This window comes from Cololabis saira, chromosome 1 (assembly GCF_033807715.1).
Source record: "Cololabis saira isolate AMF1-May2022 chromosome 1, fColSai1.1, whole genome shotgun sequence".
Lineage (NCBI taxonomy): Eukaryota > Metazoa > Chordata > Actinopteri > Beloniformes > Belonidae > Cololabis > Cololabis saira.
In genome coordinates this window covers 2640803-2712891 of record NC_084587.1, presented here as the reverse complement: position 1 = coordinate 2712891, position 72089 = coordinate 2640803, and the positions used below count along the sequence as shown (strand labels likewise).

The 72089-nt window shown below is 39.8% G+C and overlaps 2 protein-coding genes across 2 annotated transcripts; both read left to right on the top strand.

Moving 5' to 3' along the window:
* Positions 1–5089: 5089 nt before the first annotated feature.
* Positions 5090–6831, top strand: LOC133447875 (uncharacterized). Its single transcript, XM_061726512.1, has 5 exons — positions 5090–5182; positions 5339–5467; positions 5707–5847; positions 6097–6211; positions 6458–6831. The coding sequence occupies exons 1-5, from the start codon at positions 5090–5092 to the stop codon at positions 6676–6678; spliced, it is 699 nt and encodes a 232-aa protein (XP_061582496.1). The 3' UTR covers positions 6679–6831.
* Positions 6832–14202: 7371 nt separating this feature from the next.
* Positions 14203–57120, top strand: LOC133449653 (zinc finger protein 345-like). The gene is made up of 5 exons (XM_061728784.1): positions 14203–14343; positions 21013–22090; positions 51230–51457; positions 55962–56438; positions 57077–57120. The coding sequence occupies exons 1-5, from the start codon at positions 14203–14205 to the stop codon at positions 57118–57120; spliced, it is 1968 nt and encodes a 655-aa protein (XP_061584768.1).
* Positions 57121–72089: the final 14969 nt, after the last annotated feature.

Genomic DNA, 72089 nt, shown 5'->3' with positions numbered 1-72089 from the left:
TGAAGCTGAAGAAAAAGATGGTGGATCTGTGGACCGATTTCAATGGTAGGTAACTTTGGCTAACATTGTGGGATAACTTTTTTGGTCAGTATTATTATTATTATTATTATTATTATTATTATTATTATTATTATTATTCGCCAGCTTGATTTCATGATGGACAACATTTCTGCATCCTCAAGAACCCTTTCAAGAATGGCAAAGCAACGGGAGGTCTGCGTGACAGCGATGGAGAGGCTGCATCATAGAGAAGGACAGAGAATTGGGGGAAGGAGCATTTCGTGGTGATAGATGAGTCACTTCAGACATAAAAGAAAGGTAACTTTTTTATATTAACTGCTAAAAATTGTTAGGCTGCTAATTATGACTTAGTCTTGAACGTTCAGGTCGAGACTGGACAAGACTTGAATGTCTGGGGAAGTAAGTGCAGGATTTTGTAATATGCTACCGCTGGTTGCAACCAGCTTCCTTGAAAAGGTAAAATAGGTAAAATAGGCAGGTTAAATAAGAGTTTTCTTTTTCCTGCTCCTTTCTGAACATGGATAAAGATGCAATTGTTTGCTATTTCCTTTGGTACAATTTGAATGTTTCCATGGGCAGAACAAGTAAATGAAATTAAATGAAAATCTGTGTTCGTCTTTCATCCTCAACCAATGATTGGTTAGCTCTGCTTTGCACACACCTTACCAGAAACGTCAGCAATGTTAGCAACGAAAGGCCCACCCTAAAAGACTGTTGGTTGGTTTTGCAACACTGTTTTTTTTTAAACTCACAAAACGTTTCCACCCAGACACCCGCTTATTTTTACAAAATTGAGGTGGAACTTCCCCAGACAATCATTTTGAAATATTAGAGTTTGGAAACGAGACTAGTTATAACCACATCACCAATGTGGAAAAATTAATTAGTATATTCAAAGATTCAATATGTAAAATTTGATCAGAATTTTGAGGTAAAACATTACAAAATCATGTGCAATTATCAGAAATATGTTTAGAAAGAAGAGTTTAAATGTTATGTCAAAGACATTTACCAATTGAAGATGCAAAAGGCACCAAATACAAGCACAACAGTAAAAGTTGGTGGCGAAGTGCAAATACGCGGCCTCCAGCAGGGAGCAGGGTGCGGATTTTTATTTTAAAAGTTGTACCAGCGCTCCTGCTCCATCCCGCTCCAATTTAGCTCCAGGGCCACCCATACCTGACCTACAGGTCCTAAATCATTATTCAAACTGTGGGAGGGAAGAGATCTGAAACAGAACTCATACTGGAATCTGACGATGCCAGGTTTGGGTTTAAGTGTACAACGCTGCTTTTTTGGACAGGTCTGTGAGCAAGGAGCAAGAAAATTCTCACCTGCTCTGTTTCCCTCACATGCTCTGGTCCACCATCCACATGTAGAGACCTATACTGTATTTTTTTGCCTGGTATTTGGCTGTACTTTGTGTGTATAAAAAGAGTTAAAAACTGCAAGATCTAACTGCTGTCTGAGCGTCGATCAGCTGAGCCAGAGCACAATGGGTGGGGCGCTACACAGCTGTAGCAGCATGTGTGTATGTTTTATAACATCGGCAAGAAAAAAAAAACATTGTTGATTGTCTTCTCAATCGCAGTGAAACGATTGGATTGCCGATCGACAGAAACCAAGTTGAAACAGCAGCCCATCATTTATAATGTTCATGCTTATAGTGATGAAAAACAGAATAGGACAGAATCATTCCTATAGAAACTCTTAAATTTGGCTATAGTAATCATCCATTCCATGGAAATCTTGCATTCTACTTTGTCTAATCAGATTTGTCAACTTTATTCCTGCTAACATTATACATTTATCTGACACAAGGTTAATAATCTTGTTTCTTGTTCTGTCATTTTCCCCAAAACACAGTATGGAAGGGGCAGGATGGCTGGGGGCTGGAAGCAGAGGAAGTGGGTGTTCGGGATGCTGGGGGTGCAAAGCATGCGGAGGCGGCCAGGGCGAAAACATCCAGGGAAGCCGGTGCTTCGCTTGGTGGAGAAGAGGGGGAGGAGGGAACTGGTGCCACTCATAGCTCATCATGTCAAAAGGGAGCAGACATTTCCAGGGAGGATAAACAGAGGGTAGCCTATCATACTGTGTTATTGTATTTTTATTTATTTATTTATATTTATTTATTTATTTGTTTTTATTTCAAACAAATAAAAAGTGTAAACTTCTTTATATGTGATTGCTTAATTTACTAATGGTTAACTATGGTCAAGTAATGCTTATGAGGCAGTTAAGCATTAATAATGTGTTACCTAAGGGATACATGTGTTACACTTTACAATAAGGGTCCAGCAAGCCTTTACTAATGGTTAATTGTGGTTAAGTAATGCTTATGAGGCTGTTAAGCATTAATAATGTGTTACCTAAGGGATACATGTGTTACACTTTACAATAAGGGTCCAGAATAGTATTTACTAATGGTTAATTATGGTTAAGTAATGCTTATGAGGCAGTTAAGCATTAATAATGTGTTACATAAGGGATAAATGTGTTACACTTTACAATAAGGGTCCAGCAAGCCTTTACTAATGGTTAAGTAATGGTTATGAGCCACTCCTATACATTTATTAAGGTTTATGTCAGGTTACCGTTCATAAGGTCAGGTAAGCTACCTGATAACATACACAGCACCATTAGGAAATGATTACTTAAGACTCTAAATAGTTGTTTAATAATGCCCATCCAGTAAACATGTACACCATTAGTGAATGATTACTAGATGTATTAGGTAGCTGTTACTTAATGCTTATTCACTCCAAATAAACACCATTAGTAAATTATTACTAGGGACATTATTAACGTTTTACTTATGTATTAACTAATGTATTACTTAATACTAAGTAATGCATACATAAGGATAAATAATTACATCATGTAACGTTTATTAATGCTTACTAATGTATTAATTAACTCTGAGCAGTAGGCATTAATTAACTGTTTATTAATGCATTAACTAATATGCTAATTAATGTTAAGTAATACATAATAATGGTTATTTAACTATTATTACACTGTTAATTAATGCTTAATAATGCATTAACTAACTGTTTATTAATGCATTAACTAATATGCTAATTAATGTTAAGTAATACATACTAATGGTTATTTAACTATTATTAAACTGTTAATTAATGCTTAATAATGCATTAACTAACGTTAATTAAGGGACCTTTATTGTAAAGTGTTACCGATTAATGTTTTTTTTTGTGCATTGTCCCTGTTTTAAATAAATAAATTAATTCATTCATTCATTCATTTCCTGCTAACATTCCAAGAAAAAATCATTCAGATTCAAATGCTGAAGAACCCGTGGAGAAAAGCCCATCAGGAAGCTCAGATGAGACCCAGGCAGGAACCTCAGCTGCTGCTAGCTCATCAAGCAACCAAAATCCACATGAAGAAAATAAAAGCAGTAGCTCTGAAGGTACAGCTGTCTCATTGTTTATAACCATATATCGTTTATGAATCAAAGTACTGATATTTATGCTGTCCTTACAAAATAAACATCACACAAAAAGTTCAGGAAGTTGTTTGATTTCTCTGTTGTATCAATGTTTCTTGGCAATACATTTTATACTGTTGGAAAGCCCAAAAATGCATGTTCCTTACAAATAGGGCATTTGTAAGGGAAATAAACAGGCTTTCCAACAGTATAAAATGTATTGCCAAGAAGTAATTGATACAACAGACAAATAATCTACCAAATATACACATTTCCAGACTTTTTGGTCAATGTTTAGAAATAACTTTTAGCTGATGTCTTAAAAAGTCTAAAATTAAACTATTTTTGTACAGTTTTCAATTATAATGACTTGATTTTCAGAGTGGACAAAAGAACCAGATGTTTACAAGGCAGCCAACATGTTTCGACGTCACTTACTCAACAATGCTGAACTCAAGCCAGAGTTGGTTGCAAGGCTTGATCTCGGATCCACCGAGGAGGATCGTGAAAGGGAGATTCTAACGTTCTATAAAAAAACAGGAATTGAATGGGCAAGCCCATTTTCTGTCATACTTCGTGGTCGGTATCTTTCTTTAAATATATTTTACTGCAATATTTGTAACAAGAACAGTGATTGTAACTGAAAACTATAAGGTAAAGTAAATCTTTCAACTTGCAAAATAGGCTTTATGCCCAGCTTCAAAAATAAAGCAGCTCCTTTATTTCCTGTCTTACATAATGTGCCAAATTGAATAATCCAGATGGGTCTTACTGCAGCAGTCACAACAACCATGATCAGGCACACCTGTATTAATTTGATAATACAGGTGTGCCTGATCATGGTTGTTGCAGCTCCTTTATAAAGGAGCTGCTTTAATTTCAGGATGTGGTTGAGCTGGGAATAAAGCCTATTGAAACAGATTGGCCCTTACATTTCATGCACACTCGCAGAAGTCTACAGAGTAACTCCTTGTATTTCAAGTGATGCAGCTGTTGGAGATGGGGTAAAACGCCATTTTCTTTCTATGGTAATGGCAAAAATCCAGTTTGGATTCGATCTTGACCTTGGTGAGTTTTTAAAATGTATTGTTTTGTTTGTAAAAAAAAAAACTATAAATAAATCCAATTATGCCTCAAACAAAAGTAGTGGGGTTGGATGAACTGCCTCTGAGACATTGGCCCTAAAGCCCTTGCTTTATCTCAGTTTGACAATGGAGTGCATACTGTGTCATGGTGAAAGCTTTCTTGTACATTGTTTACATAATTCTCACAAATATTCTTTAACTGAAATTCGTCTTCTCCATTCATACAATATGACACTACGTAAAGCATTATCAGTGCAGACATGCCCTTGGAGCATTTGCAATGGCACCTGCGATTTAAAAAAAACTGTTAGGATAATGCTTTTGTCTCACCTGAAATCAGCTTTTATTTGTATCTTTTTGTTTTTGACCCTCAGAGAGCACTGGCAGAACTCTTCTTTTTAATGGGACAGGTGATCACAAGGTCCCATCCACTTCCAGAACCCTGATAGATGGAGATCTTTTCAGAGTAGCTGGACGTGCCATAGGACATTCCTTTATCCATGGAGGTCCTCCATTCACTGGACTGAGTCCATCAATGTTGCAGCTAATTGTTGGGAGTAACGAGGAGTCTGCTGCGCTTGAGCTTTCTGACTGCCCTGATACTGATGTTGTTGATGTGGTGTCTTTAGTAAGTGTCACTTCAAGTTATTGCTTTATTTTGTCATGACACTACTTTTTTAAATTTGCGTGAATTGATTATTCCTATGCTAACATGCAAATATGTTACATAAAAAAGCATAGACTATAAAATTGATATACCATTGCTTTACTCTATTAATTGCAGCTTGATAGTCAGAGGGAACTGACCCCCGAGGAACGATGCACGGTGAACAACCTGGCCTTCAGCTGGGATCTTCCTCCCATCAATGTTGACAACCGGAGGTGGTTGGCAGAGAAAATGCAACAGATTGCGGTATAATAATTCAAAATTAAATCAAGTACATGTGAAAAAAATGTTTACATGTATTTGCACTTTCTAAATACATTTCTCAGCTCTTTTATTGTGTAAAAGGTATTAAAAGTAGTATAAGCAAAAATAAGAATATTATTTGTAAAACAAACTGATTCACTAGTCTAATGTATTTTTTTTTTTTCTACCAACAATTGTATGTTAAATTATACTTTGCAAACTCTGATCATATCTTTTTGTAGGTCATTGAACGGAGACGAACACAAATAAAGCAGCTACGCAGAGGGCTGAAAGACTGCAGTGTTTTCTACATGATCAAAGAGCGTCCTGCCCTAGCCCAGGTCCTTTTTCCAAGATCTGCAGAGCAAGTTATGGATTCGCAGGTAATTCGCTTCTCTAAACTGCTGACTGTTTACATAAATATCATTATGGTTATTATTGTAATTATAAAACTAGAATAAGGCTTTAAGTGTAACATCTTGGAATTCAGAAGAAATCATCAATCAGACAACAAGCCTCCATCTTTATATACAATAAAGGTTGTCTTTTCTACCCCTGGTCTTTGAAAAATAGCCCTACTCTGGTAATATACCCTTTTTAATTTAGTGTTTGAAACTTTGTGTACTACTTAGACCATCTTGAAAAGGATCATCTGGCCAATGCCCGATAGTGACAATGAGGATGACCACAGCAGCGTGGAGGAGACATGCCTGCTCACAGGCTTTTTGAGAGACTACATTGAAAATGGTCAGATTATAAATGTTCTTAGAATCTCAGAAATATATAGATCGGATTTGGAACAATGCATATCCTAGAGCTGTTGAGTATTCACATTGAGTCCATATTTATGGAAATACGTTGGTGAAAAAGTCACATTTTATTGTATAAAGTGCAAGTTTTTAAAATGACTTTATAGTGAAGTGATGTTGGTGAGTAAAGTTATAATGTCGCTCGTTCTTGGGTTTTAAAATATTTATGCTTGTATCTTTGTAGGGTCTTCTCGGGAACTCAACCAACTCCTGAAGTTTTGGACAGGTTGGAGTATACCTCCCCAGCACCTGTATGTTGAAGTTTCCAATGGAATTACCCTGCCTGTAGCCTCAACGTGCCTCACAACGCTGAAACTGCCTCTGAAGTGCCCAAATTACCACTCATTCAAAGTGAACCTCGACGCATCTGTTGGAAGTACTGAGTTTGGCTTTGGAATGATCTGATTTGGAAAAACTTACCCCTGCTTTTACGTTTCAATGTTCGTATTTATTTGAAACTCATTTCAGACTCCCAGTTGTGCAAGTTAATGTTCGTTTTTTTTTTTATATACTATTGGCTTTCAGTTAGCCACAAGGCATTACCTCTGTTTGCCGAAACGAGACTGTTTGCGGAAAAACTTTAATGTAGAAATTATAGTTTCATACACAGTTAGTGTGATATTTTATTGACAAATGTTTAAGGTTGTGGAATAAAGACAATTTAAAAAATAAAAAAAAAGTTGCCCTTTCTGCTTCCAGAATGCACCTAAAATACACTATAGCCTTTACAGGTGAACTTAATTTGACCTTATCTAATCTTTAGAATTAATATGTCCAACTGTCCTAACCCAATCAACAAAAATAACTAAACAGTATCAAATGGGAAGTTTCCACTAAGCTTAGATATGGGGAGGGGGAGACTGTCACTGCATCAACTGCTGTAGTGTGGTTGTGTAGATGTCCAGTGCGTCCAAGAAGGGAACATTGGGGTCAGGTAACCATGGTAACCATGGTAACCCAGCCATGTCCTCAGGCAGGTGTCGCTGCAGCTGCACTTGGGGAACTTCTATGCGTTCCCCTCGACCTCCAAGGTCATCAAAGCCATACGGACCATCCCAATCAATACCATGTCTGCCTCCACCTCGACACAAATAAAAGACAATTGGAATTTTAAGATTATTATACATTTTATAAGCTTTGTTGTGACTTTCAGAAAACCAAGGCTTTATTTAGATTGTCAAATACAATACAAAACCTATAGAATCTTCAAAAATTTCACTTCAACATTTTCAATCAGTTTTAAAATGTTAAGCTATGCAATCAGTTCTCCTAAACCTGAATATTGAATTTCTGTAATCTAGCCATATGATTTTAGTGTTTCTTAAAGTATAATTAAAATTTTGGCTCCTAATATGATACACTCAACTGTTTTAACATACCTGGTAGGGATCCTCAAGGTTTCTGAATGATGCCCAAAGTTGGATGGGAGACTGGCCACCTGCTGTTCTCAGGCTATGATGGTTCCAAGCATCCATGAAGAAGGCTAGTTGCCTCTGTAGTTGAGGCAGAAAAGCCCAGTGAAGTGCAAAAAGATTAGTCTCATCAGGATTCAACATCCCTTCTCTCTCCAGGTTTCTAAAGAGAACATGGAATGGGTCAAGGACTTGGATGTAAGCATCTCTCCATAGGCGTTCTATCCTGGAAGGGCAAGTGACATGATAAAGAAAAAAAATATGTTACAGAAATATGTTTTAGTTTCAGTGAGATAAAAGAGGGGACTAAAACATTAGTGGTTATCAGACATTCAAAGTATAGGATTTCCCCTCAATTGTCAAGTCAGTTTATTTCTATAGCACATTTGCAAATAACCTCAGTGGACCAAACTGCTGAAAAGTACAAATAATCAACAATAATTTGTCAAGTCAAAAATACAAGGCCCAAGGGGATTAAAAACATCTGTCTGCATGAGCTCTGATCAGATCAGCCAGAGAGAAAAAGCAGCGTTACACATGTTTTTACATGTAATATTTAAACTGCAAACAAAATAAACACAAAAGTAATCTGAATGTCTCAAGTCAAGTTCAGAGTCCATAACATTCAAGTTTAAGTCGAGTCTCAAGTCATTTTTTTTCCTGTCAAGTTAAGTTACAAGCCATCAAAACAATGACTCGAGTCGCCTCAAGTTCAAGTTAACAAGTCTCAAGTCCACATCTATGCTACAATACAAGCTTTGATATGGACTGAATGAATGATGAAACTGAACAGCGTGTCTGATCCTATGCACAGTTTTAAAATGAGGTCCTGGTCTTGGTAGAGTACTTGCCAAAACAAAGTATGAAAATGTCTGATATTAGAGATAAGCAAAATGCACATTGTGTTTTATGTTGGTGGGCAGAGGAGAAAAGACCATAACATCCAACAATTATGTTAATACAAAAGAAGAAATAAAACAATAAGAAAAAAAGTTTGAAAGTAGTTCTCTGGACCCTAAATGTTGTCTTAACCCTTAACCCTACACAACATTTTTCTGAGCCCTACAGTGCGGGTATTTCACTACCATTTGAGTGAAATATTACAACTCTTTCATGAAATACTGTAACCATAACATAAAAACCCTTTATAGGTTACCCTATAACCAGTGCTTAATTTGTCCATGAAGAGGGGAAGAGGGCAACCTCAATATTCTCACCCCCCTTGTCAGAGCGCACACGTGATGGCAAACCAAATTTGTTGATGGCCCCAATGAAGCTCTCCAACACAGTAGATGCCCGATTGTTTGTTGCAGCAGACAGATAAACAATTAAACGGCTGAATCCATCTATTCCACCGTGAACAACAAATCTCCAGCTGTTGATAAAAAAGGGAGAAGAAGAAAAAACATTTCTAAAATATATAAGATATCAGGCATCAGAAAGCAATTTCAAAAACGAACATACACGGCTTATTTGACACAAAGAAAGGTAGGTACTATGATAAAAAGTTTTGGAGCAGGTGAATAAACTCAGTGTTCAAGTATCTGGAAATTTTTTTTTTAAATACCGTATTAATTTGTGGTTTCCATCGATGTGCCACATTGCATTTGGTGCAGGAACAGAGTATTGCCTCCGTCTTAGTGTCCGATTGGCCAAGGCCCGCACTTCATTCCCAATTGGGTCCACTCTTTTTAAGGAATCACGTACTCTTGCAACTACAGTAACAATAGCAAATGTTCAATTTCAAAAACAAACCACATGAAACATTAACAGCACCTGAAAATAAGTGATAACACAGGTAATGCTAATTAAGGAAATATTTAATTAATGAAATGGCTTATTTAATTTAAATAATTTTATTTTTATTTATTATATATTATATCATGTTTAATCATCCTTGTTGTAAAGCACTTTGAACTATATTTTTGTATGAAAAGCATTATGCAAATAAAGTTTACTATGTTATTATTATTAAGATCAAACTGAAAGAATGTGCACTGATTTAGCTTACTGAGGACTTCATACATTCATATGTGGATAGACATTATATCGAACGTACTTTGCACTAGCAGTCCCCTGGCATGAAGGAATGACTTCATCACTCATTGCAGAATACATGTCTGACATTCTAAACAAACAAAAAATAATTTATGAAAATTATCATGGCAAGAGCAAGAAAGGTGATTTGTTAATATTTTTAACTGCTCAGTTTCACAGCAGTCATTTTGACGTGAAATTGTGTAGCTACCTTATTGTGTGTGCACAGGTGTTTGCCAGGAACCAGAGGTGTAGAGCAGCAAAATTTATACTCAAATAAGACTATTGTTACTTTAGAACAATATTACTCGTGTAAAATAAAAAGGAATCAACAAATAATTACCTGAGTAAAAGTTAAAAAAGTATTTGGTGGAAAAACTACACAGGTAACATTACTGACAAACTGCCTTTAGTTAAATGCCTTTAACTAAAACAAGAATAAATTAAATCTTTATTTTTTATTTTGTAAATACCGTATAATAAATAAAGCCAAAGGACACACATTTGTTCTTATATATGTGTAATATTATCTGCCCACAGGTGGGTAGAGTAGCCAAAAATTAAATTCAAGTAAGAGTATTGTTACTTTAGAACAATATTACTCAAGTGAAACTACTAAAGTACCAAAAGCACTTTGCATAAAACTACTCTTAAAAGAAAAATGTATTCAAAGGGTTAGTCAAGTAAATGTTATGAAGTAAATGTAACGCGTTACTAAACACCTCTGTTAGCTACACATGTGCTGCTGCATTCACATAGTCTTGGATCATCTGCTGTTGGTCAGTGTCATGGAAATGCCTGCTGTGTAAATGGATATTGACCAAACTGATGAATCCAGGTGTGCTTTACACTGCAGCAGTCACATCAATGATCAGGATTTAAGTTAACTGACACAAAACATCGAATGGCAACTTTTATGTATATTAGGGTGCACGGTCCCTTTACTACTACTACTACTACTACTACTACTACTACTAATAATAATAATAATAATAATAATAATAATAATAACAATAATCATAATCATAATAATAATAATAATAATAATAATAATAATAATAATAATAATAATAATAATACTGAGGAGGAGGCGCCTGTTACCTTAATCCAGTGCTTTGCATCCTCCGACGGATGGTCGCTGCGCATACCCCAAACAGCTTCGCTATTTCCTTCACTTTGAAGCCATTTAACAAATAGTTTTCTATGACCTCGAAAGGGATGTCGATGGCTGGTCGTCCTCGTCCCCTCTGAGCCTCCAAAGCATCAAGTCGCTCCAGGACTGAAGACAGACTAGCTAAGGCAACGTTATTAACGTCTAAATCTGTGGCGGCAGAGTACGCAGCCAAGCGCTCCAGCACTTGCTCAACGCGGTCACGGGCATCAGATTCCGATATACTATTAGAATCTATCTGGGCAGCTAATTCTAACAGAGTTTGCACAATTTCAATGAGCGCCATGAAGAACATAGACATATATACGTGTATATGTCTATGATGCTGAAGTCACGTCTACAATCCAGGCGAATATGCAGTGTCAAACGACCACAGCGCCCCCTAGCGTCATTAGATGCAGCAGGTCAGCATGAAGCTGAACGGAGCGGACCGTGACGTCACTCTCCTGCTCCGCTGGGATTGCTAATTCGTTTTCGAATTTTGTCCACTTTTTTGCGGCCAGAGGATGAAAAAGAAAAAGCAATGTCCTCTTTGTTTTCTTTTTGATTATGACATAAAATGTGCAGCGTAAAGAATACAATTAAAATGCAATTCGGATTATATATTATTAATTTGATTTTTGACTCAAATAATGCAGCTACATTTTTAAAATGAAAAAGCATTTCTGCAAATGCAGTTTAATTTTCACATTTTAGATTTAAAATTGAATATTGGTAACTATTTGCTGAGGCATGATTTGAAAATTAAATCTCAAACGTATTTTTCTTTTTAATTTGAATTAAGTACAAGAATGAGCAGTGTTGGATACGAAAATTAAAATGCAAATTGGATGATTTATTCTTAATTTTATTTTTGACTCAAATAATGCAGCCACATTCTTAAAATGAAAAAGTATTTTTGGAAATGCATTTTAATTTTCACATTTTAGATTTAAAATTGAATATTGGTAACTATTTGCTGAGGCATGATTTGAAAATTAAATCTCAAAAGTTTTTTTCTTTTTAATTTGAATTAAGTACAAGAATAAGCAGTGTTGAAGAAGAAAATTAAAATGCAAAGTGGATTAAATATTATTAATTTTATTTTTGACTCAAATAATGCAGCCACATTCTTAAAATGAAAAAGCATTTCTGGAAATGCATTTTAATTTTCACATTTTAGATTTTAAATTGAATATTGGGAACTATTTGCTGAGTCATGATTTGAAAATTAAATCTCAAACGTCTTTTTCTTTTTAATTTGAATTAAGTACAAGAATAAGCAGTGTTGGATACGAAAATTAAAATGCAAATTGGATGATTTATTCTTAATTTTATTTTTGACTCAAATAATGCGGCCACATTCTTAAAATGAAAAAGCATTTCTGGAAATGCATTTTAATTTAAATATAGTTCCTCATATGCTTCCATAAGCTGGGGGTATAATGCCGCGTTCCATTTACCTCGGAAATCGGAACTGGGAACTGGGAATGGCAGCCATCTTGGAATGGTAACTCGGGGGTGGTGAAGCTTCTCCCACTTTCCCAGTAGGAAATCCCACTTCGAGAGGCGTTCCAGTTGAAAATTACGACAGGGAACTGGGAAATTCCGACTACCGAGGACAAATGGAACGCGGCATCAAAGCTGTGGCTGCGCTGAATTCTTCAGTTGTCGTTAACACTGGGACCAGTAAAAGACACTGACGATCAGCCGACTCACATTTCCCTTTTTATTGATTCTTTCAGGTGGGTAAATGTTACATAAGCATTACTACAGTTTGTCAATATTGTTATCTTTTTATTTAGTGTACTGTCGCATTATAACGTGTATTTTGTCCGCGGTATTTGTGCTAGTTTGGTTTCCTAAACCGGGACGAGTCGGCAGCAGCTCGCCGGTTACGGTGAGTTGGTTGTGGTCAAATTAATGTTACAACTGTCAATCGGAGTCGGATGTAACGTTTGTTTGACTCAACTGATACATATATATGAGTACGATATCATTTTAGAGTGTTTTATGGTTATATTTTCTGTGTTTTATTGATTTTCTCCTAACGGTTATTAATATTCCGCCAGCTGATTAGCAGCGCTGTAGTTTACCGTTGCCATGGCAACCAGGCAGCGCGCACGCTGTAACACGTCACATGTAAACCAGAGGATAAATGGGAGAGATTATATATTATTGATGTAATTGTTGTGTGACTAAAGGCATAAGGGAATAATATAATTGTTTTATAGATAATAATAAGAATTGTAGATAAGGGCTTAAAGTATTCCGGCACCGTGCCGGTGTTCTGCCATTCCATGCTCCCTGCCAGAAAATGCTACTTTGTGGTTCTGCGCATGCGCACAGTCGATTTTCAGTGGGATTGCCACGCTAAATTGATAATATGGGATGTTGAGTATTTGATCCTTCAAAATACACTACCCATGACATGAATTGCATTACACTTTGTGAACATTATAGGTCCTTGTCGCTTGCCAGTCCGTCATTGTAAATAAGAATGTGTTCTTAATGACCTGCCTGGTTAAATAAAGGCGAATGACTGAATGAATATCAAATAAGGCGCTAGGATTGGGTTTTTCTTTCTCTTTATTGTATAATGTTCTCAAAGTGTAATGCAATTCATGTCATGGCTAATATATTTTTGATATTATTAATTTTAAATCAATATTTCAGGGGTAGCATAATTTGATAGTCCAGTAACATCCTATCAAATAATGCTCCCGTCCTTTAATGCATTCAGGTAAGATACTAATCACCTCACTGCCATTGCAGGATGAATGTCAGCATACTTATACCTCAATGTATCCATTTTAAATCAATATTTCAGGGGTAGCATAATGTCATAGTTTTGATATTTGATATTATTGTAAGGCTGGTGTAGAGTTAAGCCTTACTTGATTAAATTACTCCTTTTTGGGGTCGTGAGTAAGTGAAAAAGAACGGGGACAATCTAAAACATCACAACAGGTATGCTGACTAGTGTAACTATAGTCCCTGATTTACATCAGAATATACAAAATATATTTATAAAATAATGAACCATGAATTACCAAAATAAACTTAACAAAAATAAATCTCCTCTTACATTATTATTATTATTATTATTATTATTATTATTATTTTATATATGTTTTGATATTCTTTTCTATATGTTTTGATATTCTTACAGCCGAGGTTTGCAGACAGATCGGGATCCGAGCCAGGGTGATGGACCGGGATCAGAACCAGATCCAGGACCGGGATCAGAACCAGAACCAGATCCAGGACCGGGATCAGAACCAGAACCAGATCCAGGACCGGGATCAGAACCAGAACCAGGACTCGGAGATGGACCGGGATCCGAGCCAGGACTCCGGATCCAGCAGCAGGACTAAAGCGGCCGCTGCCGGTCTGCAGGTCAGAGTTCAGGTCCACGAACCCGCTCCTTCTCGGTCCGTCTGTCTCCTGCTGACCAACCAAACCAAAATGGTAAAGACGTGGCATGGAGAGCATTTGCATCAGTGCGATAGGAGTAAAACCATTAAAACACCATTCTAAAACAGTGACAGAGACGCCACCAGACTAGGTCTATTTAATAAAATGTGATGATCTACTGTCTCAAAAGCTGCGCTTAGATCCAGTAGCACCAGGATTGAAAGCTTCTGTGAATCCATAATTGCATCTGAGATCATTAACAATCTTTAAAAGGACTGTCTCTGTACTGTGGTTTGTCCTAAAACCAGACTGACATTTCTCAAAAATATTGTATTTATTTAAAAATGTATTTAATTTCTATGACTTTTACTTAAGAATGGTAAGTTGGATACAGGTCGGAATTATCAAGGATGTTGTGATCTAAATTGCTCTTCTTCAGAAGGGGCATCACCACTGCCATTTTACAGGCAGAGAGGAATTTACTATGTTTAAAAGCTCATACTCCTAATAACCATAAAACCATTATAAAAGTGATGTGGGAACGGGATCTAAAAGGCAGGTTGTTGGGTTTAGTTGAGAGAAAACCCGACCGAACATCTTTGCATCAACCAGGACAAAACACCCCTAGTGTTTCCTCAGGTAAAAGCAACAATTCAGATCTGTTAAAAAAATGAAATAACACTTGTCAGTTATCAAATAACACTTGACAACAAATGTTTTATTCTGGGAGAAAATATCATTGGCATTGGCAGTAAAGGAGTAAATGATAGCGAGTTTAACCAACTCGGTCCATTCCACCACAGCCTGTCATTTACAAGTGTCTCTGAACTGAGTCCACCAGTTCCGTGATCTGCAGGATTTTCTTTTCCCATGCAATGTCTCCAGTTCTCCGGCGGCGTTAGACTCTGGATCTCTGCTACTCTGTTAGCCACAAACAGCTTCCATTTGCTTTGCTGTGCTCTTGATCCAATGAATGGTGATCATCGAGTCAGTCCAGAAATGACACTTAACATTGTTCAGACTCAACATCTTGCTCAGATAATGACCAAGTCTGGCACAGATGAGAGTTCCCGGCAGTTCCAGTTGGGGCAAAGTTACCCTTTTTAGCGGAGCCACTTTAGTTTTAGCAGAGATTAAACTCACAGTGATTGTTCCATCCGGCTTGGTTGTGCGTAAATACGCAGCGGCACAGTAGACTCGTTCACTAGCGGCACAAAACACATGAATTTCTAGCATTTCTTGGGAATTTAAGATTGAATTAAACTAGAGATGCACCGATTGATCGGTATCGGGCCGATAATGCCCCTATCGCTTTTGATCGGAGATCGGAAAATAATAGTTGAGAGTGGGCCGATCTGATGACGTTTACAACAACAAACCGCCGCCTGCGCTGCGTTCCTACACCTCATACGGAGCTGTCCTGAGGGGGCGTGGCCGGCCTCGCCGGTACGGGAGTTTTACAATGTCTGAAAAGGACAACAAATTTACAGTTTGCAAAGTGTGTGCAAAGGAGAAACCCCGAGGAGGAATGTTCTAAAATTATTTCAACACAACAAAGCTGATAAGACATTTGAAGGTTTTTCACACGAAGGAGTATATTGAGTTTTCAAAGTTGGCTGCATCTAAGGCAGAGAAAGAACAGGAGGTGCAGCCACGCTGGTAACTCAGCTGAACATAACAGAGACCTACACTGCCTTGCAAAAGTATTTGGCCCCCTTGAACTTTGTGACCTTTTGCCAGGTTTCAGGCTTCAAACATAAAGATATAAAACTGTAATTTTTTGTGAAGAATCAACAACGAGTGGGACACAATCATGAAGTGGAACGAAATGTATTGGATATTAAAAACTTTTTTTAACAAATAAAAAACTGAAAAATTGGGCGTGCAAAATTATTCAGCCCCCTTAAGTTAATACTTTGTAGCGCCACCTTTTGCTGCGATTACAGCTGTAAGTCGCTTGGGGTTTGTCTCTATCAGTTTTGCACATCGAGAGACTGAAATTTTAGCCCATTCCTACTTCAAAACAGCTTGAGCTCAGTGAGGTTGGATGGAGAGCGTTTGTGAACAGCAGTTTTCAGTTCTTTCCACAAATTCTCCATTGGATTCAGGTCTGGACTTTGACTTGGCCATTCTAACACCTGGATATGTTTTTGTGAACCATTCCATTGTAGATTTTGCTTTATGTTTTGGATCATTGTCTTGTTGGAAGACAAATCTCTGTCCCAGTCTCAGGTCTTTTGCAGACTCTTCCCAGTCCCTGCTGAAGAACAGCAGGCCCAAACCATGATGCTGCCACCACCATGTTTGACAGTGGGGATGATGTGTTGAGGGTGATGAGCTGTGTTGCTTTTACGCCAAACATAACGTCTTGCATTGTTGCCAAAAAGTTTGATTTTGGTCTCATCTGACCAGAGCACCTTCTTCCACATGTTTGGTGTGTCTCCCAGGTGGCTTGTGGCAAACTTTAAACAACACTTTATATGGATATCTTTAAGAAATGGCTTTCTTCTTGCCACTCTTCCATAAAGGCCAGAATTGTGCAGTATACGACTGATTGTTGTCGTATGGACAGAGTCTCCCACCTCAGCTGTAGGTGACCTCTGACCTCTGCAGTTCTTCCAGAGTGATCATGGGCCTCTTGGCTGCATCTCTGATCAGTCTTCTCCTTGTATGAGCTGAAAGTGTAGAGGGACGGCCAGGTCTTGGTAGATTCTCAGTGGTCTGATACTCCTTCCATTTCAATATTATCACTTGAACAGTGCTCCTTGGGATGTTTAAAGCTTGGGAAACCTTTTTGTATCCAAATCCAGCTTTAAACTTCTCCACAACAGTATCTGGGACCTGCCTGGTGTGTTCCTTGTTCTTCATGATGCTCTCTGCGCTTTAAACGGACCTCTGAGACGATCACGGTGCAGGTGCATTTAGACGGAGACGTGATTACACACAGGTGGATTCCATTTATCATCATTAGTCCTTTAGGTCAACCCTGGATCATTCAGAGATCCTCACTGAACTTCTGGACAGAGTTTGCTGCACTGAAAGTAAAGGGGCTGAATAATTTTGCACGCCCACTTTTTCAGTTTTTTATTTGTTAAAAAAGTTTGAAATATCCAATACATTTCGTTCCACTTCATGATCGTGTCCCACTTGTTGTTGATTCTTCACAAAAATTAAATTGTAGTTTTATATCTTTATGTTTGAAGCCTGACTAACTAACTACAAAAACGACTTCTGGTTTTCTACACTGAATGTATTGTCCGTATCTTCTTCTCGTTCACTACCGTTTTGACGGGTGAGCTGCAAAGCCATTTCTTCTGGCATCATTTTCATGAGAATTGGGCAGAGCAAATTGCCATAAGTGTGTGAGACTACTCCCATTGAGCCTAAGCAGCGTACTTGAATCTCCATGTCATCATATAGTCTGCGTAAAGCTGCTACATCACAGGCCTTTTTAACTGGAGTCAGATTTAACAATTTATTCATATGTGCATTTATGATAAGAACTTTATGACCAAATTGTCTGTAAAGCATTTTTCTTGCGTTGTCATAACTTTCGTCTGATAAAGTCCCATAACTCAACCCAGTCTCACATAAAAACGTACCCTGCCTACGTTGGTCCAAGTGCAAAAACTTAGAGGGGTTACAATAATAGCCCTTGAATTGTTACATTGTTACATTTTTTCTGCCTATTCGTTTTGCGTCCAAGTCACGTGAATTTCAAGATTCTGGCCGTGACACCAAAAAAAATGGCGGACATTTCTCATTTTTTAGTGAATAAAATCAATATTTGGAGTTAGTTTCTGCATAAAAATGCGTTTTGATTACATTTAGCGAGAAATATATATTTTACTTTCATAATATTCACTCAGTGATAGGGGTGTAACGGTACACAAAAATCTCGGTTCGGTACGTACCTCGGTTTGGAAGTCACGGTTCGGTTCATTTTCGGTACAGTAAGAAAACAAAAATGCAAAATATAAACGTGCTAGTTGTTTATTACACACACACAAAATAACATTGGCTCAGACTTAAAAAAAAAATATCTCCCTGATGTGCAAAATTGAACAGTTGCAACACTGAACAGTTTAAAGTTGTTGCTCAGATTAAATAACATTTATAAGGCTCAGACTTATAAACAACAAAATCTTAAATCTTAAAAACAAATCTTTTCTACATCAAATGTGCAAAATTGAACAAATGCAACACTGAACAGTTTAAAGTTGTTGCTCAGATTAAATAACATTTATAACCCTGCGTTCACACTGAAAGCGTCACGGGCGTCCCGACGCCAGCATCTCGCCGCTTGGTGCATTCACACTGAAAGCGTCAGTGCCTGCAGCGGGGCGGGGGTGGGCGGGGTTTCAAGCTGCGCTGCAGAACTGAAGGGAACAGTGGGAACAGCCTACACATATAGCGTACACATCTTAATTTTCCTATTTCACCATAGATCACACTTTGGGACGCCTACTTTATATTTTAGCGTTTTTTCCGCGTAGATAAGAGTGAGTTTGATGCTCCTTAACAAGTTTGGTCCGCGGATCAACATCAACCCAGCGAGCCCTTGCTCCCGGTGGCTGATTTATGGTTCCGCGTCACACCAACGCAGAGCCGACGGCGTAGAGTTCGCGGCGACGCACACCGCACCGCGACCCTACGCCGTCGATTTAACGCGGAACCATAATTCAGGCGAAGCTGCAGTCTGTCTGCGCTGATCACTGACGCACCGAGTCGGAGCGGATTTGGTCATGATGTTTAACCTGTGTTATGTGATTAATAAGCACGGGTTATTGCCAATACTAGCGGCATTAGCCATGACGTCGGCTACAACTGTTGCTTGTTGTTTCTCGGTGTGAGCGCAACTGCATATGTGCAGCTGCAGCAGCGCTCTGCTCTACAACGTGCGGCCCTCTACTTAATATGTCCGTGTGGAAACTCGTTCGGTACGCCTCCCTTCCGAACCGAACACGCTATACCGAACGGTTCAATACAAATACATGTACCGTTACACCCCTAGAATTTACATATTCACAAAATGTTCAATAAGAGTTCACATGATCACATGACGGTAGCACAACACCTCAGACACGTCAGATATTTTCCTCCCAAACAGATTGATCAATGCCCCAGCATTTTTATGCAAACCTCCAGATACTTGGCCTAAACCTTGTATGTTGTATCTGTTGATGACCAAATTGATTTGAAACAATCTGTCTGTTACTGTGTTAACGTTGCTGTTACTGTGCCAAATCCTGACTGTTTCAAAACTTACCAAGAATTACTGGATGCAACTGCCCAGTCTCTTTCCAGACAGACCACTGTAAATCCCTCTGCAGCTGAATTTCTGAATGCTGAACAAGAAATCCTATAAAAAGGCACAAAACAATAGCTTTTGGGAGGACATAGCCTGTCTCAAATCACACAAATCACTTCCAACACACAGTTGCTTACTCTGTTTAGCCCAAACTTCTGTACTACATCCAATTGTACTGGATCCTACTCACAAGGTGACACAATAAATCATTAAAGATTATAATGAGAGATTGTGTCAGGATGGTTTAGAAAGGATCTTTGCTGAAATAAGAAGAACATTTTGGATCTTGAGGGGCGCAAGGCCGTACATAGACATCAGCAGAAGTGTGTTTCATGTCAAAAAAGGAGAGCTGGTGCCTGAGGGTTCAGCCAATGGGTCAGCACCGCCCTTTCATTAGGTAAGAAAAAGATGACACAAGGAAAGAGGGGGGGGGAAAGCATCTCCCACACTATGTCCTGTCAGAGGACACAGTGTGATATTACAAAAAACACCTTAGCAAAAGAAATGTAATGCACTCAGATAACTTTATACCCAATCAAAAAACCTACATTGATCCGTACTCTGTTCATTAACAACTACAAGATTTCTCCACACTAGTGTTTTCAAATAACTGCCTGAAAGAATTTCTTTATTAATTCCTCACACATTCGCATAACTCCCAATTAATTTTTTTTTATTGCACCGTTTATGTTTAGTCACTAAATGCTTATCTGTGAGATATTTGGATCTTATAAGGACTTTAGACTTTCAATTTTATGAATTAATTTCATAATTTTAATGCCCAATGAATTTAATTTATTTGTGTTTTTAAATAAGCTAATTGAGCTGAAACAGTGGATGAAATCATATTTGACATATAAGACCAGAGGCCTTCATGCTGCTTGTCATGTATGTTCATTGAAAGTAGCAACAAATAAATTCAGGTTGCTGAAATGTTGTTTTTGTCTCACGTCGCTTGTTTTGGGGCTCGTTTATAGCCCAAATTTTTCCTTTTTATGACATCTCTATCTTGATGAGGACTTGTTTATGACATCACATTTGTCAGGTAATAAAACTGAGTTTTCACATACAGTTCTGAAGTCAAAACTGTTTTAAAGACAAAATTTCTAATGAAAGTTTGAGATCAGTCATCTCAAGTGGCTTCGGTAAACAGTTGATGAATGTGTTCTAAGGGTTTTTGTTTCAGCAGCTTTCACCACTTACACTTTTGTTCTGACCTACCGAGATGTTTTATTTGAATGTTTTTGTCTGTAAAGAACTAGTTGTGACAGGACATGGTTAATATGACCCCTAGAAAATAAGGATTCATTGTTTCACTGCAAAGACCATGATAGAAAGCTATTAAATACAACTGAAAAAACCTTTGACAGGTCAACCGACAACGGGATCTAAGTCTCTTTCTTTTTTTACAGAAACGTAAAGGGAAAGAGAGGCCCACAGGTTACCCCTGTGATCAGTGTGAGAAAGTCCTCGCCACTTCATCATCCTTGAAGGGACATAAGAAGATTCACACCGGAGAGAAGCCGTACAGATGTGATCAGTGTGGGTCAACTTTTGCCAGATCAGCTTATTTAAGAATTCACCAACGTATTCACAATGGAGAGAAGCCGTACAGATGTCATCAGTGTGGGGCAGCTTTTACTCAATCAGGTGCTTTAACTACGCACCTACGCATTCACACTGGAGAGAAGCCGTACAGATGTGAGCAGTGTGGGGCAGCTTTTACCACATCAGGTGCTTTAACTACGCACCAACGCATTCACACTGGGGAGAAGCCGTACAGATGTGAGCAGTGTGGGGCAGCTTTTACTAAATCGGGTGCTTTAACTACGCACCAACGCATTCACACTGGAGAGAAGCCGTACAGATGTGAGCAGTGTGGGGCAGCTTTTACCATATCAAGTACTTTAACTACGCACCAACGCATTCACACTGGAGAGAAGCCATACAGATGTGAGCAGTGTGGGTCAGCTTTTACCACATCAGGTGCTTTAACTACGCACCAACGCATTCACACTGGAGAGAAGCCATACAGATGTGAGCAGTGTGGGGCAGCTTTTACCACATCAGGTGCTTTAACTACGCACCAACGCATTCACAGTGGTGAGAAGCCGTACAGATGTGAGCAGTGTGGGGCAGCTTTTACCACATCAGGTGCTTTAACCAAGCACCAGCGCATTCACACTAGAGAGAAGCCGTACAGATGTGAGCAGTGTGGGGCAGCTTTTACCACATCAAGTGCTTTAACTACGCACCAACGCATTCACACTGGGGAGAAGCCGTACAGATGTGAGCAGTGTGGGGCAGCTTTTACTAAATCGGGTGCTTTAACTACGCACCAGCGCATTCACACTGGAGAGAAGCCGTACAGATGTGAGCAGTGTGGGGCAGCTTTTACCACATCAGGTGCTTTAACGAGGCACCAACGCATTCACACTGGAGAGAAGCCGTACAGATGTGAGCAGTGTGGGGCAGCTTTTACTCAATTGAGTAATTTGAGATGTCACCAACGTGTTCACACTGAATAAAATGTGTGTATCTGGAAATCTGGTATAATTGTAATAAGTTCAGTTTTATATTATTATTTTTTTTAATAGTTCTGCTTCTGGTCGTAAATTAGTAACCTTTTTTGTAATGTTTTTATTGTAATCTAACATTTTTCATCATTGTTCTGTTATTGTTCTGTTCTGAATAAAGTTATTCGTTTTTTGTTGGATTTCAGTTTCCTGCTCAGTAACACCATTGTAAACAAACAGGAAGTCAATGTCAGAATGTTAGAACAGTGTCCCACAGTGGTGCCTTGTTCATGTGATTTTATCACTATAGATGAATGATGGTTCTTGATTTAATTTTATCTGAGGGATGGTGTCATTAGTAAAGCACTGTTTTCTTACCTCTGCTTCTGGGACCAGCTGGTCAACTCTAAAAGTGAGTGAATGCTGTCATAGACTTAAGGCTGAATTATGGTTCAGCGTTAAATCAACGCAGAGCCTACGCCGTAGGGTACGCAGCTACGCAGGAGGATCTCCGTAGCCTACGCCGTAGCCTGACGTGCACCTCCCAAAAAATGTAACTACGCGCGAGGCGACGCAGACCCAACGCAGACCCAACGCAGACCGAGAGGGCTGTGATTGGTTTGCTTGGTAGCAACGCATTTCCGGTTCGTGAAGCAGTCGTGAACTTTCAACGCTCTTTTCTTTGTGTGTGTGTGATTTTTTTTTTTGGGGAGGTTGTTTTGGGTTTTTTAATAGTTGTCCTTATCTCTTTGATCCACTGTGAAAGACTGGAAGCTAAACAAAGTATCAACTAGCGCTCTGGGGGGGTACTGCACCACGGCGAAATGGAGTGACGGAGAAGTCCGAGGGTTCACGACGGCAACGGCGTAGTCTCTACGTTGGTTTAACGCAGAACCTTAAATCAGGCTTAACAAAGATAATGACAATTTAAACATTTTTTTTAAATCGTGTGAATAAAATGTGTGTCTGAAGGATAAGTTATATGTAGTGGAGCAGGAATTGGATCAGTGACTGTTCACAACAAAGACCCTAGCCCTGGTGGCCTAATGTTTAGGCACTGGGCTCCTCTTCTGAAATCATCAACAATAACATCAATAACAGTCATCCCTCGTTTGCTGCTGTGGACCGGTTAACAAAAACTCCTGTGTCAGTAGCATCTAAACTCCAGTTCAGCAGTCAGTCCATCGATATCAAGTCCAGTAACATTATGGCTCCAATTAAAACCAATTTGGACAAAATGACACAATTTCACGCAGTCAACTACAAAAACCTGGAGGATATTATGGATCAGCCAGAAGCATCAGGGGTTTTGGTTCCCTTTGCTGTTGGGCTGTAATTCAGACCATTCACTCACCACCGGTAGATGATTGTTCTTTCCGGTATCATTGTTGCTGACTCAAGATGGCCGCCGATGGTGATTGTGAGCAGATCTTGGCTGCCCCAACGCCACCAGATGACAACCCGGTATGTTCAGACACTAATAAGGAAATTGTTAGCCTCAAGGGAGACATCCGGATACTGTCTAACCAACTAAAATCCAAGACTGAACTGCTTAATTCACTTTTGGACGTGGCCCATCAGCAGTCCATGCATATCTGGCTCAAGAGGCTCAAGACCTTCCTTTTAGTTTAGCTTATAACATGATTTTTTTTTATTGTATTAGGGTGGTTTAGTTTTTTTTGTTATCTAGTTATTTATCATTATTTTAACTACTTATTTTTCAATCATTCTATTATGTACTTATTCTTTTGTATTAAAGCAGCACAATGTAACTTTCAGCTTTTGTTGAGTTTGGCGGCTCCTTTGGACCAAAGCGGTAGTGCTTTACCAGAAAGAGCACTACATTTCCCATGAGCACCAGCGCGTACTGCCGGAAAACTCCTGTCCCCGTCGCTGCATTTGTTTTGATGAGAGAAGATGGGACAGACTTTTCAAAACTACTTTTCTGTTTTCAGCGGTCGTTTGCAGGATGGATAGTGAAGAGGTAATGTATCTATTTTTGGTTAAACAATATAATAGGACGATGTTGAAAATCACTAAGTTCAACTTGGTTTTATTAAGTTGTTTCAGCGAGATAATGGTCCCACAAACTCATACGCTCTGCACCTTTTTCCTGTCACGTTTTTTAGAGGGACTTCGTCATAAATTAGTAGTCCAACATACTTACTGACAAAATAAAAAAATACTTTATAACCTGTGAATAACTGAATGCCCATTCCTTATATTTTGCAGATCAGCCCTGCACAATTTTACAGTTCTCAGGAAAAATACTAGAAATGTTCTATACATTTTCTTTGCATTGCATTATTTCCTCTAGTGCTGTAATTCTATTCAATTGTATTATTATTTTATAAAGCTTCCTCATTACGAATTACACAATTTTCTGATCACTATTTCAGTGTTTCCTTTAGGAATTTGCTGAAAAGTGGGGGCATGCTTCCCGGGGGGGTGGCGGCGGCGGCGGCGGCGGCGGCTGCGTAAATGTACGGCGTACACAAATGACCACTTGACAGCAAATGTAACTTTCAAAAACTATTTATTGGCTTTTATCCCTGAACAATAAATAAATGTTACTTCAACTTCAACTCTAACCAGTTGAAAATGTAAAAAATAAATAAAAACAATAACATTAAATAAATAACATGTAAACATCAGCTAGATGAGGCTGTGTAGACTCAATGACAAAGTTTGCACCCAGGCTCAGAGCACTTAATTTTCCTTGGCTTTTTAAAGAAGAGCTCTAAGGCTCTGTTGTAGGGAAATTCTCCCAGAGGTGGCCCATTGATGCTTAGCAGCATACATGCTGCAAGATGATCCCCCTGCAGCCTGTTTCTCAAGTCAGTCTTCACCTACAAATAGAAACAATAATGAGATTGTTTCTCTCAATTTCCTACACCCTAATCATTTAAAATTAAATAAAAAAAAACAAAAAAAATTAAAATCCCAAAATATATGTACCGTTTCTGATTGGGTGGGCTCTGCGCATCTTTTTTAGACACAACAAAGAACGCATACCGCAAAAGTTGTGTCTCGGCGGAGGGACCCGGCGTCCCAGCAAAATGAGAAGAGAAAAAAGAGAAGTGTTCCGAACAGCAGACAGCGCACACACTAAAGGCTGATTTATGGTTCCGCGTTACACCAACGCGGAACCCTATGCCTACGGCGTAGGGTTCCGCGTTGGTGTAACGCGGAACCATAAATCAGCCTTTAGTGCCTGATTTATGCACTACGGCGTAGGGTACGCCGTAAGGCTGATTTATGGTTCCGCGTTACAACAACGCAGAGCCTACGGCGTAGGGTACACGGCGACCCGCACCGTACGTGGAAATGCGGTCTTTTTTTTGCTATTAAAACATGATTTGTAATGTGAATTTGCAACACTTAAAGGAGCATGAGGCTCCTTTTAAGAAATGAGACTCTATAGCGCCACCCTTTGCCACGACGGCCGCCGGGGGTAGAATAGAATAGAATAGAATAGAATAGAATAGAATAGAATAGAATAGAATACTTTATTGTCTGTCCCAATGGTGACAGAAATTCCTCTTGGACAGGGCTCACAACCACATTCATACATTCTCATAAGGACACGTTACAATATAAAAAGAATAAATACGTTAAAAACAGTAAATAAGTTAAAACAGACATGACAGTGCCTGTTAAAAGTGCAACAATCTATTTGATAGTGTTCAGAATGGTTGTGGCAGATGGAATGAATGACTTTTTGTAAATGTTTTTCCGGGCCAGTGGAATTCTATACCTTCTGCCTGATGGCAGTAGTTGAAATGAGTGGTGAAGGGGATGAGAGGGGTCTTCTGTGATCAGAGTGGCCTTCCTGATCACAGAGCGGTTGTAGAGATCAGACAGGGGGGGGTGTTGTGATCTGCATATTTTGCTGGCCTGGTTTATTATTTGTGAGAGTCTGGTTTTGTGTTTGATGGTGAGCAAGTTGTACTAGGATGAGATGTTGAATGTAAAAATGGATTCAATGAGTGAACGGTAAACCAGAATTAAAATGTCTTTGCTGATGTTGAATGTCCTTAGATTCCTCAGCAGGTGGAGACGCTGTTGTGCCTTCTTGTAAATACCGTCCGTATGTTGTGTGAAGGACAGGCAGGTGTGGATCTCAGTCCCCAGGTATCTGAAGGACTGGACCTGCTCTACCAGCTGCCCCTGGATGCTGAGTGGCTGGAAAAGAGATGGCGTTATTGCTGCCTTGCTTCTGCCTCCACAGCACAGCTCCTTTGTTTTGGCAATGTTCAGCTGGAGTGAGTTCTCAGTGAATGTTTGGACCAGGTCGCTGACGGCCTGCTGGTACTGAGTCAGGGCATCAGAACCAGTCATGTGGGCAACCAGTGCCATGTCGTCTGCATATTTAAAAAGTGACATTCCTTCTCTGCTACAAGAGATGTTGTTGGTATATGCAGAGAAGAGAATGGGAGATAAAACACAACCTTGAGGAAGCCCTGTGTTTAAAACCAGTTTGCTCGATTTAACATTTTATTACAGAAAATAAAGAACTTTATCACAATATTCAAATTTTCTGAGACAGTCCTGTAATATGGTTGAGTCAGTTTCTCTAATTGGTATAGGACGTTGTGCGTCAGAGTTGAATGTATAGTATTGATTTTTTTGTATATTATTGATTTTTTGATGATAATACTCTAAGGGCCTGATTTACTAAGATCCTAAATAAAGAGTACTAAATTGCGTGTGCACTGAAAAAGTTTGCACGTGCTGTTGTTGTGTGTTTTGCGGGTGATCAACTAAGAATGCTTGCGCAATTGATAACAGGCGCTGTTAGAGCCATTTGTCGTGTATAGAAGGTGATTAATAATTTAGATTTTAGAATATTTGATTAAGTGTATTTAGAATAATATGCAGTTTAATATCAGTTTGCAAGGTGTTTGCCTAATAATATTAATAACTGCAGCTTTCTCATTGGTTGCATATATGCCACGTGATGTACGTGTATTATTGTTTTTTTTTGTGAAGCTATGTAACCGAGAGAGCACACTAGTTTTTGACCGTGCTTGCACGAGAATATTGTTTTTTCATATAATCGCACAGTTTTTCTGTTTTTGTTGTTGAAAGTAAAGTTTTTCACTAAACTTTTGAAAGAAGAACACGGACTGTGACTTTTATTTGAAGTACACGTCAACTACATGCTCGGAACCATAGCTAAGTGTGCTTTATCAGGAATTAGACGGAGTCACACTAATATAAGTCAAAAACTAAGCTTGCAAAGAGAATTGCGCACAAAAGACGGATGCCTCTAGAGGAGAAGAGGATTGTAAAAGAGAGTCTTCACTTACCAGTGATAAAGCCAAGCCAGGCGCACCTTCTGGACGTGGATAAGCCGCAAAGTGAGTAACGGGGATTTCCGTTCCCATTGCCAACGGGACAGTCGCCCAGCCAAGCTTGAAGACGTAATGCACACGAAAATAATGCTCTTGAAAGATTTCAAGGAAATATTAAAGAGCGAGAAACTGTCGTTGTGAGGCAAACAGGACCGTTTGTGTGCATTAAAGTTTACCGACGGGAGCGACCGTTAAGAATGGACGTTGCGGCGGACGGCCACAAGAGGGCGCCAAAGCCCACGGCAAAGGCCGTAGAAGAAAAACTGAACAGGCTTAAAGGTGACCTATTATGGCATTTAATGTATATTTTAAACAGGCCTTGAATGTCTTAAAAACAATCTAAAGCTTGTTTTTTCTACATAAATCATGAATCCAGCCTGTGGGCCATGTCTCTAGTTTTACCGCTTCTAACCCCTTTTTCTGTGCTCCATTCTAAGGGAAGGGGGGGGTATGATAATGAGGCTCTGTGCTGATTGGCTCCCTGAATGACGTGTAGCAGGGGAGGAGGATAAACCCTCGCTCCGCCAGAGCAGCCCGAGCCTGTAAATTATCACAACACTGAATTTTCACAAATGGAAACTTTATTGTTAAAAAAAATAAAATATGAGTTGTAGCCTATATAAATAACATTTATGCACTATTTAAGCCGGATCTACCCGGCGGATGCTGAACGCTGCCCCGGAGCCACGCCGGGCGCCCGGGAGCAGCGCTGCTGGAGCAGCGCGCATCACAGCGGCTTTAACCAGGGAATCTGACCGGTTCCGACCGGCCGGGACCGCAGGAACCGGCCTGGACTGGTAGCAGGGACTCCCGGGGGCCGACCAGCGGAATTTCAGCCGGATCTGCCCGGCGGATTCTGCGCGACGGGCGCTGCAACCCCACGGCGGGCGCACAGATACGCTCCGGGGCGCATCCGCGGTGCATCGCCCGTTACTGGGGATCAAACCGACAGATTTGCCTGAAAATCTTGGAGGGTGAAGCTGGTCCGACCTGGGACGGACCCCCGAGGACCCAGCTCCCAAACCACCCGGGAACCTGGATGGTTTAACCCGGATCCGCTCCGCCACGGCGCCGCGTCCGACTGGCTGAAGGAAGGACCGCTCCAGCAGCGGAGAGAGCTGGTTGTGGGCGTGGTTTCAGCAGCGGAGGCTGAACCTATGGAAATGAGCGCCTATGGTGACGTCACCCTAGGCGCAGATTCAGAATGGCTCAAAAAAAGGTCACGTGACACTGGGGGACTCTGTCCGGCGGGGGTCAGAGAGCTTGCAGAAATTGATGGTATTTTGTCTCCCCTGTGCTGGCAGGGTGAGGGGAGACCACTTTATATATGTTAAAACAAGAAAAAACGTGTTTTTCATAATAGGTCCCCTTTAAGCGTGAGAGAAAAGGCAAGTTATCTCAGCTTACTCGTAAAAAGAAGGATATTGAAATCCTAAAGAAAGACGGAGCTAATGTAGAAATAATTAAAGAAGAAGCACTTTTTTTTTTGGCAAGTTTTATGGACAATATAAAGAGATCAATGAACAATAGTTGCCTCTTCTCGACGATGAAGATAAAGAAGAGGATGAAGAGAACTGGTTTATGCCCAGATGTTTGGAAATGGAGAACTTTGTTCAGGAAATAGAGGACTGGATTCAAAGGATAACTAAATATCCTGAAGAAGAGACTGATGCGGACTATGAGGGCGATGATGTTATACAACCAAACCATACACTGCGAGCTCAGTGTGCAGTCGCTCCTCACAAGCGTCCACAACAAGCTCCGCCCGCCTAAAGCTGGAGGCAGAGCGCAAAGAACTGCTAACACAAGCTGCCTTCTTAAACAAAAGACAAGATATTGAGATGGAAGAGGCACGCTTAAAGGCACGCAAGGAACAGCTGGAGCTAGAGTCCAAGATTGCTGCATCAGAAGCCAAGATAAAGGTTTATGCAGGGTTTGAAGATGGTCAGGAGGGAATGAATGAATATTATGAGGCAGAGGGCACGCACAGCGCAGGCTTAAAGGACACCTTTGAAGGTATTATTATACAAATATTTTTATTGAGTCTTCAGTGTTATGAATTACAAATATCACACATAAGAACATCTCAGCCATATAGACAACTACACATTGACAAAAGACGGAAACCATCAAAAATAATACATATCACCTAATCAGGCAGGGGGGGGGGGGGGGGGCTGTGCTGCCATGTGCAGCCACAAAGAGTCCCTTATTGAAATAGTCCATGAATGGCTGCCAAACATTATAAAACTTTTTGGTACAACCGTGAGAGGAGTATCTCAGTTTCTCTAACTTTAAATGGACCAATACTTCCTCGAGCCAGTGTTTATGTGTTGGAGCCTTAACATTCTTCCAATTGCGAAGAATCAATCTTCTGGCAAGTAGTGTAACGAAAGCAACCACATCTGCCTGATTTCTTGAAAGTGTAATTTCTTCGGGTGAGGTACCAAATATTGCCATAATTGGGTTGGGGCTGATCTTTTTCTTAAAAACATGAGAGATGGTGTCAAAGATAGACAGCCAGAAGGAGCTCAACCTCGAGCATGACCAAAACATGTGGCTGAGGGTGGCCTCGGTCTGGTGACATCTTTCACATATTGGCTCAACATTTGGATATAGCTTAGCTAGTCTGGTACGGGATAAGTGGAGTCCGTGGAATACTCTGAACTGGATCAGACCATGTCGGATACAGATGGAGGATGCGTTCACTCTACTAATTGCCAGTTGCCAGGTCACATCTGGTATCTGCAGGTTGAGATCCTCCTCCCATTTTGTCTTTATATGATGAAGAGAGGGAGAAGCTGCAATTTGGATTGCGTCATATACAAAAGAAATAAAGCCTTTAGTTTGTGGATCCCTGTCTACACAATCATCAATCCAATCTCCCTCTGTAGGTGTTAGGGAAGGTGAGAAACATGTCTTAATGTAATTTCGAATCTGCAGATACCTGAAAAAGTGAGTTTTTGGAATGTTGTGATGCGCCTTTAAATATTCAAATGACATGAAAGAACCGTCTTTAAAGAAATTCCTTACACATATGAAGCCTCTACTTTTCCACAATTTAAATGCCGGGTCCATGAAAGAGGGAGGGAAGAAGGGGTTAGCCAGAATAGGACTCGACAAAAGTGGTTTCTTGTATCCAAAATGTACTCTGAATTGTGACCAAATTCGGAGGGAGCCCCCGATTACCGGATTATTTGTGTGATAGCGCTTACTAATTGGCATCGGAGCACAAGCTAAGGCAGCCAGTGAGTTTGGGGAGCTAGAATACTGTTCCATAAGTAACCATATTGGTGCCTCATGTTCAGGGATGTCAGATGTCCAGTATGAGAGGGCATGGAGGTTAGCCGCCCAGTAGTAATACATCAGGTTTGGCAATGCCAGACCCCCATTTTCCCTTGGCCTTTCTAAGAATGCCTTTCTAATACATGGCACAGTTCTATTCCATATAAAGACGGATATGTACTTATTCAGTTCAGTGAAGAATGCCTTAGGAATGAATATAGGGATTGTCTGAAAAAGAAATAAAAATCGTGGCATTATAGTCATTTTGATGGAGTTCATTCTTCCTGCTAGAGATAGTGGAAGGGACGACCACCTTGTCAAATCCTGTCTAGCTCTTTCCAGCGCCACCCTATAATTGTGTTTGAATAAATCCTTGAATTACTCAGTAACCTGGACACCTAAATATTTAAAAGAGTCATGTGTAACCGTAAATGGGAACATGTCAAAAGACCTCTGCTTTGCGGCTGAGCTTATGGGAAAAATTAGGCTTTTCGAAAAATGTATTTTGTAGCCGGAGACTACCCCAAATTTAGTAATCACATCTAATGCAACAGGTATGGATGTATCTGGCTGCGAGAGGTACAAGAGGATATCATCACAATATAGCGAAAGTTTATGATTGAGCCCACAACGGTCTATGCCCTCTAATCCAGTATTCTCCCTCAAGCACACAGCCAGAGGTTCAATAGCGATATTAAACAATAGGGGTGACAGGGGGCACCCCTGACTCGTGCCCCTCCAAATAGGAAAGTAATCTGATGTAAGATTATTGGTCCGCACAGAGGCCTGTGGATTACAATACAAAAGCTTTACCCAGCTACAAAATTTCTGTCCAAAACTGAACTTTTCAAGAGCTGCAAATAAATAATTATACTCCACCCTATCAAAAGCTGTATATGCATCCAAAGATATCAAAACTTCTTGAGCATGGTTATGGTTCGGTGTATACATTATGTTAAAGAGACGACGTAAATTGCCAGCTAGCTGCCTGCCAGTCATAAAACCTGTTTGATCTCTGTGGATTATGTTTTGCATGGTTGGTTCGAGTCTCGCTGCGAGGGTCTTTGTTAAAATTTTGTAATCACAACAGAGCAAACTAATTGGACGGTAGGAGTCACATTTCAGTGGGTCTTTACCCTTTTTGAGGAATACAGATATAGTTGCCTGTGTCATTGTTAAGGGCAGGGTTTTATTCTGCAGAGCCTCTTCATATACTTCGCGTAGAAGTGGTACCAATTTGGCAGAGAAGGCTTTATAAAATTCGACGGGGTAGCCGTCTGGGTCAGGTGACTTCCCAGATTTTGATGTTTTAATGGCCCTTTCAATTTCCGCCTGTGTCAAAGGTTCCTCAAGTGCGCGGACATCGTCCTGGTCCAGGGACGGCATCCTTAAATTATTGAAAAACTCAGCAGAGAATCATCACCCGCTTCTGATTCGTATAACGTTTTGTAGAATTTTTGGAATTGTTCATTAATTGTCTTTTGGTCTGTGGTACTACCACTGTTGCCTAATCCAATTTCAGTAATGAAGCTCGTTGCTGCAGATTGTCTAAGCTGATGACTCAGAAGCCTACTAGCGCGTTCTCCAGATTCATAATACTTTAAACAGGACTTTCGATGGAGATCCTCGGCACGATCTGTCATTATAAGATGGCTGCCGGTAAGCAGTGAGAGACAGAGCACGCACAAACAACCAACTTTAATTCTTGGAAAAACTCGGAAAATCGAGACCACATCAAAAGGAAAACTTAAACTGCTTCAAAGCATTTGGACAGTGAACTTTATTGCAGCGAGAGAGAAATATGGGAAAGAACAGAGATACGAGACAACAATCAAGACTGGCCACAAACAATTCACCTGTGGAAAATCACTCTGACGAGGAAGTGGAGGAAGGCGCGGTGGGATTAACAGAAATACTTAAAGAAATCAAAGGATTCCGCACAGAAACTGCTTGAAATTTTGCAACATTGACCAAGGACATCAACGACCTAAAAGATTGTGTTGGAGATCTTAAGAAAAGAATGGATGAAGCAGAGTCAAGAATTGCGCAAAACAAGGATCATGAAATTAATCTGACCAAAGTGCTCATTCACAATTTGCGCAAACAGCAACAATTGGAAGCAAAGTGTGAGGATCTTGAAAGCCGGGCCCGAAGGAATAATCTAAGGATTTATTCAGTTCCTGAAAAATGTGAGGGAGTCAACATGATCGAGTTTGTGAAAACTCTAATACGGGAAAAACTTGAAGTTGACGGGGAAGTCCACATTGAGAGAGCGCACCGAGCACCGGGTCCAAAAGCTGGGCGCAGCGACCGACCCAGATCAATAATAGTTTGTTTCCAGAGCTACACCATAAGGCAGAAGGTGCTTCAGGCTGCCTGGACAAAGAAAATCATTAAGATCAACGATAACAGGATTTACTTCGATGAGGACTTCACATCTGAAGTGTTTAAGGAACGCGCAAAATACAGAGGAGTCAGAAAACAGCTCCAAGAAAGAAAGATCAAGTCACGCATACTTTTTCCTGCAAGATTAAAAATATTTGAGAGTGATGGAAAAAGCAGGGTGTTTGAGAGCCCACAGGCCGCGGCAGAAGGACTGCATGACTATGGCATTGTCATGGAGCTTCCAATGGGGCAGATGGATTTGGAGTCAACTTTGCGCGCGGCGGGCTGGCAGACACCTCGCTACAGAAGCAGCGGAACCAACGCAACAGCAAGAGAGCTGATGTCAGGCGTAAAGTCACTACTGGAGACCCTGGATAGACATGAAGCTCTGAAGGACTGAGGAGGTATGGATAGCTGTCTGAAACTGAGACTAATATTCTGGGAGGGATTATTCTCATCCCCTCAGAGACATACAGTTATTTAAATATTTTCATGACTGATGAACATGAAAAATTATCTTTTTCCGATTTTAATGAGATTAAAATGTATGATTTTGAATATGAGATTGACCCCGAAAGTCATGTCTTCAACACCATTACTGACAATTGCAAATATTATTCTGATGACCAATTTAATGAAGAGGTTGCAATGAACGACATATTTTCATTGATTCATTTTAATTGTCGAAGTCTTTATACTAATTTCACCAAGATTAATGATTTTTTTGTTGACATGCAAAAGCAAATTTAAGTTGATAGCCTTATCTGAAACATGGTTGAATGAAGAGAAGGGTACTGATTTTTTTATGGAAGGTTATGAGTTACATTATGTTAATAGAGTCAATAAGAGAGGAGGGGGTGTGGCCATATATGTGGATAGTGACCTGAAGTGCAGACGAATTGAACAAATGAATACAGTAATGGATGATTTAATGGAATGCATAACAGTGGAGATTGAAATGGAAAAAACCAGGAATATTGTTGTCACGTGTGTATATAGATCACCAGGATCAAATATAGAACGGTTTAACGACCGTATGGAGGAATTAATGTTTGGGTTAAATGAATGTAAAACATATATGATTTGTGGGGACTTCAATATTGATTTACTTAATGCATCTAAACACAAAACTACATCTGATTTTCTGGATTCATTTTATAGTAAAGGACTGTACCCATTGATAACAAAGCCCAGTAGAGTAACCTCGACTTGTGCAACATTAATTGATAATATATTTGTAAATATCATGGAGAATAATGTTAAAAGTGGACTGATAATAAATGATATAAGTGATCATTTACCTGTATTTCTAACATATAACCATCAAATAAAGAGGAAGAAGAAGGAAAATATCTGTAGACATGTTAGAGTTAGGACTGATGAAGTAATGCATAAATTAAGGACTGACCTGTTGAGAGAAGAATGGAAAGGGGTTTATGTGGAAGAGGTAAATGATGCTTATGAAGCCTTTTTAAAGATATATTTGTCACTTTATGATTCATATTGTCCAATAATACAATGCAAATATAAACGTAAGTACAATGAAAAGCCCTGGATAACAAAGGGATTACAAAATGCATGTAAAAAGAAAAATAAACTTTACAAAGACTTCATTAAATATAAAACAAAAACATCTGAGAAGCGATATAAGGTTTATAAAAATAAGCTGACAATGATAATGAGACAAGCCAAGAAAGAATATTATAATAAAATGTTAAAAGAAAATCAAAACAATATCAAAGGTACTTGTAAAATATTAAATTAAATATATATATGATATAAATCATTGGAAATAATTATGCGCCAAGACCCTTGCCTAATCATTTTATCAATGACAAAAATAAGATAATAAAAAACACAAAAGAGGTGGCAAATGAATTCAATTCTTTCTTTGTCAATGTCAGCCCTAACCTAGCAAAGACAATTAATAAAAGTAATGAAGCACAACTGAAAGGTTGTTGGAATGGGGACAGTAAAGTGATACAGTTCATGTTTCTGGGGGAAGTGAGTGAAAATGAAATAAGATCAACAGTAGAAAAACTCAAGAATAAAACATCAACCGATAGTGATGGATTAGACATGATTATAGTGAAGAAAACAATTGATTGTATACTCAAACCTCTAAGTTTTATTTTCAATCTTTCTTTTCGTACAGGTATTTTTCCTGACAGAATGAAAACTGCAAAGGTTATTCCACTTTTTAAAACAGGAGACAAACACAGTTTAACTAACTATAGGCCAGTGTCTCTGCTTTCACAATTTTCAAAAGTGCTTGAAAAAGTGTTTGTAAAAAAACTTGATAGTTTTCTTGAAAAGAACAAACTGCTGAGTGAGAGTCAGTATGGTTTTCGAACAAACAGATCAACATCCTTAGCATTAATGAAAATAGTAGAAGAGATAACAACAGCAATTGAGTGTAAAAAATACACAGTAGGAATATTTCTTGATTTAAAAAAAGCATTTGACACGATAGATCACAATATTTTAATTTCTAAATTGCAAATGTATGGGATGAGAGGTGTTGTTTTGAAATGGTTGTGCAGTTATCTAGAGAACAGACAACAGTATGTACAGTTTGCTGGTAATGATTCTGTGTGCAGGAAAATTGAGTGTGGTGTTCCCCAAGGTTCGGTCCTTGGACCTAAGCTCTTTATTTTATATGTTAATGACATATGTGAGGTATCAAAATTATTACAATTTGTTTTGTTTGCGGACGACACAAATCTTTTTAGTTCAGGAGACAATTTGAAAATGTTGATGGACAGCACTGAAAAAGAAATGGAAAAAATGGTTTGACAATAATAAGTTATCACTTAATTTAAAAAAACTAAGTTCATGGTATTTTCTAAACAGAAAGGGGATGAAAAGGTGTCTTTGTGTATCGATGGATCTGATATTGAAAGAGTGTATCAGTTTAGATTTTTGGGTGTAATTATTGATGAAAACCTCACATGGAAATCTCAGTTAAATTATGTTAAAACCAAGGTATCAAAGAATATTTTTGTTTTGAACAAAGTGAAACATGTTTTAGATTACAAGACAATGCGAATTTTGTATTGCTCACTTATTTTGCCTTATTTTAGTTATTGTGTCGAAGTTTGGGGGAATACATACACAACAAATATCAAGCCTTTGTTTATTTTACAGAAGAGAGCAGTACGGATCATACATAAAAAGGAGGCAAGAGAACACACCAATGGACTTTTCATTAATGCAGGATTAATTAAACTTAAAGATATTATTGAGTTACAGACTTTATTGGTTATGTTCAAGGCAAAAAGCAGAATATTGCCTGAAAATATACAACGTTTTTTTGTGTTTAGTTCAGAAAATAAGGACCATAGGAGGAAATTTGATTTTAAACATCCGTTTGCACGAACTACTTTAAAACAAATGTGTATTTCAGTATGTGGTGTAAAATTATGGAACTCCTTAACAACTGATTTCAAGGATTGCAAAAATATTCAACAGTTCAAGAAATTGTATAAAGACCACACAATTAGACAATATGAATTTAACGGGTAAAATATATTTTGTTGTTTTTGTTTTTATATTGTTGGTGAGTTAGTGTGTATGTTTTCTTATTTTTTTGTTTTGTTTTTTTCATTATTTCTTTTTTTGGTATTATATAAGTAGTGATTGTTGAACAGACGGACAGACCATCTTCATATGAATTGTTTTATTTTTTTTGAGAAAGGGGCTTGTAATATAAGGCTTTCTTCTTCTTGCCCCTTTTCCATCGTGGAATGGAACATGTGTGAACTGTTTCCATGATATGGAATAAATAAAAATGAAAAAAAAAAAAAAAGAAATGTCGGCTGGAGTCTAGTACTCCTGGTAGGCTCTCCCATGCCGAACAGGTTGAAGGGGTAGAAGCCGGACGAAGAGTGATCCCCTGGTCCTCCAGGTTGGGGGTTGGGCTGAGGGCCGATAACCCGCTCCCGTAAAAAAAATACACTATTACAGAAACCACAAACAGAGCAAGAACACACCTGGGGAACGTTGTGGCCAGTCCTCACAACCGGAGAGACATTATGACGCGCAGGGGCCAAAGCCGACCAGAACACCAGGACACCCTTGGGCCGAACAAGCCACTGCTGCACCCAAGAAACACCATGATGATCGGGAACTGGAACGTGCGAACACTCTACACAAGCGGCAATTTATTACTAGCAGCAAGAGAAATGACTACGAGGGGGATTGACATAATGGGAATAAGCGAAACACACTGGACGGGACAAGGAAGAATGGAATTGGCAGAAGGAGAAACTATCATCTATTCGGGAAGAGACGACGACAACCACAGGCAAGGTGTAGGAATACTGATGTCGAAAAAACAGCAGCAAGAGCACTGATTGATTGGACTCCAGTCAACGAACGAATCATCCAAGCCAGATATCATTCACGACACATCAAGCTTATGTTCATACACATCTACGCACCAACAGAAGATGCAGAAGAACAAATGAAAGACGAATTCTACATGAGACTCCAAGATATACTCGACAGCAGGAACAAGCATGACATGTTGATCGTGACAGGAGACATGAATGCAAAGGTAGGAGATGAACACCAAGAGTATGCAAGGATCATGGGCAAGCATGGGCTCGGGAGGAACAACAACAACGGGGAAAGGCTGTGTGAAATGTGTGACATGAACGAGCTAGTCATAACAGGAACCCTGTTCCCACATAAAGACACACAAAGCAACGAAGGTATCTCCAGTTGGCAAAACCAAAAATCAAATTGACCACACACTGATCAACAAGCGTTTCAGGAACTCAGTAGAAGATACAAGAGTACACAGGTCTGCAGATATTGGAAGTGACCACTATCTTGTGTGCTCAAGAATCAAGCTGGAACTGAAGAAAAAACAAAAGGAAAATAAAGCCACCAGAGTGAAGTATGACACCGCAAAGCTGAAAGAGGAAAACATCTTGAAGACCTTTGCCATCAGCCTAAGAAACCGGTACGAAGTTCTTGAGGAGGAAGAGCAGGGAGAAGTTGGAGATGAAGAGGTGGATCGTGATGCCCGAATAATGGATACAGGGAAGTGGATGAGGCAGTCTTGGGAAGACCTCAGAAAAAGAAGAAGCCATGGATCGGCGAAGAATCGTGGAGGCTTGTGGAACAAAGGGATGCCATAAACAAGGAAAATCCTGGGTACACGTTCTGAAAGACTCAAAAACCAGCTAAGAGAGAAGTACGCAGAGAAGAACAGAGAGGTTAAGAGAAGCATCAAAGCAGACAAGAGGAAATGGGTGGAAAACATTGCAAGTGAAGCTGAAAACGCTGCAAGGAAACGACACATGAAGACGCTGTACGGGCTCACAAGAACACTGTGCAACGAGAGACCCAGGCAGAGCACAGCAGTGCTGGACAGGGATGGGAACCTCACTAGCGGAAGGGAGGCAATAAAATCGAGATGGACAGAACACTTCAGGGAGGTCTTGAACAGAGCAGAGCCAATAAATGCAATAACTAAAGAGGATGAATGCGAGTTCAAAAACGAAATTGAAGAAATCACAATTGATGAACCAACACTGAGCGAAGTCAGAGAGACGATAAAAAGACTACAGAATGGGAAAGCACCAGGAATCGATAACATCACAGCTGAGCTGTTGAAGGCGGATGTAGAGTTCTCAGCAAGGAAAGTCCATCAACTATTGGGAAAGCTATGGAGAAATGGGAAGATACCAACAAACTGGAAGAGGGGCCTCATTATCAAGATAGCAAAGAATGGTAATCTTAAGGAGTGCAAGAATTCGAGAGGCATAACCCTGCTGTCAGTAGGAGGAAAAGTACTCGGAAGAATTATTGTGGATTATTGTGGATATTGTGAGCAATCTTGGAGCAGGTTTGCTGATTGGGTAACGTATTGCGTCACGCATCGCGTCACTTCCTGGTGTTTGCGGTCTGTGCCGCTGCCGTCTCACGGCGTTTGCAGGCTCAGATCTCTCCCGACTTTTTATCTAAAACTTAGACTGTTTTCTGGTAAAATAGCACTATATCTGGTACATTACTGTCTTTATTTCAACACTCGCTCATTTTCTCTTCCGTAACTTTCACTGTCACCAATCACCGATACATTTTCTGTCCGTTAGCCTCCGTTAGCATTTTAGCATGGCCGCTCCGGCTCCCACCGCTTCACCTCTTTCCTGCTCAGTGTGTGAAATGTTTAGTTATTCCTCTGCCTCCTTTAGTGAAGACGGTAAGTGCTTAAAGTGTAGCTTATTTGCAGGGCTGGAGGCGAGGCTCAGTCAGTTAGAGGTCCGGTTTGGCCAACTAGACCATAGTCCGATAGAATCCTCTGCGGACCGGCCCGTAGCAGCTGAGCGTAACCGCTCCCCTGCAGCTCCCCGGCAGCCGGCCAGGCAGGGCAGCTGGGTGACGGTTCGGAGGAAGGGTAGTCTTAAAGGGCTCGCAGAACACCACCACCCGCTTCATGTGTCTAACCGTTTTTCCCCACTCAGCGACACATCTGTTGAGAAACCGACCCTGGTGATTGGAGACTCTATTGTGAGACATGTGAAGCCGACTCCAGAGACCTTAGTTAGGTGTATCCCGGGGGCCAGAGCGGGCGACATAGAAGCAAATTTGAAGCTACTGGCAAAGGGTAATCGTAAATATGGTAAAGTTATCATCAATGTCGGAGCTAATGACTCCCGTCTTCGCCAGTCGGAAGTAACCAGAATGAATATTGTCTCGGTGTGTAACTACGCCAAAACCATGTCGGACTCCGTAGGTTTTTCTGGCCCCCTCCCCAATCTGACCAGCGATGACATGTTTAGTCGCATGCTCTCGCTCCGCCGCTGGTTGTCTCAGTGGTGTTCAGAAAACGACGTGGACTTTATTGACAACTGGGAGACATTCTGGGGAAAGCCCGGTCTGATTAGAAGGGACGGCATTCATCCCACCCGGGATGGTGCAGCTCTTATGTCTAGAAATCTGGCCAATGTTATTAGACACTCCCCCTGACAATGCAGGGTCCAGGGCAGGATGCAGAGCTGTAGTTTAACACACTTCTCTGCTGCTTCTCAAGGACCAACGCCTGCCAACAAAACTGTAGGATTGCATTATGTAATTAGCGACTCTAAAACTGTAGGATTACATGATATTGGCGACTCTGGCCAGGTGCCTAGCAAAATAGAAGTGGTTGCAGTTCCCCGCCCTCCAAAAGTTCACCAGGTGCAGCGTTATAGAGGCGTTAACCGAGATAACCTTGTAAAAATTAAAACCAATGTACATTTGGTACCAATTACAGACCGAAAAATTAGATGCGGACTACTAAATATACGATCATTAAGCTCTAAGTCTCTGTTAGTAAATGATATAATTACAGAGAGCAGGAGTGATATTTTCTGCTTAACAGAAACATGGTTACAGGAGGAAGAGTATGTTAGTTTGAATGAATCAACTCCGCCCGGCTACTTTAATCATCACATTCCTAGAAGCACGGGCCGAGGCGGAGGAGTCGCAGCAATTTATAACTCCGGTCTCCAAACAAAAATTGAACCTAAGTGCAACTATAATACATTTGAAAGCCTCATGCTTGGTCTGAAATTTCCGAGCCGGAAATCAGAGAAGCCAGTTGTGTTAGTGGTAGTGTACCGGCCCCCTGCTGGTGCGTATCTGGAGTTTTTGTCTGAATTTTCAGATTTCCTTTCTGGATTATTGATCAGCACAGATAAATTCATCATAGTGGGTGATTTTAACATTCATATGGATGTTGAAAGCGATAATCTTAAATTAGCCTTCGATTCTCTTCTAGAATCAATGGGTATCTCACAAAAAGTGGATAAACCGACGCACTGTTTTAATCATACTCTCGATCTCGTTCTCACCTACGGTGTTGAAACTGATGGTCTGTTGGTGTCACCTGTAAACTCCCTTTTATCCGACCATTACTTAATAACGTTTGAATTTAATTTTGTTGATGTTGAAGTGCAAAATAGGAGGTATTATTTTAGCAGATGTTTGTCTGATGAAGTTATTGTTAAATTTAGGGAGGCCATTGCTTATCTTACGACAGTGCGAAATAGTGATGTAGTCGAGGCCAGTGACCTGGGTTCTACCTCTGCAGATGTTGATTTCCTTGCTAGTAACACTGCTGATTTGTTGCATTCAGCTTTAGATGAAGTTGCTCCTTTGAAAAGGAGGGTTTCTAGCCACAGGAGCTTAACTCCCTGGTATAATTCAGATATCCGCATGTTGAAACAAAACGTGCGTAAAATGGAAAGGAAGTGGTACTCTTGTAGGTCTGTAGACTCTCATCGTGAATGGAAAGATATTCTAATAGTATATAAAAAAGCCATTCGCAAAGCCAGAACAGCTTATTATTCAACGTTGATAGAGGATAACAAAAGTAACCCACGTTTTCTGTTCAGCACTGTAGCCAGGCTGACAAAGAGTCACAACTCTGTTGAGCCGTGCATTCCTGCAGCTCTCAGTAGTGAGGACTTTATGGGCTTCTTCAACAGTAAAATCGCGAGAATTAGAGAAGAAATCAACCAGCCGGTTGTAGGTGTTTCTTCAGCTTTAGCGACTTCCCTAGGCTCTGACTTGTCTCTAGACTGTTTTGATCCTATAGACCTCCCTGAGCTGACTTCACTCGTTAATAGAGCTAAGTCAACCACATGTATGTTAGACCCCATCCCGACTCGACTATTCAAACATATTTTTTCTCTTATTGGTACGACAATACTGGACCAAATTAACTTATCCCTAAGTTTAGGATATGTACCACAGGTTTTCAAAGTCGCAGTAATTAAACCTTTACTTAAAAAACCTTCTCTTGACCCAGACACCTTAGCTAATTATAGACCAATTTCCAACCTTCCATTTGTGTCTAAAATTCTGGAAAAGGCAGTTTCAAGCCAGTTATGTGACTATTTGTATAGAAATGATCTGTTTGAAGTCTTTCAGTCAGGGTTCAGAATGCATCATAGCACAGAGACAGCACTTGTTCGAGTCACGAATGACCTCCTTATGGCCTCAGATAAGGGATTAGTGTCCATACTGGTTCTACTGGACCTCAGTGCTGCTTTTGACACTATAGATCATGGCATTTTACTGCACAGGTTAGAGCATGTTGTTGGGATTAAAGGGACAGCTCTATGTTGGTTTAAATCATACCTATCTGACAGGTTCCAGTTTGTTCATGTACATGAGGTTTCTTCAGAACAGTCAAGGGTCTGTTATGGTGTTCCGCAGGGTTCAGTGCTAGGGCCAATCTTGTTCAGTTTATACATGCAGCCGTTGGGAAGTATAATCCAGAATCACGGCATACACTTTCATTGTTATGCTGATGATACGCAGCTCTATTTGTCTATGAAGCCGGATGAAACAGAACCGTTAGTTAAACTTCAGGCATGTCTTAGGGACATCAAGGACTGGATGTCCAGAAATTTCCTGCTTCTAAATTCAGATAAAACAGAGGTTATCATTCTTGGTCCAGAGCATCTTAGGAAGGGATTAGATGGTGTTGCGATGGCTTCCAGTGCAACTGTGAGAAATCTTGGTGTTATTTTCGATCAGGATTTGTCGTTTAAACCATATGTCAATCAGGTTTGTAAAATAGCCTTTTTCCATCTCCGTAATATTGCAAAGATTAGGAAAATCCTCTCACAGAGTGATGCAGAAAAACTAGTTCATGCGTTTGTATCTTCTAGATTAGATTACTGTAATGTGTTGTTAGCAGGATGTCCAAGTAATTTGCTGAATAGGCTCCAGCTGATCTAAAATGCAGCAGCACGAGTACTGACAGGAATTAGCAGGAGAGACCACGTCTCTCCAGTGTTAGCGTCGCTCCATTGGTTACCCGTAAAATTCAGAATCCAATTTAAAATTTTATTACTTGCGTATAAAGCCCAAAACGGCTTAGCTCCGCATTATTTGCAAGACCTGATAGTGCCTTATGTTCCTGTCAGAGCTCTCCGTTCTCAGAGTGCAGGTTTACTCGTAGTTCCTAGAGTATCTAAATGTAGATTTGGAGGGCGGGCGTTCTGCTATCAGGCACCACTACTATGGAACCAACTTCCAATCTGGGTTAAGGGGGCTGACACCACCTCCACCTTTAAAACTAAACTTAAAACATTTCTGTTTAGTAAAGCCTATAGTTAGTGTTTAGTAAACCTCTAGCTGGTGTTGGTAAATCTCTAGGTAGTGTAAACTTTAGTGTGTCAGAGTCGCTCCTGTGGTTTCTTGTGCTGGCCCCCCCTTCTCCTCCCTTTTCTCTCTTTTGTCCATGTTGCAGCATCCTTTGCCGGACACCGGAACCTGCAGGTGGTCGTGGGTGGCTTGTAGCTTGCATTACGGAGCACAAGTCTTTCCCCGACCCTGCACCCCAACCTGGGACTTGCTGATTGGGCCGGAGCTTCGGGAGCTGCTTGCTGGCCTGCGGTCCCCACCCCTGGTCATCCCGTTGCTGGCCCCCCCTTCTCCTCCCTTTTCTCTCTTTTGTCCTGCAGGTGGTCGTGGGTGGCTTGTAGCTTGCATTACGGAGCACAAGTCTTTTCCTGACCCTGCACCCCAACCTGGGACTTGCTGATTGGGCCGGAGCTTCGGGAGCTGCGTGCTGGCCTGCGGTCCCCACCCCCGGTCATCCCGTTGCTGCTTCCACCTGCCTGCTGTGCTGTTGCCGTCCCTGACCCACCAGTCTGGCCCTCGGCAGGAGGGTCCCCCCTGATGAGCCTGGTCCTGCTCAAGGTTTCTTCCCTCCTAAAGGGGAGTTTTTCCTTGCCACTGTTTGGCTTAAGGTTTTTCTCCCACTAGGGGAGTTTTTACCTGCCATTGTTTATGTAATAACTGCTCGGGGGTCATGTTCTGGGTATGGGTCTCTGTAAAGCGTCTAGAGACAACTCTGTTGTATTAGACGCTATATAAATAAAATTGAATTGAAAAAAATTGAATTGAATTGGATCGCATAAGAAATGGAATCGACAATCGACAGACTCAGGAAAGAACAAGCAGTATACAGGACAGGCAGGGGAACAACTGAGCAAGTATTCATACTGCGAAACATCAACGAACAGGTTAATGAGTGGCAAGCAACACTATTCATTAATTTTGTAGACTTTGAAAAGGCTTTCAACTCCGTCCATCATGAAAGCCTGTGGATCATAATGAGGAAGTATGGAATCCCGGAGAAGATTGTGAGAATGGTCCAATCGTTCTATGAAGACTTCCAGTGTGCAGTGGAAGACCAAGGAGAAATATGCGAGTGGTTCAACCTTAAAACCGGCGTGAAACAGGGATGCAACATGTCCGGCTTCTTGTTCTTGTTCTTTTATGGTCTTTATTTCCACGCTCTGTCACACACAGCTACAGCTCGTTAACACTTCAGCCGGGACTACTTTCCGCGCCGCCGCGCCGTTCTCCTTACCGGTGCACTCAGATCAATGTGTACACAAAACAGTCCCTGGATAAAACTCTCATATGACATACCCCTTACAACAAAACAAGTTTGTTTTGACTAGCTTTTCCCAAAAATAGTGACTTTACTTATTAAACTCTATTTAACTTTTTAATATACTTGTTTCTGCCATAAGAAAATATTAAAGTGCAAACTTCAAGTATTCAAAACAACAACTTAGAATCGTGTGAACTATTTTCTTTTTTTCTTTTAAATAAACAAGACGGTGATTCAAAACAGATGTAGGAATAAAAATCCTGAAAGTCTCTCTTTTCTTTTCTCCGGTAATTATTAAACTATAAACAGTCCATGTTGCTCCTTTTCAGCTCCTTTTCAGCAACTTATAATACTAATGTAGCCCAGTTAAAATATAAGCCATGGTTTAAATAGAATTAAAATCAGGGGTTTGTTTAAAAAGTGTTAAAAAGCCGTTAAAAGGTATGCTGTGTTTTTGTTTACAAAACGTTTTTGTAATTTCATTCTTATGTCATAGAAGTTTGTTTGTTTTGTTTTTGTTTTTGTTTTAAAAAGAAGAAATGGTTATGTGTTGTTTTCTCTCAGCATTTACGGGGTTAACATTCTGCAGCGGAAAGAAGGAGGGGACGGATTAGCGGGACGGACGACGGGAGGAGAGAGAGAGGACCGTGCGGGAGAACAGAGTTCACAGATAAAAGTAATAATTCCGAGGAATCTGTTTTATTTCGTTAGCCATCACAAACCAGTGTGTTTATTGTATTTGTAGAGAGTTTTGCCGCGTTCCATTTACCTCGGAAATCGGAACTGGGAACTGGGATTGGCAACCATCTTGGAATGGTAACTCGGGGATGGTGAAGCTTCTCCCACTTTCCTAGTAGGAAATCCCACTTCGAGGGGCGTTCCAGTTGAAAATTCCGACTGGGAACTAGGAAATTCCGACTTCCGAGGACAAATGGAACTTTCAAGAGCACAACTCGCACTAACGGCTAGGCTAACGGCTAGGCTAACGCTAGGCTGGATCAAGCTGAGAGAGCTTTAATTAATAGAATTAAATTAATTTTAATTAAAGGAGATCCAGAATAATGAATATGAAGTTATTCAGAGTTAAGTAAAAGAACTCAGAAGTTCCTCTCATTTACCTATGCAACGAGAGGACGCTACAGAACCATTTCTTCTTTGTTTTAAAACCAAAACAAAACAAACTTCTATGACATAAGAATTAAATTACAAAAACGTTTTGTAAATAAAAACACACCAAACCTTTTAAAGGTTTTTTAACACTTTTTAAACAAACCGTATTTAATGATTTTAATTCTATTTAAACCATGGCTTATATTTTAACTGGGCTACATTAGTATTATAAGTTGCTGAAAAGAAGCAACATGGACTGTTTATAGTTTAATACTTACCAGAGAAAAAAAAAAAAGAGACTTCCAGGATTTTTATTCCTACCTCTGTTTTGAGTCACCGTCTTGTTTATTTAAAAGAAAAAAAGAAAATTGTTGACACGATTCTAAATTGTTGTTTTGAATACTTGAAGTTTGCACTTTAATATTTTCCCACCAGGAAACACTCGTGTTTGGAGGAGATGGACCGGGATCAGAACCAGGACCAGGACCGGGATCAGAACCAGAACCAGGACCGGGATCAGAACCAGATCCAGGACCAGATCCAGGATCAGGACCAGGACCAGATCCAGGACCAGGACCAGGACCAGGAGTCCAGCAGCAGGACCAAAGCGGACTCTTCCTCCGCTGGTCTGCAGGTCAGTGTTCAGGTCCACGTTCCCGCTCCTCCTCGCTCTTTCTGTTGCTGCTGATCATCCAAACACTTTATTTTAATCATCTAAATTCACATAACGGAGCATAGAAAAGGAGAGGAATTATTACATTAGAATAACAAATAACGGGCAATGTCTAGACTTGTTTTACTTGCATTTTTGTTTTCTACTCTTTTGAGACATGTGAAAAAAATCTTAAAATCATCAATAAAATACGAAAGGAAGGTTTACAATTTCTCCATTTGGCTCAATGAATATGGTACTTACCCAGTAACAAAATTATATTAATAATATCAGAAACAGAAAATTCCAAATCACGCATGAGGAAAATAATATGGCTTAATTCAAAAGGTGGAACATTATTAATTTTAACTTAAATCCAGTTGTGTTTGTCTGTCCAGAAACAGTGAGACAAAGGACATTGATAAAACAAATGATCCAGTGTTTCTTCATCCTTTTTGCAGAAGGAACATTGATCTACCTCAAATTAAAAAATCTTTTTTAAGAAACTCTGCCACAGAATAAACCTTATTCATAATTTTAAAATGTTCTTATTTAACTTTAGGCAAAATAGGCCATTTAATAAATTGGGAAAGTGCTTTGTTTAATGTGTTTATATTTACAATGCAAGAATCCTGTCAAATTATCCTTCTGCAAAAATCATGGAACAATCTGGATTTAAAAACATTACAAATAAACTTGTTACCACACTTTTTATCAGTCAGAGTACATCCGTCCATTAATAGATCTGGTAATACATTTGAAGCTGTATTATACACCAAAAAGTTCTGAATTAGGTGAATTAATGGTAGAGGAATAATGCTACATATTTAGTTGAATTCTCTATGAGAACAATTGAAATTATATATTTTTTGGAAATCTGTCTAACTTAAAAGAATCCCTTTACTAACCATTAAGTCAGTTAAATATATAATACCTTTATGAAACCAATTACTTTTAAATACTGATTTTCTACTAATTGTAATGACTCTATTGTTCCATAAAGTTTACTTATAAGGAGAGAAGTTGTGGACAAATACCATTTTCCAAAAACCAAGTGTTTGTTTGTGAAAATTAGACAACTTAATGGGGATCCTGTTCACATCAAAATCACATTTCAAAACCAAAACTAGACATCCTATCTTCTTAAACACAGATGTTGGGATGTGAAACCACATGGAGTTTGGTTGTGACAGACAGACTTTTATCCAGTTCTCTCTTAATGTGCCGATCATAGATTGGAACTCTGGAGCTTTAATACCACCATTGACATACTCCTTAACCAGCTGGGATCTTTAGATGTAATGTGTTTTATTCCTCCACAAGAACTGGAAAATGACTGTGTTGGCTTTATTAACATTATTTGAGGAGATATATAATGAGTGACAAGGATAAATCAGTTTGGAAATACCTTCCGCTTTAGATAAATTGGTTCTGCCAAAAATAGTAAGGTCTCTAGTCAACCAGTGGCTGAGTGATTTCTTCATATCTAATATAAGGCTGGAGATATTAGTGTCTTCTCTTCTAATTAGATTTTTAGATATTGTTAATCCTAGATATTTAATTTCAGATTTGACTTCAATTGAAGCAACAGAGGATTCAGAGCTTGTATGTATAGAGAGAAGTTTGCATTTTTTAATATTAAGAGATAATCCGGATGCTTTGGAGAAGATTGAAATGGTATTGAGAGCCTCATTCACCATTGATTTATCTTTTAAAAACATAGACGTATCATCTGCGAATTGACTTATCTTAAATTCTTTGCTGAAGATTGTGACTCCTTGAATATCCTTAGAATTATTAAGTAATGTTAGTAGTTGTGTTGGCAGTATAAAAAGTTTCGGTGAAATCGGGCAGTCTTGGCGAATACCACGCAGCGCTGCAGATCTAGGAGTCATTCCAGGGTTAAGAGAAACAGCTGCTGATGTCGGTGTATAGCATTTTAACAATATTACAGAAATTAATCCCAAAAGCCAAAAAGTGCAGAGCTTTCAACAAAAAAGAATGTTCAACAGTATCAAACGCCTTGAAAAAATCAAGAAACAACACATTGTCAGTTTCAATATAGTCACTGTAGTGTAACAAATCAAGAATCAGTCTAGTATGGTTATGTTTGTTTCTACCCTTAACAAAAGCTGATTGACACTCATCAACTAAATTTGTTATACCCATATCTATCTATTGGAGAACACATGTGCTAGCAATTTGTAATCATTGCATAACAAAGTTATCGGCCTCCAATTATCTAGTAAAAGTCTATCCTTGTTGGGCTTTGGGATTAGGGTAATAAATTCTGTTTCATGATAGAAGACAGGCGTCCAGTTGAAATACATTCTAAAAATGCATTATAAAGTAATTCTCTGATATCTTCCCAGAAAAAGACATAAAATTCCACAGTTAGACCGTCAAGCCCTGGAGACTTCCCTTTTGACATTCGTCTAATTGCTATATCCACTTCTTCAATTTTAAGGTCATTCTCCATATTTTGCACAAAACTCTTATCAATTTCTTTTCCACACCCCCTTATTTTTTCAAAAAACTGTTCACAATCCTCCCTTGAAATATTGACATATACAAATTATTATAAAACATTCTTATTTCCTCATTCACTTGATTTTGGATATCAACGCTGGTATTTTTAATCAACAGCTTATGAATTTTCGTTTTTGTCTGTCTTTGTTTTTCCAGGCTAAAGAAATAAGAAGTGTTTTTTTTCCCCTTGCTCTAGCCAACGAGCTCTTGAGCGAATAAATGGCCCTTTTGCTTTTTCCACATAAAGATAATCTAGTTGGTTTTGTAGATCATACATTTTGACTTGTTCTTCTTCTGTTAAATCTGATTTGTGACACAAATTGTTTACTACTAATAAAGCCTTGCTGTTTTCGTTTTTTCTCTTTAGAAATGCATTTACTTGTGCTAATGTCAATTTCCCTAATTTTAAATTTAAACCACTCCCATTTCATCAAAGGTGACATTTCCAAGTCATCAATTTCTTTTACCAGATTTTTAGTTTTATTATAAAACTTTTTATGTTCAAGAAGACTACTATTAAACTTCCATTTAACATTAGAAAAAGACTCAAGTCCACCCAACCGAAGAGACTTTTCAGCAGTTCAGTCTGCGTATCCACTTTTCCAGTCGGAGCCATAACTGCATGGAGAATAGCAGCGCTGGTCGCCTCCTATTTATTTTCAAGGACTAATTAGTGCCTCTTAACGGAGCCTGCAAAAATGCTGCCACTCACTCCGCCATCTTAGATCCTCTTCATTGTCAGTACTTTGAACTGAGCAGCAGAAAACACAAACATGTGACCTTCCCAAGAGACTTTTAAACTTGTCTATGTCCTAATATATAATATAGATGTAGACTGTAGGCAGGGCATTAGTGAATGGGATTCAAATTCAAAAGTATTTTTATTCATGTAATTAGAGAACCTCTCAATAAACATTTCCATTTGGAGATTAATAACTTTATTCCTATGTTAATGTATTGAATGCAACACAATAGTTTTAACGGTCCAGGAATGAACAGTAATAATAATAATTTAGGCTCATCAGTAGTAGTAACAATGAACATATCATTTAAAATGAACATGAAAACACCTTAAATTGGCTTCAAATCAGACAAAACCAAATAAACTTCACCTCAATGAAAGTTCAAAAGGTACAAATTATCCATGCTGGGTTCACTGAGTTAGTCCACAAGCCCTGAACAAAGGATGCAACACTTAAGACAGCCCAGTTTTCAGGCCGTGTCCTTGTGGTACTGCAACTTTTGTCAGGTCTTTTGTACATAACAGAATTTTCAAGCCCCAACACACACACACACACACACACACACACACACACACACACACACACACACACACACACACACACACACACACACACACACACACACACACACACACACACACACACGCAATTTATTTCATATATTGAACATATGTGCTAAAAAATTGTCCATCTCTGTAAATATAAATTTTCAACCTGACCATCTCACAGAGATTGAAACAACAACAATACAAACAATGGCCAAAATCTGAACATTTGCTCTACCAAAATTACACCATTAATCCCCACATTTTATCAGTGGAATTTCTATAAACAATTTATGATTTTGTTCTGAGGGTGGGTAGCTTTAACCCTTCACACTTTTGTTTTGACATATTGAGATGTTTTATGTGAATATTTCTGGCTGTCAAGAGCCATTGATAACAGAACATGCTTAACATAGCACTCAGACATAAAACTCTTCATTTAACTGCGATCATGACAGAAAGCACTTGATTTGAACTGAAAAAGGATTTGTCAGGTCAGCCAACAACAGGATCTAAGTCTTTTTCCCTTTCCTTACAGAAACATAAAGCCAAAGAGAGAAAAAATAGGAGGGATAAAGTCCTCACCACTTCACCAGGCCTGAAGGTCCGAAAGAGGATTCAAACTGAAGAGAAGCTGTACAGCTGTGAACAGTGTGGGCGAGCTTTTACCACGTCAAGTGTTTTAAGGCGTCATCAGCGTATCCACACTGGAGAAAAGCCCCACGAATGTGATCAGTGTGGGGCAGCTTTTACCGAACAAGGTCATCTAAGGAGTCATCAGCGTATTCACACTGGAGAAAAGCCCCACGAATGTGATCAGTGTGGGGCAGCTTTTACCGAACAAGGTCATCTAAGGAGTCATCAGCGTATTCACACTGGAGAAAAGCCCCACAAATGTGATCAGTGTGGGGCAGCTTTTACCCGACAAGGTCATCTAAGGATTCATCAGCGTATTCACACTGGATTTAAGCCTTACAGATGTGATCAATGTGGGGCAGCTTTTACCCGACAAGGTGATCTAAGGATTCATCAGCGTATTCACACTGGATTTAAGCCTTACAGATGTGATCAGTGTGGGGCAGCTTTTACCCAACAAGGTAATCTAAGGAGTCATCAGCGTATTCACACTGGGGATAAGCCTTACAGATGTGATCAGTGTGGGGCAGCTTTTACCCGACAAGGTGATCTAAGGATTCATCAGCGTATTCACACTGGATTTAAGCCTTACAGATGTGATCAGTGTGGGGCAGCTTTTACCCAACAAGGTCATCTAAGGAGTCATCAGCGTATTCACACTGGGGATAAGCCTTACAGATGTGAGCAGTGTGGGGCAGCTTTTACCATGTCAGATCAACTAAGGAGTCATCAGCGTATTCACACTGGATAAAAAATTGTCTGTGATCAGTGTGGGGAAGGTTTTACTCGAGAGCTCAGTTTTGTTTTCAGTTTCAACTGAAAATTGTGTTTAAATTTGATTTTTCACCCGTTTGTGTTCCATTGTTCCATCATTTAAATAAAAAAGTTCTTTGTTTGCCTGCTGGATTTCAGTTTCCTGCTCACTGCAAACTCACAAGACATCAGTGTCAGAATATTAGAAAAGAGTCACACAGTAGTGCGTTTTTATGTGTTTTTTTTCACCATATGTACTATTCGTGCTGGATTTAAATTACCTCTGGACCTGCAATAATTCTAAAATGACACCATGACATCTGTATTTCGTTCAGCCGATTCACACTAGATAAATGAAGTCTGTGTTGTACTGCCCTCATTCTTTTGAACAATTCCCTTTATTTAACACTACATTTTAATATTGAGTCAAAAGTGTCTGAGCAGACACTTAAAGGGGACCATTTATGGCATCTAATAACTATTTTAAACAGGCCTTGAATGTCTTAAAAACAAGCTTTTGATTGTTTTTGCTGAATAAATTAGAAATTCAGCCTCTAAAGCAGGGGTTCTTAACCTTTCTGACCTTGGGGGCCCAATTTTTTCAGTACAGAGTGGCCTGGGGCCCATTAAATATTAACACTGTATAGCAGGGGTCTTCAACTAAAACTTTAAGAGGTCCATTTAGAGAAAATGTACTCAAGCGAAGGTCCAGAACATCATAATATATATATATATATATATATATATACCGGAATATATATATATATATATTCAAGTAGCCTCATAGTTGTATCAACATCTGCATCTGACTGTTATATAAAAAAAGTACATATTTGCCATTTAACTTGAATTACTTGAATTTTTTTCTCTTAAAAATAAAATACATTTTATTTTATTTTTCAAATGCTATCTTATTTTATTTCTCTACCAGCAGTTTGAATTTCCCCTTTTCTTTGTTAATTGTCTCAACACATTTTTTATAATAAATGAATATAAACATTGGTGAGCCTGGAACGATATTTAGTTTTAATTATGTTCATTGTGGAGAAAGCTGCTTCACAGCTGTATGTGGACCCAAATATGGGCAGGATGTTTTAAGATTATCAGTTTATTTTCTGTGACTTCAGTTCAGACTTGAGTGGATATGTTTGATGAAAAACTTTGTGTTTTGTTTCAGTGGCGTTTCACTTTCGCACTTTGAACACCACGGTCTCTGAACGTATGAGACACTGGTTTTGTCCCAGAACTAGGATGAATCTGTCCATTCCGGGTTGAGCTTTCCTTTCCACCTGTTACGCTTCTCATCTCTGTATACACTCAAGCTAATTACCGTATTTTTACCATACGGGCGCCTGTGGAAAGACGCACCCTCAGTTTTGTGTGTGTCATTTCAGTAAACACACACAGCGCGCCGTGTGGAAAGGCCCCATCAACACACACGGAGCGCCGCCTTACAACAACACACACACCAGCATACAAGTGTGCATATTTAAAAATAGAGCGGGAACAAAACTTAGTTTGATTGTACTTTATTTAAGATATTACATTAATCAGTTGTCAGAGGACTCAGCGCGTCAGGTTTCATCCGAGCCTGATCAGCTCAGACGGGCAGGAGCCTGCAGCTCTCTGGCTGCGGAGCAGTCGAGTCTTTCCGATGCTTTTGAGAAAGCCCGAACAACAGTCCAGTCCAGCAGACACGACAGCCCACGCATCTATATGTACAATCCTTCAGCAGTAAACGACGGAGCCCGCAAGCCCGAGAGGCACCGACCTCCCCGGCCGCGGGGACGCGTCGGGATAAATGATCACGCCCCGCTCGCTCGCTCTGGGCGCAGACCCAAGTAGTCGATCCCTGATCCTGGGGGATCTAAACCTACTCTGTGCAAAATGAAGAATTTACTCTGTAACTACACTCCATTTCTCTTACTATTACACGTACAGCTAGCTGAGTGTCTTCTTCTCCTCATTTGGTCGGGAGTTGCTATGCAGTCCCGCGGCCCACATGTGCAAAACTGAATTTTTTGTGCGGCCCACTAGGTGGCGCTCGCGGCCCAAGTGTGGGCCGCGGCCCTATGGTTAAGAAACACTGCTCTAAACCATGTCCTTATCTTCCCATTCTCTAACCTCATTATCTCTACTGGATTCTGAGTGGGCGGGGCTATGATAATGAGGCACTGTGCTGATTCGCTGCCTGAATGACGCAATATACCGCTACAAAAAAATAGCGGAAGCTCCGGCCGGCGGAGTTTCACCGTGTCCTAACTGCATGCGATGCAAGTGAGCGTCAGCGACAAAATCAATTCCATTGCTTTATTTTCTATTGCAGTGATTCTTAACCATAGGGCCGCGGCCCAAGTGTGGGCCGCGAGCGCCATCTAGTGGGCCGCGAAAAATAAATCAGTTTTGTACGTGTGGGCCGCGGGGGCCGCGGGACTGCATAGCAACTCCCGACCAAATGAGGAGAAGACACTCAGCTAGCTGTACGTGTAATAGTAAGAGAAATGGTGTGTATTTATAGAGAAAATCCTTCATTTTGCACAGAGTACGTTTAGATCCGCCAGGATCAGGGATCGATTACTTGGGTCTGCGCCCAGAGCGAGCGAGCGCGGCGTGATCATTTATCCTGACGCGTCCGCGCGGCCGGGGAGGTCGGTGCCGCTCGGGCGGTGGGCTCCGTCGTTACTGCTGAAGTAGTCTAGTAGGAAGGAGGGGTTCCCGAGCACCCGATGGACTCTTTTCTGAAACGTGTTTTTTTGGGATCCTTTAGGTGTTTGCTTACGATTTTTGCTTGTTGCCCGAGAAAAAATTGGTCCGAAAGTTCTTTTTTGGAACCCATTTAGAATTTTTGCCTGTTAAAATGGCAAAAACGCAGATTTCCATAACTTCTGAACCATAAATCCTAGAAAGACAAACAAACACACTTTTTCTCATAATATTGACACCAGGAATCCAATGGAAAGGTTACTGGGATGGTAGAACCACTCTTTATTAGGGAAAAATGAGCTTCAAGTAGTATTTTAGGGCAAAATTACCCAAAAACGCTTGAAAATGTTTTTTTTCAATCAAGTGCATCTCCCTTTTGGAAATACCTGTTGGTGTATTGTTTACACCAAAAAAAGGCCCAATTAGTCCCCTTCCCAACGAGGTACAACTTGTAAGAAATCTGCATTTGTGGAATGAGCAATGAAGCAAAATGCGGGGGATGCAACCCATTTAGAATGCTTCGAATGTTCAATAAAAGGGGCGTGTCTTCCCACTGTTAGGTGTTTAGAATGTTCAGAATTTGAAATCTCAAACCAACTGTAGCATCAACTGTCAACTGTCAAACACAAGCAAACTTGAACAAGGAGTGTAAGTATTTTCTGAATGTTTTATCATTTCTAATATAAGGTTATATCTTATCATTTTTGCTAATATAACATTATACATGGTTGTTTTTCTTATATTAGAGCCAGAGGTAATACATTCTTCAAAATAGCTTCATTTCTATTTGGTTAGCTGGACAAGCTAACCAACTAGCATGTTAGCTAGCTTTTTTCATTGAGGTTAGCTTTTAACTCTTACTGTTTTGCTTGTATTTTGTAGGTTTTAACTAACAGTAGGGTACGCTAAAAGAAATGTGACATACAGTAAGTTCGATTATCCAGGCCTTTTTTTAAATAATTTAGTCCAGTGGCACTAATTGTATTTTTTTATATTCTTTTTTTCTGTGCCCAGTGATGGATTAATAAAACATGAGAAGTGCAAAGAGACTGCATGATCAGACTTCTGATGTGTCTGAACCCCCACTAAAAATCCAATCATATACCTGTGTATTGCACACCCCAAGTCCATCGCCTGGGAACTTCATTTGCTTCAGTGCCTCCAAAAATGACCCCAAAGAAAAGTTGCATCACCTTCTTCAAATACGAGACAAGAGACAAGCTGAGCCAATCGACTCACCTTTTCGGATGAAGGCAATTTGTGATCTATTGCCAAAAACCCTAGATGGTGTCAACCTGGACAGTACTGGTTATCACAGGAACTATTACTTAAATTTCACATCCAAGCTTGATCGACTAAAAAACAATTCACATCAGCTTGAAGTAACAGACAACAAGTACTCTCCCCGGAAGTCACACCCAGCCACAGGCTCTGCATTTCCAGTAGAATGTATATATTGTGACACAGATGAAAAGAAATTCAATGGAAAAATCCAAAGGACTGTCCCATTTACTTGGAAAAACAATGGTGCCGCATGGAAGCGCATTGAACCTATGGCTGAAGCTTTAGGGAAAAGCAGTCTGCTCCGCAAAGTGAAAAATGAAGACCTGTATGCGAAAGGGGCTCGCTATCATGTCACCTGCTGGAAAGCCTTACAAGTAGAGTACTTGAATCATTCTAAGAAGCTGACAAAGGAAGCCTCAGGTCAGAAACTGACAATCTCTGCGCACCTTAAAGCATACAACGTGGTGAGGGACCACATTAAAGAGCAGGTCATAGAACAAAACAAAGTCCTACAACTTTGCTACCTGCGCCACCTGTATATCCTTGAGCTCGAAAAGCAAAATAACCCTAACCCTGAATACAGAGGAGATAAACTTCTGAGTCGTCTGCAAGGTGATGAGGAGCTTAAGAAGCATTTAGCCTTTTCCAAAGTTCCTGTTAAGGACAAAGGAAACCTTGCCTTTTACTTGGTCCACTCTTCCCGTATTTCTGTGGAGGACGCCATGGCCTTTGCGTATCGACTTGGAACGGTGGACAGTGTAAAAGATGTAGCTCTCACCCTACGCAGCGTCATCAATAAGGCCTTCAAGTCCAGTGTTATGCCTTGGCCACCTACCGCAGATGACCTAAACAAGACAGCAGAAGAGGTGTTACCTGAAGAGCTAGACCGCTTCCTCAAACTTCTCTTCTCTGGAGACACTGTTTCTGATTGTGAGAAAACAAAGCGACTTGTTCTTTCAATTGGACAGGACCTGTGTAGAGCAGTGACAAATGGCGAGTGGAAACTTCCAAAACATGTGCTTTTATGTGCCACAGTCCGGCACTTGTACCGGAGCAGACAACTGACCACCATTCTGCAGAGATTAGGCCATTGCGAATGGAGACAGCATTGGCTAAGGCTGTGGATGAAATGTCAACTTCCCTTACACCTTCTATCATCAAAGGAGATGGGAATGAGGTGTTCCATAGCGAATGGGACAACCTGAACAGAGTCACAACAAATGTCCATGGTTCGAATGTTGTAAGTTTCCTGCAGATGCGTCCTTCATACCTCCTGCGGAGAATGATCAAGTGTTCAAAGACAGTCTACAAGTGTACTACGTCTGGATGCTAAGCAAACTAGCTAAACTAGTTAAAATGCTAAACTTAGGACCCACTCTGATACCAATGTGCAGTGGAGGGAGGGTCTCAGGTGTATCCAGTTTCAGACGACGTTCCATGGTCCTGTCATATTTAGGTAGTGTTCTCTCCTGGCAGCTTGTGGCACCCGGTTTTGTTTCCTGGATCATGATGCCGCCGGCACTGTTAACAACATTCGAACCATGGACATTTGTTGTGACTCTGTTCAGGTTGTCCCATTCGCTATGGAACACCTCATTCCCATCTCCTCTGATGATAGAAGGTGTAAGGGAAGTTGACATTTCATCCACAGCCTTAGCCAATGCTGTCTCCAGCTCCAATCCAAAATCATAAGATTCGCAATGGCCTAATCTCTGCAGAATGGTGGTCAGTTGTCTGCTCCGGTACAAGTGCCGGACTGTGGCACATAAAAGCACATGTTTTGGAAGTTTCCACTCGCCATTTGTCACTGCTCTACACAGGTCCTGTCCAATTGAAAGAACAAGTCACTTTGTTTTCTCACAATCAGAAACAGTGTCTCCAGAGAAGAGAAGTTTGAGGAAGCGGTCTAGCTCTTCAGGTAACACCTCTTCTGCTGTCTTGTTTAGGTCATTTGCGGTAGGTGGCCAAGGCATAACACTGGACTTGAAGGCCTTATTGATGACGCTGCGTAGGGTGAGAGCTACATCTTTTACACTGTCCACCGTTCCAAGTCGATACGCACAGGCCATGGCGTCCTCCACAGAAATACGGGAAGAGTGGACCAAGTAAAAGGCAAGGTTTCCTTTGTCCTTAACAGGAACTTTGGAAAAGGCTAAATGCTTCTTAAGCTCCTCATCACCTTGCAGACGACTCAGAAGTTTATCTCCTCTGTATTCAGGGTTAGGGTTATTTTGCTTTTCGAGCTCAAGGATATACAGGTGGCGCAGGTAGCAAAGTTGTAGGACTTTGTTTTGTTCTATGACCTGCTCTTTAATGTGGTCCCTCACCACGTTGTATGCTTTAAGGTGCGCAGAGATTGTCAGTTTCTGACCTGAGGCTTCCTTTGTCAGCTTCTTAGAATGATTCAAGTACTCTACTTTTAAGGCTTTCCAGCAGGTGACATGATAGCGAGCCCCTTTCGCATACAGGTCTTCATTTTTCACTTTGCGGAGCAGACTGCTTTTCCCTAAAGCTTCAGCCATAGGTTCAATGCGCTTCCATGCGGCACCATTGTTTTTCCAAGTAAATGGGACAGTCCTTTGGATTTTTCCATTGAATTTCTTTTCATCTGTGTCACAATATATACATTCTACTGGAAATGCAGAGCCTGTGGCTGGGTGTGACTTCCGGGGAGAGTACTTGTTGTCTGTTACTTCAAGCTGATGTGAATTGCTTTTTAGTCGATCAAGCATTGATGTGAAATTTAAGTAATAGTTCCTGTGATAACCAGTACTGTCCAGGTTGACACCATCTAGGGTTTCTGGCAATAGATCACAAATTGCCTTCATCCGAAAAGGTGAGTCGATTGGCTCAGCTTGTCTCTTGTCTCGTATTTGAAGAAGGTGATGCAACTTTTCTTTGGGGTCATTTTTGGAGGCACTGAAGCAAATGAAGTTCCCAGGCGATGGACTTGGGGTGTGCAATACACAGGTATATGATTGGATTTTTAGTGGGGGTTCAGACACATCAGAAGTCTGATCATGCAGTCTCTTTGCACTTCTCATGTTTTATTAATCCATCACTGGGCACAGAAAAAAAGAATATAAAAAAATACAATTAGTGCCACTGGACTAAATTATTAAAAAAAAGGCCTGGATAATCGAACTTACTGTATGTCACATTTCTTTTAGCGTACCCTACTGGTAGTTAAAACCTACAAAATACAAGCAAAACAGTAAGAGTTAAAAGCTAACCTCAATGAAAAAAGCTAGCTAACATGCTAATTGGTTAGCTTGTCCAGCTAACCAAATAGAAATGAAGCTATTTTGAAGAATGTATTACCTCTGGCTCTAATATAAGAAAAACAACCATGTATAATGTTATATTAGCAAAAATGATAAGATATAACCTTATATTAGAAATGATAAAACATTCAGAAAATACTTACACTCCTTGTTCAAGTTTGCTTGTGTTTGACAGTTGACAGTTGATGCTACAGTTGGTTTGAGATTTCAAATTCTGAACATTCTAAACACTTAACAGTGGGAAGACACGCCCCTTTTACTGAACATTCGAAGCATTCTAAATGGGTTGCATCCCCCGCATTTTGCTTCATTGCTCATTCCACAAATGCAGATTTCTTACAAGTTGTACCTCGTTGGAAAGGGGACTAATTGGGCCTTTTTTTGGTGTAAACAATACACCAACAGGTATTTCCAAAAGGGAGATGCACTTGATTGAAAAAAACATTTTCAAGCGTTTTTGGGTAATTTTGCCCTAAAATACTACTTGAAGCTCATTTTTCCCTAATAAAGAGTGGTTCTACCATCCCAGTAACCTTTCCATTGGATTCCTGGTGTCAATATTATGAGAAAAAGTGTGTTTGTTTGTCTTTCTAGGATTTATGGTTCAGAAGTTATGGAAATCTGCGTTTTTGCCATTTTAACAGGCAAAAATTCTAAATGGGTTCCAAAAAAGAACTTTCGGACCAATTTTTTTTCGGGCAACAAGCAAAAATCGTAAGCAAACACCTAAAGGATCCCAAAAAAACAAGTTTCAGAAAAGAGTCCATCGGGTGCTCGGGAACCCCTCCTTCCTACTAGACTAAAGGATTGTACATGTAGATGTGTCTGCTGGACTGGACTGTTGTTCGGGCTCGCAAAAGCATCGGAAAGTGACACGTCTCCACAATGAACATAATTAAAACTAAATATCGTTCCAGGCTCACCAATGAGCACCTTCACATGTGCATGAGAACCTGACACCATCCAGCCCAGATTTAAAGTCCTGGCAGGAGAAATTAGAGCTCAGTTCTCTCACTGAATGACAGAAAGTGGGGGCATAAGATTAAGGGGAAGAAAGACAAACTGCAAAACTGTTCAATTGTTAAGATGTGTTTATATTAATTTATTATAAAAATGTGTTGAGACAATTAACAAAGAAAAGGGGAAATTCAAACTGCTGGTGAAGAAATAAAATAAGATAGCATTTGAAAAATAAAATAAAATCTATTTTATTTTTAAGAGAAAAAAATATGTGTAATTGAAGTTACACATGTTAATGGGCAAATATGTACTTTTTTAATATAACAGTCAGATGCAGATGTTGGTATAACTATGAGGCTACTTGAATATATATATATATATATATATATATATATATATATATATATATATATATATATATATATATATATATATATATATATATATAATGATGTTCTGGACATTCGCTTGAGTACATTTTCTCTAAATGGACCTCTTAAAGTTGAATACCCCTGCTATACAGTGTTAATATTTAACGGGCCCCGGGCCACTCTGTACTGAAAAAATTGGGCCCCAAGGTCAGAAAGGTTAAGAACCCCTGTTCTATTGGACTGTCCTAACTGGACGCGGCGCGACGTTTTGAGCTGAACATTTGTCGGACGCCCTGCTTCTATTTTCTTCCTGTCGCTCGCGTTGAAAGCCGGTTGAAAGCGCTGTAGGAAACAGTCATGGATGAGGAACGGCTGATCCAGTTAGTTGAGAAGTTATCTCTATGATTCCTCCTCATTTCACTACAAAAACCTCAATAAAGTGGCAGCTGCTGGAGGGAGATGGACAGGGAGCTGGAAGTTTCTGACCGTTATATTTGCGTATTTTGTCAGGATGCTGAGCAGACGCTAATTTATCGTTAGCTTCTGTTAATGTACTCTAGCTACTGTTAAACCGTTGAGGGAGGGTAGTTAGCAAGTTCAGCACAATAATATGGCCTGTTAGAGTTGAACAACAATTAATAACAGAACTGCATATTAACGGTTTCAGTGTGGACAGAGAGCGTCCGATGTCACGCAGTGCGACGCGAGAGTCGGACGCTCGCATGCAGTTAGGACACAGTGTTAGTTGTGGGCGTGGTTTGCATTTTGGTTACGTAACGACGGGAGCAGAATCTGAACGGCTCGTAGAAGCCACATCACACTGGACGGCTCATCCGGGCGGCTGTACAGGCACTGCAGAATCTGGTTGCTTTCCTCCTTCTCTGAGTTGGCAGGCTGAGGGGAGACCACTTTATATATGTTAAAGCAAGAAAAAAACACTTTATATATGTTAAAACAAGAGAAAACCTGTTTTCCCTAGGTCCCCTTTAAATAATAGTGAATGTGCCGCTACAGTAGGATTCACTTGTTTGTTCACAAACTATTTCTAAAGGGGTGTAGTAAGATTTCTTGTTCAGGTTACATTAATAAGGTCAGGGCTGGGATGTGAACTGACTCTTCCAACAGAGACTGAGTCTTGAACGCAGCACCTTAGACCACTCGGCCATCCTGACTGTTGAAAGCCTCGTAGCAGAACTTCACAGAAGTCGTCCACCAGAGGATCTACCAAGAACTGGTGGAACAGAACACAAGTCTGACGTGAGACACCAGGAAAAGGGATTTGTTGTGTCAAAGCAGCATGAAATAGTCAGAAGTGGGATTTGAACACACTGCTCCATTGGGAGACCAGAATACTCTGTACACATGAAGAAGAAACATTATCCTTAAGTCTGACGCCTTAAACCACTCGGCCATTCTGACTCCAAATATAACACCTCGCAAAGTTATCGATGACATTTTACATGACAATCATTGTTCCCAGAGACGATTTAAACATTGATTTACCAGTTTTAACCACGGAGAGTTATCCAGATGTAAAATAGAAGAAACTGGTTTAAAGGAACCACCTGTTCCCCTAAGACAACTCAAAAATGAAATACTTTCAAACATTTGGTTTCATGGGTGGTCATCATCATCATCATCATCATCATCATGCTCATCACTTCCATCAAAGGAAGATCAAGTTCCAGAACTCTGGGGAACCAAAACTCCAAAGATTCATTAAATTCCTCCAAACCCGTTAAAGTCAAGGTTATTTTTGTCACACATTTCATGTACAAGAACATTCACTTCATGTAAATGAAGGGGATTTCTTCTAAATCGTGACACAAAGACGACCAAAGCTGGCTAGTTTGTATTTTTACTATTTATATTCTACAGACAAAACAATGCATTAAAGAACAATGTCACACTAAATTGAGAGATAAATCAGTAAAGACATACAAGATTGAAGAAAAAACATCACTTTTGTTCCATAAGCAGGAATTGCCTGTGGGCCGTGGTGGTGAGAGCAGATAATCCCAGCCACTAGACCATGAGGAACATGTGACATTCACTTGGAGGTTTTTCTGCCTCGTGCATTATTGCATCAGTCCAGTGTTCTGTTAGTACGGTATTGTGGTTGAATCTACCAGCCTGAAACTGAAAAAAAACAACAGGTAAACATCAGTACTGCTGCTTTACAGAGGTGAGTTGATTATTGATTCAAGCTCAAACCCTGGATTGAAACATTTGATCTTTTACATTAAATATGTAGAAAGAGACCATAGACTTGGAGAGGTTTGGTAATCACAATTGTCATTGACATTTGAATGAACAGAGCTCTCTCTTTGTACCCACTCCTGAATGGTTTAAAGCTTTCTCAAGAACCCCTGGCAGTGACGGTCAGCCAACGACTGTTCAATGATGACCAATAATCACCTCCATATTCATGAGGGCTGTTAAAATGTGATGAGAGTTCAGTCTGCTTTCTAATGCTTAGATAATGTTATGGACCAACAAGAAGCACTTACTACACTGAGAAACATTTTACGTGTTTGTGTTGACAAACAGTTTCCTCCCAAACGAGGAAGCTTTGGAGAGTTTAAAATTACATTTTGCTAAAACTACGAAACACTTAACTGTCATTTTATTCTTCGGTCAACTTTTTAACATACACCTGGATATGCCAATTTTTTTATTTTTTTTATACTAGTCAGTTAATATGTTTCTTTCTTGATGTAAAGTTGGACATTTTAAAGTGGATGTGAATGGAGATTTACCGTTTTTTGTTCAGTTGAGGAACTGCAACAAAATTGATTTCTGCATGAGACCCAATGCGTGAAAGAGATGGTCGGTCTTCCTGTCCTGAGCACCGGAGTGGTTTTCCAAGTCCAAATAATGCCACTGTAAAGTCACACGTGTTTACACCCAGTTTCAAACAGGGGACCTTCCGCGTGCTAGGCAAACATGATAACCGCTACACTACGGAAACTGACATGCTTTGAAATCGGTGGGCAGATAATGTCTGATTGCCACAATTCTCGACAGCAAGATGGAAACTGCAGGTTCTCTCCTGGCTGCTTTGATAGACTCCAAAAAATGGCAATGTGAACACAAACATGTTTCCGCCCGGTTTCAAACGGGGGACCTCTCGCGTGTGAGGCCAACGTGATAACCACTACACTAGGAAACTGACATGCTTTGAACTTGGAGGGTATAATGATGATGACACTGCCAGCATGATTTTGCTTAGTATCGGCTGCGAAATGCAGCATATGTCAAAATGTTCCGGTGGCAAAAAATCCCAGGGTGGACAGGAGCTGGATGTGACTGGGATGGCTTGCGTTTTGTCTCTCGCTCCATTATAGGTTGTAAATCACGGCATAAATCCATCAGAATGTTTTTGGGGAAGCGGTACCTGCTGAGCAGCCGCTCCGTGCTCTCACAGATCAACAGATCAGCACGCTCTTTGAAAACACGCTCCCTCTGAGCGCAAATCCTCCAACACTGCAAGATAAGCCATGGTACTTGTATTTTCTTTTCAGGTCGTCCTGCCAAAGCTGTCTTTTATAGCTTGTCACACCAATTATTCAAAATGTCTGAATTACTTATGGGGAATTTTTATTAATTGGAGGAAACGGGGAACATGTGCACATGTTCCCCGTTCAGTCACTGTTCAATCAAACTTCACATGTAAAGTTTGAGACTCTTTTAATGGGTTCTATTTGTAGTTTCACTGTTCTACCACTAGGTTTTGTGTGTACATGTTGATAAATACCATACTTTGCGTGGGAATGCTTGTACGCACGCTTTACGCACAGATCTGTGCGTATGAACGATTGATAAATGAGGGCCCTGGAATCTGGATGTAGTCATGGACTCAGAGCTGAACCTTCAGAAACACATTAAAACAATTAAAAAGTCGGCCTTCTATCATCTGAAGAACATGTACAGGATCAAAGGACTAATGTCTCAGCAGGACCTTGAAGAACTCGTCCATGTGTTGATCTTCAGTTGAATTGATTACTGCAACAAACGTCTGCCTAAAAGTTAATCAGACAGCTACGGCTGATCCAGAATGCTGCTGCCCGGGTTCTCAACTAAAAAAGTGGATCACATCACTCCAGTTATGGGATCTTTACACTGGCTGCTCAGAGAACAGACTTTACGGGTTACTTCTATTAGTTTTACATAAAATACTTATTGCTGCCATATCAACCATCCACACCTCTCAGGGCTTCTGGTTCAGGTCTGCTCTGTGTCCCCAGAACCAGAACTGAACATAGAGAAGCAGCATTCAGCTTCTATGCTCCACAGATCTGGAACAAACTTCCAGAAAACTGCAGGAACGCTGAAATCCTAAATTCCTTTAATTCAATGGTAAAAACTAATTTGTTTACAACTGCCTTTGTAAACTATAATTCATTTATCTTTAAACAATGTTCATTTTGGTCCTAAATTGCAAGGGCGCAGATGGCACTGGGGACGGGGGACACACGTCCCCCCCAGATTTATAATGACCCCGATCCGTCCCCCCCAGATTTATAGTGGTCCCCGATCCGTCCCTCCCACCAACTGTCCCTATGTAACAGCCTGTCCTAACTGCACGCGTGCGTCTATCGCGTCGCACTGCGTGACATCGGACGCTCTCTGTCCTGAAACACTGAAAGCGTTATGGCCCCCCACGTTCTTTTGATTGACAGCTGAAACTCACTTTTTAAAAGGCTGCTTTATGGTTCCGCGTTACACCAACGCAGACCCTACGGCGTAGAGTACGCGGCGACACGCAACGAACTCTGCGCGTTCCGCGTAACTACGCCGTCGATTTTACGTGGAACCATAAATCAGCCTTTTTTCACAGCACTACCCGCCTGTGCGCTCCTGAAAGAAACTCCTAAAATAACTCCTAAAAGAGTAAAGAGACAAGTAAAAGATGGGTGAGTACTTGTAATCTTCCTACGTTTCTAAACAGAAAACAAGCTTGATATTGGGATATTTAAATGTGCTTCTATTTTCTTCCTGTCGCTCGCATTGACAGCCGGTTGAAAGCGCTGTAGGAAATGATGAGGAACGGCTGATCCAGTTAGTTGAAATGAGAAGTTATCTCTATGATTCCTCCTCGTTCCACTACAAAAACCTCAATAAAGTGGCAGAAAGAAATATTATCCTTTTATTATATTGTTTGTTTTGTTAACAATTTTTTATACATACACATACACATACACACAGACACACATATATATATATATACATACATGCATGCATACATACATACATACATACATACATACATACATACATACATACATACATACATACATACATACATACATACATACATACATACATACATACATACATACATACATACATACATACATACATACATACATACATACATACATACCCTAAATGAAATAGAAGAGGGCCCGTTTCCCACTTCTCCATTAAGAGAGAATTAATATCCTTTTCCCTCTACTTCATTCTTTGCAGGGAAAGATCTAAAACATGCAGGACAGTGTGCCTCGAGGACCAGGGTTGGGAAACACTGCAGTAGAGGGCATATAAATGCATTTAAATGCAGTAATTTATTTGTCCACTAGAGGGCAAATAAATGCATTTAAATGCAGTAATTTATGTGTCCACTAGAGGGCAAATAAAAGCATTTAAATGCAGTAATTAATGTGTCCACTAGAGGGCAAATAAATGTATTTAAATGCAGTAATTCATATGTCCACTAGAGGGCAAATAAACGCATCTAAATGCAGTAACCTATTTGTCCTCTATAGGGCAAATAAATGGATTTAAATGGATTCATTTATATGTCCACTAGAGGGCAAATAAGTAATTTTAATGCAGTATTTTATGTGTCCACTAGAGGGCAAATAAATGCATTTAAATGTTTCATTTCATTTTATTCTTTATTTCATTCAAAAAATAAAACAAAAAATTCAATACAAATACAAATGTTCATAAATTGTGAATGAAAAGGGAGCAGAAAGAAGAAAAATCTTATCTAATCTGCCCCTTTTTCCAAGAAATAAATTCACAAATAACATTAATTAAAAATAAAAAAACAACAACTAAGTAAATAAAAAACTAAAATAAAAATACATATTTCCAGGGTTGGGAAACACTGCACTAGAGAGCAAATAAATGCATTGGTAACACTTTACAATAAGGGTCCCTTAATTAACGTTAGTTAATGCATTATTAAGCATTAATTAACAGTTTAATAATAGTTAAATAACCATCATTATGTATTACTTAACATTAATTAGCATATTAGTTAATGCATTAATAAACAGTTAGTTAATGCATTATTAAGCATTAATTAACAGTGTAATAATAGTTAAATAACCATTATTATGTATTACTTAACATTAATTAGCATATTAGTTAATGCATTAATAAACAGTTAATTAATGCCTACTGCTCAGAGTTAATTAATACATTAGTAAGCATTAATAAACGTTACATGATGTAATTATTTATCCTTACGTATGCATTACTTAGTATTAAGTAATACATTAGTTAATACATAAGTAAAACGTTAATAATGTCCCTAGTAATCATTTACTAATGGTGTTTATTTGGAGTGAATATGCATTAAGTAACAGCTACCTAATACATCTACCAATCATTCGCTAATGGTGTACATGTTTACTGGATGGGCATTATTAAACAACTATTTAGAGTCTTAAGTAATCATTTCCTAATGGTGCTGTGTATGTTATCAGGTAGCTTACCTGACCTTATGAACGGTAACCTGACATAAACCTTAATAAATGTATAGGAGTGGCTCATAACCATTACTTAACCATTAGTAAAGGCTTGCTGGACCCTTATTGTAAATATATATATATATATATATATATATATATATATATATACATATACACACACACATCTGTGATAACAGATACATAACAACAATTCACAGAGGAGAGCTTTGAACAAACATTATTTAGTAACATAATACAATAACACAGTATGATAGGCTGGCATAATTTTATCATCCTTCATTTTATGTATTGTAGCAGAAATGACTTCAGTGGCCTTTATAACCTCCTTGCATCTTTTAGCAAAGTCTGCCACCGTCTCCCCCTTCTCCACCTGATCATATTCTTCTGGAGCAGCTATTGCGAGCTCGGCAATCGCTGCAGTCCTCACAATAGTAGTTTGTCTACTCCATACTTCTCGAAGGATTTGGCCATATTCTTCCCCGTCTGGAAAATGGCAAGGACTTCCTTGTACCGCTTCACCACATCACCTGGTCCTCCAACTAATATAAACACACAAGAACAAGAAGGAATGTATCATTTGAATCATGAGATTGATGAGAAGAAAAAAACAAATCATTGTATTTTACTGTTAATGTTCAATGTGCCGCGAGACACACTAATCCCATATGTGACACCTCAACACAGTGTAGAAGGATTTTCTGGCACAACTTCACCAAGGTACATGGAAACACCATGACACACACAGGGAATTATCAAGGCTAAATTGGGAGAAAAAGAGGGGAAAATGCTAAATAAAAATGGACACATTTGGGGTGAATCATTTTTGGAAATGAACATTCATTTGGACCGTACTGGTCCTTCTGGTACATCCCTCTATCAGCGTGCAGGGCTTGAATTTAGCACTCGCCACTTGCCATTTGCGACCCAAATTCCTCAAGTGGCGAGACAGATTTTCTTGCCACTTGGCTAGTTAGAAAAATCGAGATTCACAACTTTTGTGCCATTTATAAATCAAATTGAGATTCCCAATACTACGGAGCCCCCGAGTGGCCACTGGAGGAAAAAATAAATAAAGAACGCTAACTCGAGCCCTCGATATCCTAATTCGTTCGCTCGATATCCTAAATCGAGGGAACGAAATAATTATTTCGAGGGAACGAATTAATTATTTCGTTCCCTCGATTTAGGATATCGAGCGAACGAATTAAGTATTTCGTTCCCTCGAAATAATTATTTCGTTCCCTCGATTTAGGATATCGAGCGAACGAATTAAGTATTTCGTTCCCTCGAAATAATCATATTAGCATTAGCATCGATTTAGCATATCTTTCCCACGGATGAAGCACATTGACCAGTGAGTGGAGGAGCACGGAGCAGTCTGGAGCATCTCACGTTCTCAGTCGTGTAAGTTTGGAATTAATTAATGATGAATTTAGTAATTTAAGAAAGCAGGCTGTTCCAAAACAGCACATGCCTTTTCTTGTGTTGTATTTTAATCGTTTTAATTAAACCCCGTGCCTGTTTGAACCGTGTTTACGTTAGCATTAGTGAATGCTATGCAGCTAGCTTGACTATAGTCAGGCCAGTAGTTATGATGAATCCACGGTGAATTAACCAATCACTCCCGGTACGGTTGACAAACGAAAACAACTTGCTTTTTGTTAAAACATAGGGTCAACGTTTGAATGACCAACTTTAGTTAGCTTTCTGCCATTTCGTCAAGAATAATAGGCTGGTGGAGTCACAACAATACGTGCTATGCTTAAATGGGTTTGTCTCCGTCAAATACTTCATTATTTCTGAATCCGGTATGTATTAAGTGGTAATTCTAGCCTGTTTCCTAAAACGTGAGGTTTAAATGTGTAGTTTCTTGGGCATGTCACAGCTGCACGACTCTGAAACAACTGTCATTAAAGCAACAAGCTAGTTTTAGCTGAGTTTAATACATTAGTTACAGGGAATTGGCTAAATACTGTATTTTTTATGCATAGCAAACTGGGTGCGTCTGGTTGCTGGATACAAAAGAGCACATCCCTTTCCTTGTGTTGTTGTTTAATCGTTTGAACCGTGTTTACGTTAGCATTTGGTGAATGCTATGCAGCTAGCTTGTTTCTAGTCCCAATGCCAGCTTTTTTCCCAAAACGTGACGCGTCCGCGTATGCTGTTTACTTCTGACACCATGTAGAATGACCAAGGGCTACTGGTTACTTTATAAATCGAACTCTGTTTATTCAGCACTGTACAGTGTACACTAGCTCTGACAACAACACAACAACAACAACAATCATTCCAGTTACCGGCTTGCGCATGCGCAGTATAGTATCACAACTACGGTGGCTGCAAGGTACATACAGAACGAGCATTGGGTGAAAATTACTTTTTGGGCTCCTTGACATGAAAAAGATTGAGCCTCACTGATATAGAAACAAATGTTTTTCAGAAATAAATCTGGATTTAGAAGACATTTTGTAGAATCTTCTCAGGTCTTAATGATTTAAGTAGTTTTAGAGACAGTGCATGATGAAGGATAAAAATAATAATAATATCTGTGATACGATTGTTGTGACTGGTTTGTGTTCATCAAAACTCTTATCTCATGCCTCAGCAGATGCCAACCAACCGCTGAAGTTATCCTGAACTAAAAGGAGGAACGCTGCTCTAATCTGACCAACCTTTCCCACGGTGTACCTGTGCACCAGGTGAGTGTGATGTGATGCATGGTCATGACAACACACATTCAGTCAAATTTATACCAATTGATAACAATTGTCATTGCTCTTGTATATCCTACAATTACTGTGTCATCCAGTATGTAGCATAACTGATGTCAGTCTACTTGATTGAGGTCTCATTAGTCATTATCGAGAAAGTCTTGGCATGGTCCACTTATAATTAACAAGGGGTGTGATTACCAGGCTTAACTTGAAATGGCTGCCATGAAAGTCTTTTAAATCTTATATCTCCTGTTTTCCTTTGTTTTACCCCAGATTGATGCGCCTGTAATCCCTGCCCTAAATCTGAACATAGGATTGCTGCTGTTGCATTTTGCAGTCAAGCCAACCGATCCCAGCCAGCCAGGAGTCAGCAGATGCCAACTATCGTGTTCTACATGACCGCTGAAGTTATCCAGAACTGTAAAAGGAGGAACGCTGCTTTAATCTGACCCACCTTTGCCACTGTGTTGCCCAGCGCTGTGAACCAGGTGAGTGTAGAGCTTGTGTCATGACAACACACATTCAGTCAAATGTATACCAATTGATTCCTCCCCTTACATCCATGGTAATGCTACTTCCTACATTCCTACATTGTGCATTGCACCAACTGCATCACAAATAAAATCCAGTATTCTAGTCGCTGACATCACAGCTGTACAGCAGAGTTTCTATTGTTCACACGTCAGTATTGGTCTTTATAATTGCAGAATCTTAAATACATTGGATAATATCGATAGCCACATTCCCTTTTATTATAATAGGCTGTGTGGTTGAAATCTGAAAGGCAATTCCAACATCGAAATCCAGCATTGATCGCATTGGTAGTTACAGGTTTAATTTTTTGGGAGGTTTGTTTCTAAAGTTTTCAAGGCAAGGACCCCCAGATTAATATGTATTTGCCCGACTCTGCAGACCCCCATGAAAATAGTTTGTTCAGGAGACCCCCACACCAGATTTGTGTTGTCAAAATGTTTCAAAAATATTTCACTTAATTTGAAAATTGTTCGACCTACAAAATAGACTATGTAGGTTTAAAGTACTCATGTGGCAGAGTCGCTTCTTTTGGGCTTGTTTTCCTACACCTGGTTTCTTTTTGGTTTCACAAAATCTAGCAACATTGTTTATGACATGCGTTTTCTATCTGGCAGTGATCAACTGTGATCCATAAATTTGTACAAGATTAACACTTCAACCCCGATATTAATTTCTCGATCTCTGTCTCTGTCTATCAACCTCTATGTCTCACATCAGTTGAGTGTGTACCACAGGTCGTCAGAGAGAAAGGCAGCTGTCGTCCTAGGGACAATTTCTGAAGCACCAAGGCCGTGAAGAAATTCAAAGGTCAGAGGTCACTTATCATTAAGTAGTTACACACTTATGGGTTCGGATCCTCAACCAGATTCAACTTTGAGGAACCGGAATTCCGGTTCCACACATTTGGAACCCTTTTCCCGTAACCATTTTATCACACTGTCGGAGCTAATGTGTGGACTTGATGTCTGTTATACAATTACAATCTCTCTCTCTTTTATTTTAATTGGAACCAAATGGACCCTTACAGGTACTTTTGGTTCCATTTGTAAACTCTCAGAACTATGTGGACCTTAAAATTGAAATGTTTGGGAAGCGCTGTTCTAATGAATGTGGATACCTTCATTTTTGTTGTGCATGAATGTCATAGATTCCATAAAATATCTGTCTCTTTTAGTGAGAAATTCGAAGTTGAATAGGCTTATATATGTGACAAAGTGAATTAATACTTTCAATTATTATTCCCTTTATAACGTTTTACCCCACCCTGTTACAAATGGCCACAGTCATTTTGCTATGCAACATTGGCATAGTTTCTATGCAATCATGCTAAATATTGTTTGTAATTTATGCTGTTAAATCTATCTAGATAATGGATGATGAGCTCAGGACCTTCCTAAGGAACCGGAACCTTGCGGAGGAGCTTATAGCTAAGCTGGAGGATGAAAATGTAAGGCACACACAAAACAAGCCCACCCACACATGATCAGCGAGAATGATATTGATAGCTTGAAAATCAATATTTCTTTCTCTGCCATTGACCACAAATTTTTGGCATGGGATAAAATAATTGATCTTTGCCTGTGCCACAGTTAAGTACTACTAATAATAACGTTGACATTGATCTTGGACGTTGCACTCTGAGTTAGTGAAAGCATATTACCATAACCTTAGAACTCCAGATATTTAGCAATGTTCAATTAACCATCTGACTACATCCACGCAATCATTATTCTTATTGGCTGGAAAGTCTTGGGCATGGTCCGGTTATAAGGGTGTGTAAATACCAGGCCTAACTTGAAATAGCTGCCATGAAAGTAATTTAAATCTAATCAGATTTCCTGTTTTCCTTTTGTTTTTCCCCAGATTGATGCGTCTGTAATCCCTGCCATGACGGATGGTGACCTGGCTAAGTACATCCCTAAAGCTGGAGATAGGATTGCTGCAGTGAGCTTTTGCCGTCAAGCCAACGGATCCCTTAACACCAAGAGCAGGA

Bases quoted from the DNA above. Each gene is read 5' to 3' on its own strand.
- LOC133447875 (XM_061726512.1), top strand. From the start codon at position 5,090: ATGTTGCAGCTAATTGTTGGGAGTAACGAGGAGTCTGCTGCGCTTGAG. The intron at 5,183-5,338 runs GTAAGTGTCACT...TATTAATTGCAG, and splicing joins TTGTTGATGTGGTGTCTTTA to CTTGATAGTCAGAGGGAACT. The intron at 6,212-6,457 runs GTCAGATTATAA...GTATCTTTGTAG, and splicing joins GAGAGACTACATTGAAAATG to GGTCTTCTCGGGAACTCAAC.
- LOC133449653 (XM_061728784.1), top strand. From the start codon at position 14,203: ATGGACCGGGATCCGAGCCAGGACTCCGGATCCAGCAGCAGGACTAAA. The intron at 51,458-55,961 runs GTGGGGCAGCTT...CGCACCTTAAAG, and splicing joins GCCTTACAGATGTGAGCAGT to CATACAACGTGGTGAGGGAC. The intron at 56,439-57,076 runs GTGAGAAAACAA...GACTCTGTTCAG, and splicing joins TGGAGACACTGTTTCTGATT to GTTGTCCCATTCGCTATGGA.